Below are 71,350 nucleotides of genomic sequence, written 5' to 3' on the forward strand. Positions count from 1 at the left end.
TTTTGGAAATTAAATGTTTATTATAACCCCCCCAAAATAAATAGATAAATAAATAAATAAATAAATAAATAAATAAATAAAATAAAATAAATAAATAAATACTAATAATATCAATACTACTACTACTACTTATAATAATAATAATAATAATAATAATAATAATAATAATAATAATAATAGTTAATTATAATGATAATAAATAAATTGATAAGATAAATAAATAATCACAAAAAAATAGCTTAATCTGTTTTTTTTCTTGATTTTTTTGTATTATATTTAACTAATTGGCAACTATTTTACTGAAGTTCCTAGAAATGACGGATTTTATTTATCAATTAACTTATTTGTTTGTTTGTTTTTTTTCCCTTTTTTTTTAAACATCTTTTTGACAGGTTTTTAAGTAAGCTATCATGTTAATGAGATAGAGGTCTTTGAAACTCATGTATAAAATATGATACGTTTGGCAGCAAAGGATTAACTTTGCTTGCTGATTCACATGGGACAGTGCTGAGCAAACGCACCCTCGAAAGGATTTTAAGGAAGAAGCAGCCCTGGTGAAGAACTGCTGCTTTGTCTTTGGTAAGGTTTCTTCCTGTCTACTAGCTCATAATTGTGACTTTTATGTCAGAATTTTGACTTTTTCATTTTATGACTTCAACTTCTTTTCATTGTGTCTTTTATAACTGGCGAAAATGGACTTCCATACAATTTTACTTGCTTAGTCTCTAAGTATTTATAGGGCATCTGTTTTTCTTCTGCTTGGAATAAGTTAAAGTCTTATCCCTCATGAGAAAATCTTACCAAAGAAATACTTTCCCCCCTGAACACTGGCTTTTAGTGAAATGAAGAAAAGTTCAAACTGAAACTGTTTCTGAATCTTCTTTTTCATCCCCTTTCTAACTGACCTTGATTTTGTCTCTAATGCAAACATAGGACTGAGGAAAAATGAGATAAAATCACAGCTTAGTTAGAGATTCATCATGTTTATTTACAAAACTTAACTTACATTTCACATTTTACAGCGTTTCGTACAGCAAATGACATGAAAATAAACTCTTAATGTATTATTTGTTACTCTTTTATTGCACATAATGGTATAAAAATAAAACACTATAAAAACAGCGTCTCACACACACAAACACTGATCTGGTTCCACGAAAAGTAAACACACAAACACAACAAGTCAAGTTCAGGCAAAGTGACCTGTAGCTTATACATTAATACAGTAACTCAAGACGTGGACTGAGAGCTCCAGAGTCCAGTTCTTCACACGTTCACACTAACACAGCACAAAAACACACATTTAATACTGGACGAGTCACTTTACAACAGTTGAAATGAAGAGAACTCAGAGTAGGAGCGGAGTGTGCAGCGCTCACTTCACCTGCACTTTGGAGAAAAATGGCCGTGCAGCCACAGCGTCCAGGTCTTTCAGACTGTCCGTCAGAGTCTCTTTGACCATTCTTCTGTTGGTTTTGGAGATGTTGCTCTTCAGCTTGAGCAGAGCTGAGACATGTTTCTCACTGCAAATGAAAGAAGGAAGAAGTTTAACATTCTAATCCTGTATGAGCTCAAGTTATGGTCAAGATGAAGTCTTTGCATGGAGTAACTGAAATTTGTTGGCATGGCTCTTATCTGGGAGCTTCCTGCTGTTTCAAGTGTCTGTTTGTGCAATACAGAAGCCCCTTATATTAACAACAGGCTGTTTTTTTTTATATATTTACTATTTTTTCTTTTGATTTAAAATAAGAAATTTTTCCCAGTAAATGATCCACGTGGCTTTTAAAAATTTTAAAAATTTCAACAAAATTGGCGGTTTTGGCAGCTTTATACATAATGTTTTTAGTAAGTATGCATTCTATCAGAAAATAGCAGAAAATATCTATTTAAAAAAAAAAGAAATATTTATGGATTAAGTGTTTAGAGAAATATGCATTGAGAAGTATTTGAAAGTTTTACAATGACACTTTTGTTTGTGGACAAATATATTTGTTGCTCCCTTTGAAGAAGCTGTATTATTATTATTACTATTGTTATTATTATTATTATAAATAATAATACAATTTTATTATTATAAATAATGATAATAAATATGAAATTTTATTATTATTATTATTATTATTATTATTATTATTATTATTATTATTATTATTATTATTATTATTATCAATATTATTAACTTTTTATTTATTTATTTATTTTATTTTTTAACATTTTTTAATTCTACCTCATAAGAATCTCCTCATTATGTGGTTGTAGACAAATTTTGGTTATTAATCTTACATGTTTGCCGAACTGTAAATAATTCCTTGTTAAGTTATGACTATGCTTTATTAACTGAGATCTGTAAATATAAATGAGCAAATATTTTTTTAAAAATCAAAAAAAGAGAAATATTCAAAATTTTATTCTTGTTTTTCTTACTGCAATATTTTTTTTCTTGTACAATACAACAAGAAGACTGTATGATACAAGAAAAAAAATAAATAAATAAAGTTAACCCAAAGGCCAGCACATTTTCCATTACTAATATCTCTGTGATGGAAAAAAGCAGCTGTTACTTTGTAAATATTTACATTTTAACATGCTGCTCTTCCAAATTTGCTGCCTCTCTATAAATGCAGACCAGCTCTTCTTGTTTCTCTGCCAGCTCTCTGAGTGACCTGAGCAGCAGCATGTCTGCTTTTAGCTCCTCATATCACGCTGCTGCCAGGAAACACCCAAGCATATTTCCACTTCCTGTTATCCCTCAGCTCTCTGACAGAGTGGGATTGTTTGGCTTCACTCTGGAATAATGTAAACCACTTACATAATGATGCTTTTCTGACCTTATTTGGTCTGTTAGACAGAACTCAGTGACACTGGAGGATAGGGTTTATAGGCTCTCAGTCAAAGCTCACCTGAGGTCGGGAAAAGCTGTTCCCAGAGACACGACTTCCACCTGAATGGACGGGAGTTCTTGGAGTTTCAGGACTTCTGCAACCTTGATCAGGATTTCTCTCAGCCAGTCCTCCTGTGATCCCTGTGAGGACAGTTCAGGTCAAACGCCGCTCATGTCCTGGTTTTCTCAACATTCAGTGAAAGGAATCAGATGGAGAAACTAACTCTGTCTCACCATTTTCCCAAACAGCTCCTGCAGTCTCTCCGTGTTGGATGTGATGGTCTGGTAGGCTTTGTGCTGCTGCTCCTTGTCCTTTAGTTTGACTTTTCCTTTCAGGAGCCTCCTCAGGTATTCGACGGTCACTTCCTGGTGCAGCTGACCGACCAGCTCCTGGGAGAATCCAGGAAATAGAAGTGAGAAAATCAGCATCCCAAACTTTACAAAGTTCATATACTGCAAAAAAGTAAAATCTTATCAAGTGTTTGTGTCTTATTTTAAGTAGTAAATGTCTTTTTAGACTTAATATGAGCCACATTCACCTGAAAAGTCCAGAAAAATATCTTGTTTCAAGTTGTTTAAAGACGAGAAGAGAAAGTTACTTGAGTTAAGACATTAGCAAGTTTTTCTTGTTTTACTGACAGATTTTTTTTACTTGTTTTAAACAATTCAGACCTAATTTTTTTCTTTAAATCAATTATAATAAGACATTTTTCTGGACTGATCAGTTTAATGTGGCTCATATCAAGAATAAGAAGACACGTTTTATTAAAAATAAGATAAAAACACTTCCTTAGATTTCTGTCTTTTTGCAGTGTAGCTTTTAGTTTCCTGGTTTAAGCAACAATTCCTCTAAAACATCTCCACCAATCCACACAGCACCATCCTTCCTGACTGTAAATACAGGTTATTTTTCATGCTTCTTTGAGTTTACCTGCTGACAGGACTCAACAGCGCCCTGAAGATCCTGAATCTCTCTCTCCATGCCGTCCATCAGATCCTCAAACACAACGGGCTTACTCAGCCAGTCGCTGGTCCCCAGCTTGGTATATTTAGGCTATGAGATTAAAAAATACAAAACCTCAGCTCAAAGTTTACCTGAAAACAAAAGAAAACATTTCTGTGAAGCTTTCTGGAAACTCACCCTGAGGCCTTCATGCACAGGTTTCAGTAAATACAGGTGAGCGGCTTCTTTCATGTGGGTCAGGACCTGTAGACAGTTTCTCTGCACGTCTTCCTGGAACAGGTGGTGCTTCTTATCGAGGACCTCCCTGCAGACACAGAGGTGGAGAGGAGCCACGTTAGCTTACAGCGACCTTATGATCTTATCACCCACAGCTCAGCGCTCAAACACACACTCACATGAACTGTCTGATGCTGCCCAGGTTTGCTTTGACGAACGGTCGGCTGTTTGCTTTGTTCTGCTTCATCACGTTGTTGTGAAAGGTCTTGAAGCTAAGTAACACAACAAAACATGAATTCAGCATCAGATTGAAAGGATGAGTGTATTTAAATGAAGACGGTTTGATCATAATGTCCTTACCTCTGCATCAGATCCTTCAGTTTGCAGGTTATGATCTGAGCTTTCTGCTGATCTCCCACGATCGTACCAGCTGAAGACACCATACCATTGATGAGCTGAAGACCACGAAGAGTACAGATTAATACTCAAACATCTATATAAATGATACAGACGCTGGAAATACTGTTTTCACTGTTTGATTCTTCACGTTTCTAACCTGAATGATGTCGTACGCCACGTCGCTGACGTAGCAGCCGTCCTCTCTTGCTGGCTCCTCCCCTTGTCTCCACTTCTGCTCGGCCTCTTCAAGAACACGGCTGATGTACGTATTCAGCTCCTCCTGACAGAACAACAACAACACCGTCAGCCATGACAGTCTGTCTATCTTTTCTTTCGAGTCTTAAGTTTGCATGCATAACTAGGGATGGGTACCCTTCACATTTAAAACGATATGGTACCAATGCCCAGTACCTGGCAATCGGTACCGGTACTCAACGGTACCAATTTTCGGTACTTTTTCGTGTTCATGTAGTAAAAGATATTAATTTGTTTAATAATAGAATATAAAAACTTTTCAATTTAACATATTTATTGTTCAATATATAACCCTGCAATGCTGTGTTCATGCCCAGCTTGGAAAATCACCTACTCTTCCACTCCCTCACAGTCACAAGGATGCATTTAGGAACCTAAACATGGCACCTTGTGGTTTTACGTAAATCAGTACCCGGTACTTTTGACAGAATTTGGTCGGTGCCAAATTGGAAAGTACCTAATTTGGTACCCATCCCTATGCACAACATATGCAATCACTCTGCAAAAAAACTAAAATCTCATCAAGTTTTTTTTCTTATTTCCAGAAGATGCCTTCTTACTTTAGACCAGTCAAGAAAAATGTTTTATTTCAAGATATTAAAGGACAAAAATGAGGTCTGAATTGCTTCTTACAATCAAAAAAAAAAACCTCCCAATGAAACAAGAGGAAAGTTACTTGAACTAAGACAGTATTCTAGTTTCAAGCAAATTTTTTTAGCACATTTCTCTTGATCCGTTGGAAATTCAGACCTCATTTTTGTCTTTAAATCACTTAGAACAAGACATTTTTCTGGACTGTTCAGTTGAATGTGGCTCAGAGTGAGTATAATAAAACAACTTAACTTAAAATAAGACAAAAACACCTGATAAGATTTCCATTTTTTGCAGCGTATAACTCAGAGTAAGCACAAAAACAAATCTATTAGCTGCTTTAAGCTGAGTGCAAACATGTCAGGATCCAGTCGCTGAGGACCATGAACCACCAAAAATACAACTAGACAAATCTAAAGAAAGGCGTAAACTACAAATACAGCAGGTTACCTGTTGTTTGCTCAAGTATTGCTCCTCCAGAGGTTCGAGGAGCTCTTGATTCAGCAGCTTTCCCATCACTTCTGAATTGATTTCGGTGACCAGCTCCGGCTTCTGGAGGATTCTGACACAGAGAGAAGATGGCACAACTTTTATTCTCATGTACATATGATTAAAACATCGAAATTATTGAGTTATCATGTTAAAATTAGGTTTTCACTGTGCAGCTAACGAATAGATCTACGAGCGACTGAATTTCAAAATAAAAGCACAAAGTAAAGAAAACAAAAAACGTTATCTTAGTGCTCTGTTGGATGCTGCATTCACAAATCTTAAAAAATAACTCTCAGTGGGTCATGAATATGAAGGATGATTAATTATTTTTAAGCTTTAAAACAGTTTACTGCAATTTAGTGGAACATTATGCTCAGATGTTGTGGTATCATCGATCAACTCACAGCAGACTTGATCCTAAATCACAAGATCTGGGTATTTTAAATGAGCGGATCACTCACTGTGGGTAATACTCGTTGGTCCAGCGCAGGAGGAAGGTGCAGTCCTTGTCCTCCAGTCCGAAGTCTGCGATCTTCCTGAGCCTGGAGCTGAAGGCGTGATGGTACAGCACAGCGTAAAAGTTACAGATGTCCTGCTCAGGTGGGTAGCACCTCTTCACCACGCTCACCACCGTCAGCAGGTCCTCCTTCAGCTGCCTGCCCATGCTGTTCACGTCCCTCTGGAAGGACGAGTTCCCCAGCTGGTCAGGAGGGGGCGTCAGAGGGTTATCCAACCGATCCTCCACCAGGCTGCGGAGCGTCGAGTCGTGGAGCTCCTTCCAGTCTCCCTGCCTCCAGGGAGGTGATGATCTCTCCCTTCTTTCCCACTGCAGGTCCTGGTCCACTTCCTGGTGTATGGCCTTCACTGCAGACACCAGAGCCTCCTCGCTGACTTCTCCCGGGCTGAGAGAGAGCCTCAGAATCCTCAGGACCAGGCCTTTCAGGTTCTTGTAGTCCACAGCAAGCTGGTCCACCTCTTTGGACTGCTGTGTGAGGGAGTCTGTCTCCATCTGATCCCCGAACAGACGCTCCTCTCTCTGGATCATCTGCTGGCTGGCCTCACACAGGTGTTGGACATCTTCTGATCCCAGGATTTCCTGAAATGTGGGGATCACTGGGGCGACCACTGCAGGGACAACTGTGAGGAACAAACAAGGAAGTCATTTACAACAAAATCTCTCAACAGAGTATGGGATTTATCAGAGAAAGGTATCGGTATCAGATTGGTATCAGCAAAGCTTTGGTTTTGTTTAAGCCTTTAAATAAAGTTTATGTCAGAGTTGTGCATGAGCAGATGTGCAACACATGAAGGTTGTGCAACTTACATTGTGTGGGTGTAATAACAGGGGAAGTACTTTGCTGTGTTTGTGACTTTTTGTAAATATGGTGAAGCTCAAACTCTGAGGTTAGTTTGTATTTCTCTATCTTTAGTTAAATGTCTTTTTTTTTTTCCTCCAAGAAGACGTCCAGGTCTGGCTCACCTGGTCTGGGCTCCCTGTCTTTAGGTGAATGGTGTCCATCGATCCTGGTGTTCCCCACAGCCTGAGGCTGAGGCTGAGTCTTCTGTCCTCCCCATAACTTTGGAAGCTTGAACCGTTTTACCCCCGCAGACCTCCCATTCTGATCCGGTGGGACGTTCATTCTGAGACCAACGGTCTCTGCAGATTCAGACCTGGTCCGCATCCTGAACCAGGAGATGAAGCAGTGTGAACAACTCTCTGAGGAATCTATGGAGACGGAAAAAAAGAGGTTTTCAGTGACTAATGTTTCATCTTTTTAAAATTTTTAATAACTTAGGCTTTAAAAAGATGAAAACCTGGACCACACACCTATTAACCCTTTAGAGTATGCCTTCCAACTACACCTTCAAAATAAAAGACTTAAATCTTATAAAGAAAGTCTTTCATTTTGAAAACTTACATGTAAACAACACAAATTGTGAGCTCATCCTTACACACACAACATTTAACACTCAGTGACTTTTTTCCTGTATGAATAGTTTGATAGTTTCCATCCAGCTGCTCGTACTCACCCTGATCTGAGCCTCAGTCTGTGAGCAGCTCAGAGCTGGAGGGTCTGTTTTAAAGAAGGAGACTCCTCCCACTGTGACACTGTGGGCATATGAAACCCTGAGCATTCCCTCTCCAAGAGTCCACACACACACACACTCACACACTCACACACTCACACACGTGCGCACACACACACACACACACACACACACACACACACACACACACACACACACACACACGCACAGAGCTTTTTTTAGAGTCTTCAGCGCTGAGGCAATGCTGGCCTCTCTTGTTTAGTGAAAAGGAGTTCATTTCAGCTGCTGCTTCATGTTGAGGAATTTTGAACTTTCTAAAAAGTCTCTCACTGCTTGTATCTTGAGCGCCCCCAACTGGTCAAAAAAGAAAAAAAAAACAAAAAAAAACAACTGTTTTCCTTTTTGTCGGGGTTGGGTCAGTTTGAGGTCTTTTTGATTATGAAATTCTTATAACATTCTCTAAATTTTGAGATTAAAAAGACATTTTTTTTCTCAGATTACTGATTTTTTTTAATTTATCTATTTAATTTTTAGTGGCTTTATTTCCCCTAAAAAATCCTTCTACACTGGAAAAAGAAAACAGTTGGACCAACTTGAATTATTGCTTCAGTTGGCCACACCTAAATAAATTAAGTTATTTGAAATGAAGTTGAAAAGTTCAATAAAAACAATTGATTAAGTCAAATGAACTTGAAAATTTGATTCTTCTCAAATCAACATATGCATCAGTCCAACTTGAGGTTTTTAGTTGTTTCGACTCAATAATTTGCAAAACCTCAAAGTAAAATCTGACATGGTGTTTTTATACTTTATTACACTGTAAAAATGTGCAAGTTGAGCTTACTTAAAAGAATCTAGGAAAACAATTGCACTTAAAATGTTAGTAAATATAACTAATAGTCTTAAAGGATAAGTTTGGTTTATACAGCTTTTACATAGTTTATAGAATGAAGTATAACAAAATACTCACCCAGAAGGTTTTCCTGATCCAAGCAGTGCTTCGGGAGATATTTAGATCCAAAATCGTGCAGCGGACGTCCGTATAATGGGATCCATCAGGGCATACCGCTCCTAAAACTGCATTAATCGTCCAAAAACTTGTGTTTTTCACCAATATTCCATCATGGTCCGCTCCGGGTTAGTCCTCTGCTGCAGTCTGTGTCACTCCAGACAGCGCTGTGTGGCTGTAATGACCTCTGAACTGATGAAGACTTTGTTTACATTTGCCCCTCCGCGCATGCGCAGTACTCTCTGGAGAGCTGACTCCACTTCCTCCTTTCTTTGAGGGGCAAACGTAAACAAAGTCTTCTTCAGTTCAGAGGTCATTACAGCCGCACAGCGCTTTCTATGCCCCGATGGATCCCATTATACGGACGTCCGCTGCACGATTTTGGATCTAAATATCTCCCGAAGCACTGCTTGGATCAGGAAAGCCTTCTGGGTGAGTATTTTGTTCTACTTCATTCTATAAACAATGTAAAAGCTGTATAAACCGAACTTATCCTTTAAGTTGAGTTTACTTTATGTCTATGTGTAAAGTTTACTTTACAGCCTATTGTATTGGCTTATTTCAAACCGTGAGTGAGGAGGGAATGCAGTGGATATTAGACCCTGCTTTACATTAAGATGTTAACCTGCCAAGGACACAGGTTTTCTGTGCTCCACATGGCATGGACCATGTACCTTTAAGCCTGTTTAATGCTTTACATGTTGATAAATATTTGTGTTGATGGGCTAAAATTATGATTAGGAGTGATTAACTGGGTTTTGTTTACAGTTGTATATAAATTACTGAGAGAGTATTTTGATTGGAGCCTTCACTGTTGTGGAGCACAGACACACTGGCCCCACGTGGATCTTACTGTGCAGCAGGGTCTCATATCCACAGCATTCTCTCCTCACTCACAGTTTTGCCTTTGGGTTTTTGCAGAATATTGAGTTGACTACTACGGTGGCTGGTAGGTGTCAGCCAATATGCAAAAGCCACAACAGAGCAGTAGTACAGTCACAACAGAAGTTTAAAGAGGTTAGTAGTTCTAACGCTAACGATACTGATTCATAAAGCTTAATAGAAGATGACGTATTGTATTTTTCCGGTAAATAAAGAAATATAAGCGCAATGAAGAAGATCACAACACCCTTGTGATGCTTTATTTATAGATTAAATTAAAAAAGCAAATCTTTTACTTTCACAACTTCTCTGTGTCTGTTGGGATAACTAACATCTTATAACTTTCGTTGTGTTGTGGCTTTTGCAAATCGTCTGACACCCACAAGCCCCCGTATTTGACCTTTAACTAAATTAAACTAGATCAAATGTTTACAGTCAACAACACTAAATGCTGCTCTGCGTTTCAGATATGGACGTTGCTTTTTGGTAAAGAGTATGACAGTGAAGCTCACTCTCACTTTGTTTCACATATTTGGCAGTTTCTTTGATAAAAATTTGAAAGTGAAAAGATGGATTTTGACACATTTCAAACATATGAAAAGCTGTAATTAGCTTGTAAATAATAAAACAACAAAAAAAACCCCAAACTGAAATAGGTCGTTAATCAGCTGATCAAAAGTTTAAGACCAAGGGCCGTTATAGCCAAAATCAGCTCAAAATATTCATTTTCTGTCAGGCATTCACACGGTCATATCCTCCTGATGGCTAAAGCTAAGAAGCTGTCTCTTTTTGAACGTGGTCGGATTGTTGAGGTTGGACTCAGTAAGACAGTCGTTCTACATTTTTTGAAAGATCCTGAGCATCAAAGAACAAAAAAGTCAAGTGGTAGACCCCAAAAAATGACACCTGTGCTGAGACAGAGGATCCGATTGACTGTCTGTCAAGAAACAGGGCGGTCCTTCACCCAAATTAAGGCCCTAACTGGTGCCGACTGCAGCGCAATAACAATCAAACGGCATCTGCAGGAAAAGGGTTTCAAAAGCCAGAATGATTTCAAAGACCTTGTCTCCTTCAATGCTACAAAACTGCTCGTTTCGACTTTGCCAGGGAGCATCAAACATGGGACACTGAAAGGTGGAAAAAAGTTGTATTCTCTCATGAGAAAAAATTGAAACTTGACGGTTCAGGTGGCTTCCAACGATACTGGCATGACGAAAAGATCCCACCTGAGATGTTTTCTACCCGACACAGTGGATGGAGGTCCATCATGATCTGGGGCTTTTTCATTCACTCGTTGGATCATCCCACATGTTCCCCTGATTTAAATGCAATAGAGAACATTTGAGGATGGATGGCGAGGGAAGTTTACAAAAATGGCCGTCAGTTCCAGACAGTTGATGCCCTTCATGAAGCCGTCTTCACCACTTGGAGCAATGTTCCCAAAAGCTTCCTGGAGACACTCGCATCAAGCATGCCCAAAGGAGTTTTTCAAGTGGAGCTACTCATCACTGAGAATTTTTTTTTTCTGTTTTGGAGAGTTTTTGTAATTTTTTGAGCGATGGTCTTAAACTTTTGATCAGCTGATGAACAGCATATTTCAGTTTACTTGTTGTTTTCAATAAATTACATTTTCAAAGTGCTTTTTGTCGCACTCTCCCTTCTTGCTTGCTGTTATGATAAACTGCATATGACACAAACCAAGCCGATGAAGCCAAAAAGCCAAAGTTTTTCTTACCTGATCTGCCAGATCTGCAGGGGAAACAGCTTTGAAGCGTCAAACACATCTCTCCCGAACGCAGCGAGACTGCAGGTGTGAAGGTGTGAAGAATTCATCTGTGTGCAGCCGCTTATCATATCGCTGAGGTTACACTGTGAAAAAAACCCTCAAAGACAGGATGTTGGTCAAACCAGGGAGCATGCTTCTTTCGATTTTGCACCTGCGTGATGCACCCATGCACGGTTCCTCTGTGAGGCATGTTGAAACATCCTTTTGGGTGTTCACACTGTGGGTCAATTTATGAATGAAATCTGTCTGAGTGTTTTCAGTCAAAGCAATCAGCTTATTTTATGACTAGAAACCATTTTATGCTCATCTCTTAAGGATACCTGCCCCGGAGAGAGCCTGTTTGAAAAAAATCACAGAGTCACATGACTGTTTCACATCCTTAGAAAGAAGCAGGTGGATTTCCTGTTTTCAGCCTGAAACCCTGCATTGTGTGTTGTGATCACATGACTTCTGCTTCAGCACGTGAAATGCAATAGAAATGCATAAAGCTATTCCTGTAATATGTCCCCCCGTGCATGAGTTTTTAAAATGACTCAAGAACAAATGTCGCAACAAGACAGCCGCTGCAAACCGTCGGCCTGGTGCAAAGTGAAAGCATCTGATCTGAGCTGTCCAGACTTGCATCAGCAACAAAAGAGTCAGTGTGCAGACAGGCTTCACAGAGACCACAGAGCGAGTGGAAACATGCACCAGTAGCTTTCAGAAAACCCTGTTTACGGGAAATACAGACTTTATCTTCTGCTGCTGTCTGATCCAGATGTTTTACTGAGGGAAAATCTGAGATGTCGCTGTGAATAGAGGAACAGTGAGTTTCTCAGACAGCTGCTGTGGTCTCTGTGCAGACTTGTCAAACATTAAATCATATGTTTACAAGCAAGACGATGCTTCTTTTAGGAATCGTTTCAGTTTGGGTTTCAGAGACGTTGTGTACCTGTGCAGTAAAACAGAGTGTTCATCAGTAAAGTTCTGTGGAAGGCTCAGACCCGCTTCCCTGAGAGGGAAAAGGGGGCCTCTTTTACTAAACTGGTCTTAGATAATCTGCAAACCTGGATAAGTTGAGTTTACTTGAGTTACATCTTGAGTAGTTGTGATTATCATGGAAAATCACTCTACTGAATGTCTTTAATCAAATAAACCTGATGCTTATTTGTAACAAACTAAAATATAAGGTCATGTTAAAAAATGTTGCATATCACTGTCAAACATAATAAGTAGACCTTACTCAAAACTGGAAGATGTAATGCCAATAAATTTGCCTAGCAAATTAAGTAAATGCAATAATAAAAAAATTGAAGCAGATCAGAACAACTAAATTAAATAACATTTTAAAACACAGCTGGGTCTCATATCCACAGCGTTCCCTCCTCACTCATGGTTACAAATGCTGTTGGAACAAAAATCAGCTCCAATTTCACAACTTTAGTAAGGAGGGAAGGCAGTAGATATGAGACCCTGCTGTTCATTGAAATATTGGTCTTCAGGGGGCACTGGTGGTCTGTGCTCCACAGCATGGGGGTCTTGGACCCATTGACTTTTGCAGCGTGCCTAACTGTTAATCTATCCATAAATGAAATGTTTGACGGGGCTATCATACTATCTTGGCCAACATTGCAATAAAGCGTTAAGAAAGATATTTATCAATTTTTGGCGGCGTCAGTCCACACGACATAGTGCATGAACAGCTGATCGATGCTACAAAGAGCACAGACAGCTGGTCTATGCTGTGGCATACAGAACCAACATTCATGTCATGTGGAGCACAGAGAAACTGTGTCTTTGCTGCACATCTAGAAGTTCAGCAGGGTCTCATATGGACTGCGTTCCTTCCTCACTCACGGTTACAAAACGCAGTCACAGAAACTAATGATTTCAAGTCGTGCTAACTGAAACAGTCACAAAAGTTAAATCTACCCAGAAATCATCAGTTTCAACACTGGAAACTCAGACATTTGAGTAAATTGAACTTACTAACAAATTTTAAGTTTTCATAGCTTAATCCAATGGAATGATTTGAACTTTGGGGTTTTTATTATTATTATTCTTACGGCGCAGAAAAAAAAAAAAAAGTGTTACGGCCTCCTGGCTGAAAGAAACCCAGGCTTCAAAAGGGAAGACATATGATATAAAACTTTTGGAAATGAAACCTGGACTGGAACCTGAACGGCTCTAGAAACAGAACATTGCTGGATCAGACAAGCAGAAATAAACACGATACACTCAGAAAAATTTGACCATTGTCTACTTTAAAAAATTAAGGCAAAGTGACACTTAGATTACTTTAACTTTGAATAAAAGCAATTGATTTAATGAAATAAATTGATTTAGTTTCACTAATAAATCAGGTGGAATTAATTTATATCTTTTAATTATCTAGCTGAAATTAAGTTCTATTTATTAAATACCTCAATAATAAGGATTTATATTTACACATTTTATAGGTGAAATTGTGGGTATCTTTTAAAATATCTGGATAAGAATGATTTCGAATCAATAAATGAAATAAGTTGTATTAACTTATAACTGTTACCACATGGCTAAAGATCTATATAATGTTATAAATCGTCACTTTGTTGCTGTTGTATTCCTATGTTGATTTTACTGCATAACCTGCCATCTGTTGTAATTTCCTGAAAGCTAGCAATTAAATTATTCTACACAAGATAATAGCAGTAAACATTACAGATATGCGTGCAATACAGCAGGGTCTTACTGAACAACTGGGAGGACCTCAGGTGTGTGGAAACTTGGGAAACAAAGCGCAGTTAATCTACTCACCTCAGAACAAAGTCTGACTCTGAATCACGTTATGAATGACTGCCAGTAAAGTTATTAAGTAACTCTCGGTAACACAAAATAATGTTCAACTGCTAGAATAACATTATTCTGAGTGTTGTTCTGGAAACATCTTACATTGAGCAAATGGCAGCCAACGATCCAGACGTCATTGTCCGTGTGGTGCAGATGTCTTGGGTGGAAGTGTACAGGGATTAAAACCAAAGAGTTCCCATTGAGTAGCATATTGTTAACTTGACTGATAAAATATGTTTACACTGATTTTTCAGCTGGCATAAAAAAATGAGTGCAATGCAGTTGACAAATAAATCAAATTTGACTAAATCAACATTAACAATATAACTGCAGTCATTTTTCTGTAAAGGTTACGAGAGTTTATTTTGTGAATATTGGTTTTTGTTGTTTTTTTACATGATTTGCATTTGATTTTTAAATCAAATTTAAGCAGCGAAAAGATTTTCTTTATTTGATGTTTTCACCATAAATGCATCCTACAAAATTTGCCTACGAGTGGCGCTATCTGCATCACAGGGATTTGCCATGTTAAGTGGCACAAACCTAATCAGCTACGATCAAGCCTCAGGTCAGATTGTTGCATTTCAAAACTGAATGGATAAGAATCCAAATAGATACGATAAAACAAGTAATATACTGAAAAAGTGGTGGCTCATTACTGTACCTATAGTGTTGCCATGGCAACAATGATGGGAACAATCTTGACATGTTTCAGTTAATGAATATTAGACAGCCAGAAGGAGCATGATACATCAATCAGCCTGTGAAGATACAGTACAGCAACAAACTAGTTCAGCTGAAGGTAAATGAGATTAATTTTTAAAAAACAACAAGTTTAACAGTGTAACTGTCGTTAGCAACAGTTTTCAGAAACTAAAGACACATTTACAAAGCAGGTTATAGGACTATATACACTCAAGGAGAATGCTTAAAACCCCAATCGAGAGCGGATTCTTGTCTATTTTAGACAGCACCAGCAGCAAACCTCTTCAGATGTGGAATAAGAAGGTGAGCCTTGATCATGATGATACTCGTTAGCTAGCTGTGCTAAACCAAAGGAGCATGTCCCAGTTCATTTCTTCTGTTGATGTGATGGAGCTTCTCCCATAGACTCTATGATATATAGACGTAGTATCTATGATGTTTGTGATCCAGAGTTTAGAAGCTAATCCTTGGTAAGCGTCATATTTGAGGCAGGCTTTGAGGCTTTGAGACAACAAATCCAGTTTACGCATGTGATTCTAAAGAATAGTTTTGGTGTGGATGGAAAACAGGAAACTTATTTAACAGGAAAATACGTAGCTATGACAATGCGTGTTGAAACTAGTGACTAAAACTACCTTTTTTTTGCATTTGCTTCTGGATTCTTCTATTAAAAAGTCATTTTGTGATTACAGGTGAAGAACGGTCACATCAAGAGAGTAATGGACGATAAAATTCACTCTATGGTGTTGGAGGTTAAAGTTAAAGGGTCAGACGCCAAGTGAGTGAGTGTCAGTTTGAGACTTAAGCTCACACTGTAACAAGTTACTGTAAGTTTATGAGGAAACTGCAGAAAATGTCACTGTAAAATAACAGTAAAATACTGATTGCAGAAATGTCCAGTAATTTCCTGTTATTTTACAGCAAAGTGATTTTTGTTGTGATGGTGTTTTGTAACCGTAACTGAGGAGGAAACACAGTGGATATAAGACCCTGCTGTACATTGAGATGTTATAGTAAGAGGGCAACGCTTGGCAACGTGATACCTCTCTCATATTTTGTTGAAAACCAATAATGACTGTGGATGAAAGTTTCATTTCATTATTATAATGATATATGCTCACAAAAACTAGCTTTAATATCACTTTGCCTGATAAAACAGGGTTTACACAGACCAGCTGTCTGTGCTCCACATGGCGTGGACTGTATACCCAGTGACTTTTACAATGTGTCAGCCAATTCTAAAATTTAGTGTAATAAAAATTAACAAGTGTTATTTTATTTAGTTAACTTTAAAATTCAAATAAATGGGCAGTAGTTCAATTGGAGCACAGTCAGCTGGTGTCCTCCACAGCTCATATCTACTGTGCTCCCTCCTCACTCACGGTTACAAAACACCATCATACCAAAAATTACTTAGCTGTAAAATCGTTATTTTATGACATTTTTTACAGTGCAGGTGTATTTGCACTGGAAACCTCATTCACTCACATGTTGCTTGATTTTCCCTCTTCCCTCAGCGCCACCTACATAACATGTCCTGCAGACTGCGAGAGGACACTGGGCATCAGACTTCCTGTTCTGGTTCTGGTCATAAAGAACCTGGAGAAGTCTTTCACCTTTGAAGTCCAGGTCGTCCTAAAAAAATAACGCCTCTCCTGTTCGTAAATGTACATTAAATTCTTGGTTTAAGAATTGATCTTCATCTCTATAACTTTCAGGTGTTAGACGATAAAAACATCCGCCGACGGTTTCGAGTGAGGACCTTTCGGTTCGCACCAAACACCAGAGTGAAACCGTTTCTCTGCACCCTGCCCATGAGACTGGACGATGGCTGGAACCAGATCCAGTTCAACCTGTCAGACCTGACCAGGAGAGTCTATGGAACGGATTACAGCGAGACGCTGCGTGTGCAGGTCAGAGGACAAGAAGCTGTTTCAGTGAGAGTCTCTTAGTATGTCTGAACCATCTCCAAAGCATCATCTGCCCTCTTTGTCACAGATCCACGCCAACTGTCAGATACGGAGGGTTTATTTCTCAGACAGACTTTACTGTGAGGCTGAGCTCCCAGCTGAGTTTAAACTCTATCAGCCCATCCAGAATCAGAAACCAAAGGTGAAAACACACACCTTAAAGAGCCTTGATGTGTGTGTTTGTTTTCTGGTCTAACACTCTTATCACTCTGCTTTTGTTCTAGGAGTCAAGCTCGACTTGTACCAAGACCTGAGCTGTGAGGTTTTCAGTGTGAAGACCTTTGATAGATTAAACCCTGATTTTAAAGTTGTCAGGCTAACAGATGCTAAAGCTGCTTTTTGTGAGCTAAATATCATCATAACGATGAAATTATGCTCTTATCCACAGTTATTTTGGGTTTTCGAATAAAGCTGTCAAAACAGAGGCGTCATATTTCCCGAGTTGTTTTCAAGAATCAAAACAAGAATCAAACTTTCCTGTGATGAAGTGTTTTCATAGTTTCCATGCAGGCGCATGTTAATATGTGGTTTATATTTTAATGAGCTGACCGTCAGTGAAGGTGTTGATCTGCAGACCTTAAAGTTTGATCTCTAGGTTGCTAGGAGCCGCCCTGTTGGCTATGGCAGCTCTCTCTTCTTTGTCCATTTCTTGTAATTTTTTCATTTCTTTTTCATCATCTTTGTATTTGGAGTGGATCATTTCTTTGTTCGGCTCATTTGTTAATGGACACCAAACTTTTTGTGGCTTCAGTGATATTTTTACTACTTTTTGCTCCTGTGTTTATCTGGAGATCCTACATGTAACCATGGCTGCATTGTGAAATCAGCTGTTAGCAGCCTGTAGCATGTCAATGCTAACTGGTGCAAGGCCGGATGTTCCCCTCAAGGTGAGGAGAAGGAGGTGAGGACGACGTGCTGGTTCTCAGGTGTGAGCTAAGAAGTGACGACATGGACCTGTCCTTCCATCCATCGTTATTGGGAACGTAAGATCTATATACAATAATATGGACAAGCTAGCTGTGCTAACCCAGCAACAGAGGGAATACCAGAGGGTAGAGTAGCATCATGCTATTCACAGACATGGCTAACAGAGCTAACACCAGACACCAACGCCACATGTGAAGAGCTTCACCTGCTGTGAGCAGACAGGATCCAGGAGACAGAGACTGAACAGACTGCTGAAGAAGCTCAGTCCTGGACCCTGTGGAGGTGGAGGCTGGCTGAACTGGACAATGATGGTCAAGCTGTCAGCATCTACTTTCTTATGGAGCTTTTTGAACTTTCTATACACTGTCTTATATTTGTTTTCTTGATTGCTGCTGTAACTCCTGAAAGTGGTTTGTCCAGCTGCTTTCATTTTTTCAGATAAGCAATACTGGAAACACCATATGTGATAGATAAAACATACTGAGATAAACTGACTTACTCACTTTAACACTCCTCCTTTCTTCATGTGAAAAACTGAGTTTCGTGACACAGATGAGTTTCAGATGTTTTATTAAAAAGGATTAAATAGGTTTCATAACTCTGTTGGCTCCAGTTTAACATTTTTAATCTAACACAGAAATGACTCACAGCAGTATTCACAGGACTTCAGAGAATTTTGGTACCTGACAAAAACACCAAACAACACCAAACCCTGATTTAAACCATCCTGAGATTTCACACTAAGTGTTCCCAGGTTATAACAAAGACATTACACGACAAAAGTGCAAAGAGAATCACATCAAGCAAAGTTTGATCACATCAAATCAGAGAAGAGGACAAAACAAAATGTGAAGAGTGCACACGATTAGTCCTTCATCTTCTGGGATCACTTCTCAACAGCTCAAACTGTGTCCAATGAACACAGAGATTTTCCTGAGAAAACCTTCTCAGTGTGTATGTGCATGTGTGTGTTCTCACTCTTTGGCTCTCAGACCTTTAAATTTACAACATCTGCTCCAAACTCCTGCAAAGAAAGTTTCACAATCTCTTTATTTTGAATTTAAACCAAATTACAAGAGAAATGTTTGCCTTCCCGGTAATCTTACGTCATTCTGCTGGAGCGTGGTGTACGCTTTATTACGCTTAGTGTTAGTGAAGATGTTTTAATAAACAAAGAAAAGATTCGGGTGAATAACTAACTGCTCTTCTTTGTAAATTTACGTTGGTTTTGGAAACAAGTTTTTCCCTGTAACACCCGCTTCATGATGCTTCCCAGTCTGCTCCTCTCATTGGTTGTGACGATTTTCTGCCTGAGTTTCCCTGAACTTGAATCATGTTTGAAAAATCCAGATCAGGGAGGCTCCAACAAGGGTGACGCCACAAACTTGAGATTTATTCTGATAATAAATAAATTCATTGGGATGAGTCAGGTCACGCCCCCTGACCTCGATCAGGCCTCAGATCTGGAAAATGTACTTCAGCAAAACAAGTGTGGTTACTTTCTCCTCTGTATACACCTGATAAAATTGATGCCAGAAGCCCCGCCCCCTTTTGAATCTGATTGGTCGACACGTCCTGTGTGTTTAGATATCCCAACTGAGCAGCAACAACACTCAGCTGATGCTGGGGATGCTGCAGGTCTTCTTTCACCCTGACTCTGAAGTACCTCCACAGATAAAATTTCCACGCCAGTGATGTCAGAGCGCTCTGACGCTGACGGCGTCTTTCTTCAGTTGTCCGGCAGCAGGAAGCTGAGGCAGGAGAAGGGCAGGTTGGACAGACAGTCTGTGTTGACGGTGACCTGCATGTCACTGAATAAAACCTGGTTTCTGTCGCAGACGGCGCCGCCTTGTTTCTTCTTCAGCTCCGAGAGTTTCTGGAGGGTCAGCTGATGCTCGCGGCCTCGCATCATGCCTCTGAAATACAGGACGGCCACCAGGTGCTTCTTACTGCAGGTAGAGAGGAAGACAAAACAACGTTATCAGTAATCTGATGATAGTGGGAATGATGTTTTTCAAGTCAACTAAAGACAGGATCCCTGAAATCAAAGCCCTGGTTTGGTCTCTGTGTTTTTCAGTTTTCATCTCTCACTGATGTGAGGCTCAAAATTTGAGTCCAAACAGATTTTTTTTTTAAATATCCTCTGAACAAACTCTTCTCTGAGAGCGTTCCTGATTACTGACACCAGCATTGCAGAGACAGGAGTTAGCTGCTCAATTAAACCGCTCTGTGTCTTTCTGAAAAACCACCAACCATAACTTCTCTTTCTCTGCTGCAACTTTGTGGAGCAAACACTAAAAAGCCTTTGATTGCAGCAGTTCCTCATTCTGTGAAAGCTTGTTTAATAAAACTCTGAAGCTGAACACAGTTAAATGTTAAACTCATATGAGCTGGTTTATGAAGTTACCAGCTGTCACTGCAAAAAAACTGAAATCTCATCAAGTGTTTTCGTCTTAATCTTAGTAGAAAATGCCTTTTTAGACTAAATACGAGCCACATTCACCTGAGTAGTCTAATAAATGTCTTGTTTTGAGTTATTTAAAGACTGAAATGAGGTCTGGTTCGCTTGAAACAAGTTGAAAAAATGAGATAGATGAGATTTTTTTGTACTTGTTACAAGCATTTTAGACCTCATTTTTGTCTTTGAATACCCTGAAACAAAACATTTTTACTTAAAATAAGACAAAAACACTTGACAAGATTTATTTTTTTTTACAGTGTATCCATTAAGATTCTTATTTGACAGAAGACAACACTGCCACAGCTCCTTTTCTTTTTCTGACCGTGAAATTTTAAACTATTATTCTTTATTGTGGGAGAACCCGTCTGCGCTCCATGGCGCGGACTGGCCGTCTGTGCTCCACAGCACAGACCATATATCCACTGATTTTTACAGTTTGGTTGGTTAATATACAAGATGTGTTGATGGGATATGCTACTTTGGTTAATTTTAAAAAGATAACACAGCCCGTCCATGCAGTGTTGGGGCATGCAGACTGTTAACAGGTCGCAACATCTTAATGTTCAGCAGGGTCTCATATCCACTGTGTTCCATCCTCAGTCACGGTAACAAAACACCATCACAACAAAAAATTACTTCACTTTCCAAAATTACTTGGTTGTCTTTTTTTGCTTGTTTAATTGGATTTGTAATAAATGTATTTTTTGATTATTTTTGTTTAACAAGCAGTGGTAACAAAGGAGTCCTGTCTTCGCAGAGTTTGCACTCTTAGCAGAGGGAACTGAGGTAGAGATATAAGTTTACACTGCAAAAACTGAAATCTTATCAAGTGTTTTTGTCTTTTTTTGAGTAAAGATTGTCTTATATAACTCGATATGAGCCACTTTCAACTTATCAATCCAGAAAAATGTCTTGTTTCAAGATATCAGAGTACAAAAATGAGGTCTGAATCGCTTGTAACCAGTAAAAAAAACTGCCAATGGAACAAGAAAAAATTGCTTGAAAATTTCCTTGAGACAGGAACAATGTCTTAATACAAGAATTTTTTCTCTTGTTCCATTGGCAGATTTTTTACTGGTTACGAACAATTCAGACCTCATTTTTGTCCTTAAATAACTTTAAACAAGACATTTTTCTGGATTGGTCATGTCAATTTGGCTCGTACTGAGTCTAAAAAGGAATTTTCTACTGAAAATAAGACAAAAACACTTGATAGGATTTCAGTTTTTGCAGTGTAGCACATTTATACCTCAGCATTTGGCATTGTTTGTTTGATATTTTAAAATTTTGTAGCCATAAATTAAATTGTTTTTATATTAATTGTAAATATCTAAACTGTTGTTTGTATGTTTTTAGTTTTACTGTGAACAGAACAGAAGATTGAGCACCAGTCGGACTCTTCTCTGTGTATTTGATACCAAGGGCAGCTACATAATGTAAGAAAAAATTGTAAAAAAAAAAAACAGTATTTTTCTGCAGAACTCTTAATAAAAATGTTTGTCAATTTAACATATTTGCACTTCATTTGAATTAGGATAATTTACTTTTTTTTTTACAGTTCTTTTCTTACAGTGTAAACAAAAAAAACCCTTAATGTGTATTTGTTTGTGTTTGTCTAATGAAGCCAAACTTTTTGAAACACACAAAATAATTTTTCCACATTTATTTTATGATAATATTTGAGATTTTGTAAAATTTTCAGGACGTCTGGAAACTTTTTTCCAGCTGTAAGTTTGAGCTTGTTTTGGATGAACAGACTCATCATCCTCTTGTGATACCTGTCAGCTTTTCCATATATCATGGAATCCTCCGGGCCTCCTCACACCTCCATGCATCAGTGTTTTTAACCCGTTCAGTCGTCTTCACCCTCACGTGTCTGCTCTTTAACGTCCTCCACATAACGTCAGGTCTTGCATGTGATTCTGGTTAATACAGAACGTTATCCGTGAACTCTGCTCTTCTTCAGGGGGAGCCCCCAGCGCCGTCCTCTGACTCAGGCCAAAACAAACATTTCCTCTTTGGGTCGACCTGCACGGTCTCTGTCTGTGTGAGCCTCAACCAAAACATCCACAGTTATATGTCAACACTGAGGATGCCAAACAACCTCTGTCTCTGTTTGGAGTAAATCAGTAGCTAAAAAGCACTTCACACTTCCTCTCCTCCACCATCTTTGCTGGTGGTGTATTATGATTTCCTCATTCCCTCAGAAACATGTCGGATGAATTTCCACCTAGCGTGACCAGCCCTCTCTGAGCAGTAGCCCCCTTCATCGATTTAACACTTTCTTTATCACAGAAAGAGGAACAACATTCATCTGGGCACATTTTAGAACAGGAAACAGAAATTAAAAATCAGGATGTTGGTTAAATTTCTTCACTCTGGATTTTTTGGGTTCGTTTTAAGGGTCAGACGGTGATTTCTAATGTTTTAACCTCACAAACTTTGCAGCACCTCAGCTGTCTCCACCTTTGTTTCGCTTTTACGAACCCGCTCTGTTTACGAGAAATAAACTGTTGGTGGAAAGAAAGTCCCGTTTGACCTCAGAGGCTCTGAGCAGCGCCCGGTTTGTCTGTTTCGATCTGAGATCTCTCCTGAAGTTTCAGGGATCATGTCTTCAGTTGTTGACCTGAGAAATGTGTTTGTAAAGAGTTTGGTCTCTGTGTCCAACATGAAGAGTTTAGTTGTTTCCTTCAGAGCTGAAAACTTTGTTTCTGCACACTTTCTGGATTTGTGACCAGTTTGTTTATCAAATAAAATCATCAGTGGTCAGAGAAACCTTATGAAATATCTGATTTTTGTGTATCTTCGATTACCCTCACCCTCCTATGAAGTTCCTATTTGCAGAGAAACTCAAAGGACAAAAACACAAGTTGAGTCTGAACAGTTTAGAATGATTTTATGAAGGATTAAAAAATCTATTTTAAAGGGAAAAATCACTTTATTAAGCCTTTTAGTGAAATTTGTGGGTCTTTGGCTTTCCTCCCAGCCCACGAAATGTGATATTTAATGACCAAACCTGTACTTAGTAGTGCTTGTGAATGTAAAATCCTGACCTAAAACGAGCTGTTTGGATTTTGGGGATTTGCCGATGTCAGCGATTCCCTTTTTTGACAAATCAGGAGCAAGTCTGACCTGATTGGTCCACTGGAGCAGATGCTCCCGCACCCCAAGCCTGCCCACTCCCCTCCTCGAAGGGCCATCACTGCTCTATTTTTGGCTGTAAACAGCCACATAGTTCCATGCACAAGCTTCCCATCTCAGAAGAAGACAGACTAAGAGGCTAGAGTTCATTTATCAAGGAAATGTTCCAGCTACACTCAGTTAAACTGTGCATGTGTGTGCTGGTCACTTCACGGCTGACTGCTTTTCCAACTTTGAACAGAACAACAGAGGGCTAGAGAATAGACTGGTCCTGAATCCAGGCGCATTACCAACCATCCTCCAACAAACCTCGGACCCTGGAAATGTGAGTTTTTTAAATGCTGTGTGCTGTGGAGCAGATGTAAGAGCTTTTCCTCAGTGTCCCCCCTGTCTCTGTGTTAGCTTCAGGATGCTAACTGTAGCTGCGGTTAGCCTGTTGTTTTAACCTGTAATGTTACGGTAAATGAGCTTTGCTGTTTTCTAAACGCTGTGCACTCGGAGCTCGTGGCGCCGCTCTCAGTGACGCTGAAGAGCGGGGCGGTATCAGCGGTGGCTCATTTACATATGAAGGCCACGCCCACTAAATCAGAGCGTTCTGAACAGAGGGGCTATGAGAGCCTGGAAACAATGCTGCTGTGCTTGATTTATTGGCTTTTTGGACCAAAACATGTTACTACCATTTCATGAAGACATCAATGATCCATATTAAACTGCAGAAAAGGAGCACAAAATCGGACCTTTAAAAGATCTTGACCTGGAGCTGGTAGAGATGAGTGAAAAATGGATCCATGTGTTGTGAAACAACACTATGACATAGAAAAGTGTTGGAAGGATTTTTAATATCATGTTTTTGGAAGTTTCAGGTTGTGGATCACAGAAAATCGTTTGATTTATCACCAAGTTGTTTTTCCTCTGTCTCTGGAAGGCGACAGCAGAAGTTGTTGAATATTCTTTTTTTCTTTTTTTTATAAACTACAGTAAAACCCTTCACCGTTTAGATTCAAAAATGATGTTTTTAACATCAATAAAGTTGAAGGTAGAGTCCTGGTTGGTTCTCTGTGTTTTTCCCACTCTTATGTCTGAACATCTTTCAAAGTGGAGACCGTAAGGCTCAGGACCATGGGTCTGGATCAGGAGAATCAGCTGTGACCCTCTTTGTGAAGCTCACCTGAAGTCTGGGTAGTGCTCCACTAAAGGCTGCAGCTGGTTCTTGATGTCTGACTTGTTTTTCTGAGTGAGGATGTTGCTCAGGTCGTCTCCTACGTGATGGAGCCAATCGTGAGAGGAATTCTGAAACACAAAATGCAAACAATGACTTTTTTATTCAAGGTGGTAAATTTTTTATTCCAGTACAGCGTCTTCGTTTGTGTTTGAAATCAAGAGTTCAGCCTCTAATCAGGGTCACAGGAAAAGTCTGAAGGGCTTAAAGATGACTGATGGGAGAGGAATGGTTTTCCTGGTGGATACTGGACATTTCCTTGTTTCTACTCGAATTAGAGAAGTTGAAAAGCGAAATATCCTGTAGTTGAAAGACGTTTTTGGGGATTTTTTGTGAGGGTCACACGCAGAAATACACTGTTCAGACACACTTTTCAAAGGTTGATCACCTGAACGCGATCGACTGGGAGCAGTAATGTGAGAAAAAGGAAACTGGTGCAGAAATGTGCAGTTCATAGTTAATCTGAGTGTTTTTACCATTTCCTCAAACAGATCTATGAGTTGATCCCACTGCCCACGGATCTTCCTCGCCGCCCTCTCGTGTTTGCGGTTCTTGCACGAGTAGTTATTCTTCATCAGCTGGCCGATGTATTCCTTCACCACGTGGTAGTGCAACACACTCGCAAACTCCTGTCTCCGGGAAACACACAAACACAAACACACACACACACGCACACGCAGAGGGAGTGAGACAGCAGAATAACAGGATGGGCTGAGGAAAAAGGGGAAACGTTGGGGTGTCTATGTCTGTATTTATCCATCACACGACCAGCAGCAGCTATCAGGTCATCAAAGCCAACACCTCCACTTCCTCCCATTCATTCCTGCTCTGCTGCTAGGAGCTAGCCCCCTCTTTAGGGTTTTCTGCAACCGCAGCATCCGGACACAAACAATGGAGCCTGAAGCCAGAGACTGAGACTTCCAAGAAGGTTGATGAAACGGATTTCCTTTCCTCACCTCTAAAGTTGTGAAAGCTACAGTGAAAACCTGATTACTGGACTTATCTCCTGCCCTACATTCGGCTCCTTTCCCTCATTAAATCAGCCGCTGCCAAACCTCTGAGTCAGTCCTCTGGCTGATGGGGTGAAGGCGTTGACACCTTTGGATTTATCCAAACCGGTAAATCAGGCTCTCCCTCATGTCTTGCATCATGATTAAGGAGCTGGAGTTTTTCCCTGTCAGTGAAATGATTTGGCTGATACAGTAAGTGGTTGATAAAAAGTTGGAATCCCCTTTATGACTCCTCTCAGACATGCAAACAATGAACTCTGGGAAAATTCCCAACAGTTTCTAAGGAAAGGGAAGGTGAATACAAACGATCTAATTTCTTATCCAGACATATTTCCATTCTGTGTCTGACTTTCTCATTAAGTGTTTTTATTGTTCTCAGGGCATTTCATGTCTCTTTTTTTTCTCATATTAGACTTTTTTTCACATAGTTACAGACATGCATTGAAGGGTTCAAAAGCTCACTCACTATAAAACATATGAAACTAAAATGTGTGAAAATATTTTGAAATGTTTTCCTAGCGTTAAAAAAAATCCCTGATGAAATTGCCCAAAAAAATCATTAAATTCATTAAAGGAAGAGTCCGCATGATTTTCTTTAAAATGTCAACTTCCTCTGGGCCTCTACACATGTGTGTCAGTGTCTGTGTCTGCCTCGAACCCCCTCCTCTGCCTGGATGTTGATGTTTTGATTGTGGGCATAGAGTAAAAATGGTTACATCAGCCAATCACAGCGTGCCCAGTGTGTGTTGATGATAACAAGAAGCTAACCTGAGTGGCTACGATAACAGACGTAGCACAGAAGAAGAAAACAACCACAGTGGAACAAAACACCAAACAGATAAAGCTTTTTCCTAAACAAGGGTGAAGCTTGGCTCGACTTTCACTCGCTTCCAGGAACTTGGAGAGCAGCACAAGATGAATAGCAACGCAAGCTAGCTTTCTGCTAACCAGGTATGAGTCAAATACCTGTGATTAGCTTATGCTAACATGCCAAGTCAGGTGCACAGATGTTGAGTCTCTCCCACGTTAAAATGCGATGCTACAGGTGGTTGCTGAGCTAGCGAGTGTGTTCAAGTAGCTTTGGTCAAAGGCTGTGGGTGTGGGCTGCAGCTGGCCCTGAGCCAAGGGGGAGGAGCCTAGTTTGAATGATGCGTTTACAAACAAGGAACCAAAACTCCTGCAGACCCTAAGGAGGCAAGATTCTAGTTTTGGGAGGGCCTGAAATAACATAACCTTGCAGAGCAGATGGACCTGCCTGATTCAGTTTCTGAAATCCTGCAGATCCATCTTGTCAGGCTCCATTAACCAACGATTTCACTCGTCTAAATTCTGACCGGCCCAGTCAGGGAAGAGAGGCGGGAGCTATGGGAGCAGCATAAGTGACGAGAAGACTTGACGTCGGCAGACTTTCAGTGTTCCTTTGATACTTAAGTTGACTTTACAAAAACGGCAGCAGTCGTCTAACGCCACGATCTCAGCTGTTTCTCGTATTCCTGTAGTTGTTCATCTCTTGTTTCTCAGCAGCAGCAAACATAAGCTACGTCATACCGTGGCTTGATGCGGATTGGTCTGTGGTGAGTGTGTCAATCAGAGCGGTCGTCCAATCACCAGCTGCTGATTTTTTTTGAAGGTCCCGCCTCTGAAAACAAATCTGAAGAGCTGCTACCCAGATGGACTAGTGAAATATTTCCGTGGCGGATATATGAAACGGAACGTCTGGCATGTCAGGTTACAAATTACAAAAGTTGGCAGAGAATAAAAACAAATGAAATTCTGCTTTTAGTGTCGACTAATTAATGCGACTGCCCTCCGTGGTGGGGCTGGATGTTTCATAACTCAGTTTATCATTTTTTTGTTTCCAACAGGTTACAAAGGTTACGAAACGCCGCTTCTTTTTTTCACAGAAAATGTTTAGGGTGGGCCAGGGACTGTTGGGCCCACCCATTTCGCATTTCGTCCGTTGTAGTGGACATGTCTGTAACTTTATGAACAAAAAAACACATTTTTGAAAAAATATTGTTTTTTTTTTTTCATGCCTTAAGAAGAATAAAAACATTGAAGTTTTGACTCAGGCTTTCATGTTCCAGGCATAAGAGGGTTAAAAATGTTGAATATTCATCTAGATCAGGGTGGCTCCTCCCAACACTTGGGGGTCATTCGGACAGACCATCGGTCACAGATCAGGCATCTGATGGAAAATCCTCCAGTGTGTCACCAGCCTGTGTTTACATTAGTCAGGATTTTTCCTCCACTCATGACTGAAACGCTGCTCCTTTTCCATGGAGATGCTGCACATGTGACTTAACGGTACATTACGATGGATCCCATGATGTAAACTAGATCGACTGTGTCTGTTGACCCCTTTAGATCAGGGGTCTCAAATTTTTTGCCTGTGAAACAATTTCACACAGCCTTCCACTTTCACAACCTGGTCTGTTGTTGGGAGCAAATCCAAATAATACAATAGAAATATCTGATTTCCAAGGGTCCGAGCTGACCCTGAAGGCAGCACAATCACCACATGAAAAAAAGGGGAAAAAAAACATGATGTGCTGCAAACCTCCTCAAAATGTTGTGTAATAAAGATGTTTCTTTTAAAGGCCAAATGAAAGGTTTCCAACTGAGAACTCCCTCAGAGCAAATGTGGCCATTCATTCAGATAAGCTATCGTTCTTTAAACCATAAATTAAAGCTGTAAGCAGCATAAAGATGTCTGGTTGATCTGTGGTTGGTTGGTTGTTGGAAGAGATACTACACCAGTGACTAAAGTTCTGCTGAATTCAGACAGGATCCTCTGAAAACATCAGATCCTGGACTTCCTGAACTCATCCAGAAACCTTCAGGGGTTTCAGACGAGTCTTTCTCCAGCCCTCCTCCTCTCACCTTGGCGTGTGGCGGCCTCATGAGAGCGCAGTGCTGAGAGAGCAGTTCAGTCCGTCTGTGAAGCTCCTTGAAGTCGTCATCGTTGGTGAGCCACTTCCTTGTCATCATCCTCCTCAGATAAGGCTGGAAATAAAAACAGAGACATTCAGAATTGAATATCTGACACCTTCCTTCTGACTCTATGGCTGCACCTTTCCAAACTCCTGTTATGTTTCCTCTCTTTTCTTAAATGAAGTAAATTTATGGCCTTCTTGGAAAGCATCAGTGCTCATGGTGAGACTTGGAGGAAGGAAGTATCATCCTGTTTTCAATTCCTCTCTAAGAAACTACAAAGGAAGTGATCCATCTCTGCGCGTGAGGACAGGAAACGATGAGACAGGGGTTCACTCTAACCTAAAATAACCTGGAATTAATTTACTGTGTTGTTTTTTCACCTTCACGTCCTCTTTGAACTGGTCTCCCAGGTCGTCTGTGAGCCGGACCGTCAGCCACTTCACTTCTCTTTTGAACCCCTCCACCTCCAGCGGGCAGGCGGCCTGATAGCTCTCCATGTGCCGTCTGCAGGAGGAAGCAGAAACTGTCATGAGCTGAACTTTCAGAAACCCAGCTTTGTCCTCTGCCAAGTCATCGCCTGATTAAACACACTTTAGAGTTACTGCAGGACAGTCGCAAGGATTTGTTTTATTTACATTTAACCTTGTGAAACTTTCAAAGTGAGGAAAAACTTTGCTGCATTTCTGGTTAATTCTGCTTTTCTCTGAACTGAGCAGTGATATCTGTTTGTGAGCATTTCTCCTCTGTATAAAAATAGGGCCATCCTTTTTTTTTAATTTAATAAATATTACCACAGAGAATATCACAGAGAACAACATAAACAACAACAAAATGTAGGCCAGCTGGGGACAAAGGACACTCTTGTCCTATTCCCCTTTGCCCCAAATACTGGGTCATCAACAAACATTCAACCAGACAGTTAATAAATAAATAAATAAAATTAAATAGTAGTAAAAGATAAATTAATAAATAAAAAATAATAAATAAATTTAATAATTAAAATTAAATGAATGATAAATAAACAAAATAAATAAATAAATAAACAAAATAAATAAATAAAATAAATAAATAAAACAAATAAATAAATAAATAAATAAATAAACAAACAAACAAAATAAATAAATAAATAATTATTCAAGAAATTAATTTAAATCAAATGAATAATACATAAAACAAACAAACAAAACAAACAAAATAAACAAAATAAAATAAATACATCAATCAATAAATAACCAGGTTTCAACATAGGATATCAACGGTGGCCAAGTTTTGGAAAATTTCTTGGTGCACCTGTAACAGCATACCAAATCTTTTCTTTGGCAAGAACTTCATTGTCATCGTCACCTTGTACAAATTTAACTCAAAACAAGCTAAGCTAAATTGCCATACTTTTTAATTAAGTTTTCTCTGTAACCAAACTTAAAAAAAACTGCTCCTTTACATTTCAAGACGATGTTCAAAGAAAAGTCAGTTTTTGCTGTTTAACACAGTGGATATGAGACCGTGCTGAACATGGGGTCACAAGCTATATGTGCTCAGTCCATTGGACTTCTTGTCTGCGCTCCACGGCACGGACTGGCAGTCTGTGTCCAGCATGGCACACATTGTCTGTCTGTGCTGCATGGCACAGATTGTCTGTCTGTGCTGCATGGCATGGACTTAGGAGAATACCACAAAATTACTCGGGAATGACACAACTAAGAGTCATAATTACACTGAATGGGTGTTGTATCAATACTGTAAATGCTAGAAATTAACACACTCTAGCCTAACACAACAACACAACTTCAGGACCACTTTGTCAAAATAATCTTTATCAACTTGCAGAGTTTTATTTGATGGTATGGTTCTGTTCTGGGACTCCCTGCTCTTCCATGTGCTTGCATGTAAAGCCTGAGGCAGGAGGAGCACACCAAGTCACCGATTCTGTTTATTAGTTTTATGGACGGGATTTCTAGGCACAGTCAAGTAGCGGAGGGAGTCAGGTTCGGGGGTCTCAGGATCCCATCTCTGCTTTTTGCAGATGATGTTTCCAGGTGGGGCAAGTGAGAGGTCAGTCAGTTTAAAGGAGGGACCCGTATCTTAGCTGAGTGAACTACAATAGGGGTGCTTTCTTTATCAGATAGAGATGACAGAGAGTGATGACAGGAGGAAGGGAGGGAGCTGCAACAAAGATCCTGAGTGAGATTTAACCCTGATCACACAGTTTGCACATGGAAGACATGTCTTAACAAATGCATCAGCCATATTTTAGTGTTGATTCTTATTTCCACACACACGTCTCTCAAACTCTGCTTTCTTGTTGCTTTTTAGAGCTCAAACCCAAAGATGTGATGTTTACTGCTCCTGAAACCTCAGAGCAGCTAAAGAACTGTGAGCAGACTTCAGACTCAGCTGTAAACCCACACAGTCTCAAAGAAATGTCTCAACATCCGCTTCAACCTACATCTGGTTTTCTGTGACGGACAGACACAGCTGGAGGGGGTTTTGTGGAGCTTCAGGCGTACTTTCTCTTTCCCTCCATCTCCTCTTTAGAGTTTCTCTCTCACAGCTCTGCTTCTCTGAAATCACGTGAGGTGTCGCCCTCTCCAGCGCTGGCAGCTTTGCCTCGTCTCTCTAAGAGCGGCAGCAGCATGACCTAAAGCTGAGAGGGGCCTGTGCTGTGAGTGTTAGCAGAGCCGTCTCCCACAAGACCTCCAGCGTGCGAGGAGGAATGCAGCTCCCAGTCAGACTCTGCACGCACCAGGCTGGCATTACTCATGGAAATTCCCCCAGTGAAGTCCAGATTAGCTCAAAGACGGAGTCACATAAACAAAAGCGGCTTTGCTTTTTAATTATCACCACTTCCTCTCCTATCTCTCATTGCTTTCTGCTCCAGGATTCTCATCTACAGCCTGCTGCAGAAATCCTGGCTTCACTCCTACAGGAAATTTTCACCATGACTCACAGATTTATTAAAAGACAGCTGAGGGATGTTTTTCTTTTGTCACAAACTTTTAAATACAGGATTGAATCTACTTTGTCCACATATGGCGCCAAAAGGAGTTTTATGTTTTTAGACTGTGTTGATCGGGTGACCATGTTAGAAGAAATCTGTGTTTTCATTTTGGGATTAAACCTTGATAAGAGAAACACAGCGCAACAACTTAGACCAGTGAGTGTCAACAGGTGGCCTGTGGGCCAAATCTGGTCAGTCAGAGCTTTCCAAACAGCCACAATATTACTAAAAATTTCACAAGCAAGGAGGAAAAAAAGTCTGTTACTATCTTTAAATAAAATGAAGCAAAAAAAAAATAATAATAAATAAATACTTAAAAAAATAATTAAATAATAATAATAATAATAATAATAATAATAATAATAATAATAATAATAATAATAATAATAATAATAATAATTATTATTATTATTATTATTATTATTATTATAACTTTTTAAAAAAAAATATATATATTTATTTATTTATTGCTTATATTGTACCAAATTTACTTTTAGTCATATTTGTATTTGTACAAAGATGTTGCTCATCTGTGTTTTGTAAATATCAGGATGTTGTTCACTACTTGTTTAAATAAAAGTTATAACAAAACAAACAGAAAAAAACCTTATCAGTCAATTCTTCAGCTGTTCTCCATCATCTTCCTCTCTGGGCTCTTTGACGGTAACATTTTCTGAGCTTTATATATTTAGAAAGTCTTCCATCAAAACTTACCACACACACCAACAGCTCGACAGCCTCGCATAAATGGAGCCTGAAATATTACAATCGCCCCCTGGTGGTGACAAATACTAAATAATAACACAAACCTGGAATGAAAATTTATATTTCCTTAGATTTCTGTCTAACAAGAGTCTGGTTCTGTCCGAGGTTTCTGCCTGTTAAAGGGAAGTTGTTCCTCTCCACTGTAACTTAAATGCTGCAGAGCTCTGTACTCATGGTGGGTTAAGATCTAATTAGACTCCTTATTCGGGCTGGGACGATATGCTTTTCTTCCGATTTGATCCTTTTTTGGGGTACTGATTCAATTTAAAATGCTATTCTTCAATATCTCCTATATTTTTTTGTAATCTTTAGTTTTTTTTGTAGAACCAGACCAAGTTTAAAAGCTAAATCAGGAGCCAAAGTTTCCCAAAAAACGCACATCACATATAAGTCAGTTTTTGAGATTTATGAAGGGATCTGACATCTCAACTTTTTTCCAACTCAGCCTTTAAATAAAGACCAAAATGAAGTATTTAAATAAGAAAAAAAAAGAAGAAACAATTTTTTAACAAAAAAAAAAATTACAATTTAAAATGGTTACATAAAAAATCCCTTCAGTAAAATACATCGTTTTTTTTCTCCCATCCTTACTTCTTCTCTTCTCTTGAAGTTGGGTTTCTGATAAAAACATTTTAGTAAAGTTAATGGGTCTAAACCTGTTAGTGTTTTTGGAAAGTGTGTTGGGATAAGGTTACGATTTGGTGCTATGTAAATAAAGATTGTTTGAATTTGTGTTTGATAGATTGTTCCTTTCTTATTTGCCTCTTGCAAATTGTTATAAAAGTGTCTCCATTAAAAAATGAGCAACTTTACTTTACTTTTAAACAAAATTTACAATGGTGTAAGAACAATAATCTAACAAACACAATATGCTTCAGTTTTGGTGCTAGCTGCTAAGCGATCAACAGTATTGTAAAACCAGGTGGTTTAAAAAAGTTTGTTAGAAAAAAAGTCACAACAATAACTTGGAGAATGAGCTGGAAAAATTAAGTCAAAGAGAAATCCTGCAGATCCATAAAAGAGTAAAAGCAAAATGATCAAAGAGATAAACTATTCACCAGAAAAATAATAATGACTTCATTTCCCATGAGCACCATCCTTCCTTACAGTAAAAATGTGTAATGAAAGGATTTGTGCAGCTTGTTTCTCAAGCCTCTTCATCACTCTGTGTTTGCTGTGACTGTGCACACTCTCAGTTTCTCTCCTGTGAACAGACCTCACCGTGGATCAGTTTGAACCTCTTTGACCTTTTCCTGACCCAGGTCTCTTTACTCACATAAATCAGAGGAAACAATCCCAAATTCAACCCAACATATCCCTGACAATCTGATTTTACTCTTTAGATCATAAAGAAGCAGCAGTGATACCATGACCTTCTTGCAAAGTCAGATTTAACCTCCTCACAGAGGCTTAAAATAGTGACAAATGCAGAGGACGGACGGTTTCACTTTTGCTTCAAAACTGAAACCACTTCAGATGGAGCTCATAATCCAGTCCTAATCTCAGGTTCAGGGCTGGTGTGAAATATTTAAAACCTCTAACAGGGTAAGCCTATGACCATAGGTGCCTTATAGCTACCCCAGGAAGTCACATGACTTACTGTAAGGCCGTGAAGCTGTTGATGTAGGTTATGTGATACTCGGTCCAGAGAGGCTGAGGCCTGAGGGCGCTGCAGAGACGTCTGAACTCTGCATCGAACCTGCCGAGGAGAGAAGAGTCTCATGTCAGAGCAGGAGCCTGTCAGGCGACCGAAAGGGCGAAACACTCCCACTGTGGAGCACATTTCACAACAGGCGGCGTAAATTCATCCCATATGTCCCCAAACTCTGAAGAATGCTAAACTCCCAAAGTATGCTGCATAGTCTGCATCGAAGCTGGAAGAGACGATAGTAAGACCATGAAACGTACATTTTTCATATCCCTCTTTACTTTTACTTATTTCTTACTTCAGTTTTCTTGCAGCAAGAGGGGGTTTATATGAAATTAGACACATGATATGCTTCAGTGTTATGTAATCCAGTTAAAAACAGAGTTAGTCATATGAAATTTTCTTTTATTACCCAAGAGGAAAGTCACACAATCCTGTGGTTGTTGCACGGGGAGTAGGATCCTGTTTTTTTATTTGTTTTGGTGTGTTTTTTTCTGAAGGCGGGCCCCCCCCCCTCCACCCTTCCTTTTTCTAACTTCTCTATTGAAGCTTTCATTAAATGTGATTTTTTTCTTGTATTAAGTGTCAGGAGACATTTTTTTTCCTCAAAATATCTGACTTTACAAAACTTTGGTCATTTTTTGTTCAATTAGCAAAAAAAAAAAAAAAAGGAATCAAAGTTCGAACGGACATCCAGCATTATTTTTAATCAATTTTACTCTATTTTGTTTCATTTTTATACCTGCTCTGGATGTAAGTTTTTTTTGTATTTTCTTAGTATTTTTTTTTTTCGTTATTTGTGTTTTAATTTTACAGCACTTTAGTCAACTTCAGTTGTTTTAAATGTGCTCTATATCCAATCCAATCCAATTCAACTTTTTTTGTTAAGCACTTGAAAAAAACAACCATAGTTGAAATAAAGTTCTGTACAGGATAATAATTAAAATACAAGATGCATGCCTCTCTGTGATTGTCATGTAGCTCTTTGATACAAAGTGCAATCAAGCTTTGTTTCAGAGAAGTCACCAGGAAAAATGCTGCCGCTGTTGTGTTAAGTGACGATTCTTTCGACCAGTCAACGGTCTGCAGTGTGTTGTAGCTCCACCTTCCGAGAGCGGATCGCTTCAATCCGGCACCCAAACGAAAGGATCCCAAGAAGTGGCTCGTCTCAGTTATTTGGGGATCTGTCCCGGGATAAGTCAGTAGAAACGCCACAAAATGCGCACCGTACTGAGACGAATAGAACCGGTCTGCTTGGTGGAAATGTGGCTAAAGATTATTAAAAACAACCAAAAACAACAACAACGACAAACATCTAAGAAATGTTTTGCAAGTGTTTCAGCTTCTTCTGCAGTTTTATTTTGGAGGAACATGAAGTGAAAGTCTTCCTCTTTCTGCTGCCTCTTATCGCCCTGCTGTCACCGTTCCCCTTAGAGAATCAAACTAATGACATCCTTGATCCCAAAAAAGCAGCACACAACATTTACTTCCTCTCTTTCCTTGTGTGTGTGTATATGTTGTTGTGTGTTGTTGTTGTGTGTGTGTGTGTGTACAAACCTCTTTGGAAACTGTTTCAGCTCTTCCAAGCAGGAGGAGATCACCCTCTGTTCCAGGTGAGCATCAATTTGGCCGGTGAGCAAAATGTTTCCTTTGACTTTCTGTGGAACATAGAGCAGGGAAACGTGAGGCGAGAGTAAGAGGCCGAACTGAAGCCTCTGCTGCCCCCATGTGGTGACTTAAGCACATTGAAACTTTATAACTGTGGTCTATTAGTCATTTGTGTGTTTATTTTGTAAATTTGTGGATTGTTTGTCGTTCTCAGTCAGATAAATAAAAAATAATTCAAAGTTTGCAGAATTTATGAAACATGGTCGTACCGTCCAGATGTCCATGTCGATCTGAGAGTTGAGGAAATGATCCTCTTTTTCAGGAGTTCTCTTGTGGCTCCAAAATTCCTCATTTTCCAGCTCAATGAGTCGGTCCAGAGACAATCTTAAATCCTCCTGCATTAAAAACACAGATTGTAAAAACTCGTCTTTTCTTATCACATAAAAAGCATTTCTAATTGATCACATTAGACTGTCTAGGACAAGGGTCTTCAGACTGCAGCTCCGGAGCCTCATGCGGCTCTTTGAGTCCTTTACAGTGGCTCCTTGTAGCTTTGAAAAAACATTATTGAAGTAAAGAATTTTTATTTTTCTAACTGAGGGTATTGATGAAATCCTGGGTTATCAGTTACTTAAACTACATCTTCATCCCATCTGTCAATAAAACCTGCCACCGCTCTACTTCACCTCCTATAACATCAACAGCCCACCAACTTTCCATGCACCTTTTACAGCCCTGGGAAGATAACTACATCTACAAAAAGACTAATCTGGAAGAAAATACAGATTTTAATTCTGTGTGGATGGATTCATTTAACTGACAACATGCTGGCTTAATAAATATGCATGATGTGTAGCAAGACATAAGCAAACAAAAAGTTGTTAAGCAATATTGCCAATATATGTCATCAAACTAGAGTATTTTTCAAAATAAAATAAAAAAAATATGCAAATTTTTGAAATTGCAAAGTTATTTGAAATTTTGGTAGATTTTTTAAAGTTTCTATTTTTTTCATATTTGACGAATCAGAAATGTAACCACATTTTTTAACATATTTTTTGGAGAGCAATTTTTGCAAATTTACTAAATTTCATATATATTCAAAAGGTTTGCAATGTTTTTACAGTTCAAATTTCAAAAATTGATATTGAGAAATTTTGGACATTTTTTAAATTATTATTTTTTAAATAAATTTTTAAATTTCAAAAAATTAAAAAAAAAAATTATACATTCTTTTAATATTTAAAAAAAAATAAAAATAAATGCACAATTTTGAAATTTTGAAATTATTTGAAATTTTGGTATATACTCTTAATTCTTTTTTAATTTTTTCAACAAATCAAAAATTAAATTATTTTCAACATTTTTGGGGAAAAGATTTAAATTAATCAAATTTTATATATTTAGTTTAAATGGTTTGCAATTTTTTAAAAAATTATAGCGACAAATTTGTAAATTTTTTAAATTAAAGTTTATGAAATTTCAAGGATTATTACAATGAAATTTCAACATTTTGTCATATAAAAAAAAATGAAATCTTGAATTTTTTTGCAAATTTTCAGATTTTTTTTGCTTAATTAAAAAAAGAAAGACATCACATGTACAATTTTAAGTCTTGTTCAGATAATTATTTACTAGATTTTAACTATGTTTATAATTTCATTCAGTTTTGGTCTTTATTGTGAGGATAAAGTAGATTTTGTGGACCCAGAATGACTTTAAGCTAAGTGAGCTGAAGCAAAATGGCTCCTATGACAGTAAAGGTTGCAGATCCCTGGTCTAAGGGAAAAGGTGTGTTTACTGTGTTTTCTTTGTGTATTATTCCAGCTTTCTGATTGATGCTTGTGCACAACTTTCATCTTCAGCGCCTTAAACCCTGAAACCCCCTGAGGAGCAGCAGCGCCTGTGTGCTCCTCACCTTCATTCTGAGGCAGTACTTCTCCTTCAGCTGCTTCAGGAAGTCGTCCTCCAGGTGCAGATCAGAGCTCTCATCCTCCATGTCGGGCTGCAGGGAGAGACTTCCCATGATCCGGTCGCTGTCGAGGGAAAGATAAGAAAAAACGTCAACAACACCTGAAGACACAGCGCTCTGCTGGCATGAAAGAAAGCTGGAAATGTGTCGCTACATGTCGAGGAAGGAGACGCAGTCATCCACTGCATGTTTCATGAGAGGAGAAACATCTTTCAGTCAGTTCACAACAGATGCACTGAGTTTAAGCGAATAAACAGAGTTCATGGTTTCTGTGGTTACTCCAGGTGTCACAGACAGACGTTCCTTCTGGATGCTACTTTGCATAATCTGTATAAATGCGGACATGACCTGATTTAAGTATTTACGCTCTGGCCTCCAGAGAGTGATGATCTGTTTATTTTTGGGCTCTGAAATGTTGTTTGTGAGCAGAGACTTTCAGGCTGGTGTGGCCTGATTCAGCAGATAACGTCAGAAATGCTGCTACAGGTGGACAACACACACACAGGTTTCAAGTTAGTGTCGAAGGTAAAGGTTGAAATGCTCCACTGGGACATGTTTAAGAGATCTACACTGGAAAAAAAAAAAATCTGATCAAGTGATTTTCTCTTATTTTGAGTAGAAAATGTAATTTTAGACTTAATTTGAGCCACATTCCCCTGACCAGCCCAGAAAAATGTCTTTTTTCAAGTTAATTAAAGACAAAATGAGGTCTAGATTGCGTGTAACAAGTTAAAAAAAATCTGCCAAAGGAACAGGAATAAAGTTTCTTGTGTGAAGACGTTATTCTACTTTAAGCAGATTTCCAGCAAATTTCTCTTTCAATCCATTGGCAGATTTCCTTTTTACGTGTTCCAAGCAATTCAGACCTCATTTTTGTCTTAAAACAACTTAAAACAAGACATTTTTCTGGACTGACCAGCTGAATATGGCTCATATCAAGTGTAACAAGACTATGGTTTACTTAAAATAAGACAAAAATGATAAGATTTTAGTTTTTGGAGTGTACATTTGTGCAGTATAAATTAAGGGAACCATACACTGCAAAAAAACTGAGATCTTATCAAGTGTTTTTTTAAAAAACTGGTTGTTATGTTTGTTTGTCACTGTGTTTGTTTTTAAAAATCTGAATTTTTTCCCCTCTATTTCAGAAAAAATAGTAATAAAAAAACAATTGGATGTTTTTTTTAGTGGCCCTAATCCTATTCTGTAATATTCATTATTAAGTCTATTGACCACATACAGTGGAGTAGCTCTTTGGCGCCATCTACCGCACTGGAAGTGTGGAAGTTGTAATTTACTTCCAACTCTGCTTAAAGATGAATTCTTATTTTTACAAAAATATTGATATTAAGAGTTAAAATATTGACGTTGTATTAAAGGGTCAAAGTATGGGGATTTATTGCCTTATCACCTCTAATCGTTATGCACGTCAATTTGTGCTTGGCACAAGAAATTAATAGAGACAGGGACAGAGTAGAAAAATCTTAACAAGTTTTTTTTGTCTTATTTTAAGTAAAAATTGTCTTATTACACTTCATCTGAGCCACATTCAACTTGTCAGTGGGGACGCATGATTTATCGATATCAATATTGGTATCGGCCGATATTTACTCATTGGCTGTTGGCATCTTGAACCATCTTTCAAGACCCAAATAATCTTGTTTTCTATGACTATGTAAACACCAAAACTTCCTAAGAAGAGTGGACTTTCTTCTTTTATGTCTCTCTTCCTGTTTTTGATCAAAAAAACAGACAAAACATACTTGTTTTGATCGCGTTCATCTCAGGCGCCTCATCCTTTGATCGTTTCCATGGTCGTCTTTTCTCATGATTGCGCTACTCTTTCTCTCTGAACTACCTCGACACATCATTTGAATTTTTTTTTTTTGATTTGTTAACAATATTAATATCAGTATATCCATACTTACCAGTTCAGAGAAACGTCTTGTTTAAAGTTGTTTAAGGACAAAAAAGAGGTCTTGTTTGTTGTTGTTTGCAACGAGTAAAAAGAAATTGCTAATGTAACAAGAGAAATTTGCTGGAAAATTTGCTTGAAACTCGAATAATGTCTTAAAACAAGTAACTTTTCTCTTGTTTTCTGGCTCATATTAAGTCCAAAAAGACATTTTCTACTGAAAATGAGACAAAAACACCTGTTAAAATTTATTTTTTTGCAGTGTTAAGATGACCTTTTCAGCGTATCTGTCTGTTTATTTGCTTGTGTCATATCTTTTAAAATGTAAAGGGACTTCAGGACAGCCTGAAACTTTTGAATTAGTGTGTGAATATTTTGAGCAAAATTGATGACTTTTGCAAAAATGTGACTTCTTAGTGTTCAGCTGTAGAAACAAACTGAGGCTCTTCATCTGAGGCTGAAACTACAGACGGATGCACTAACCAGCAAGAACTGAAAGTTCAACGACATACGATCACACAGAGGGGTCAAGTTTACAGCTGAGCAGCAGAAATTGAGGAAACTACAGGAATGATGACTTTCACTTTTATATTTGAGTCCAATTATCTCCTGTGTGTCACTCATGATCAGCTCCTGAGGATGAAATTAATACTGACGAAGTAACTTCTTAGCCTAACTGCAGTCCTGTGTGTTTTCACTTCTCTTTCCTCCTACACGCACTGACCTCTTGTAGCGGTTGATGATCCAGTCCAGTAGAGCGTACAGATCTTTGACCTCCGTCACCTGCACCTCCAGCTTCTTCAGGTGCTCCCCGACGACTCGGTGGTAGCTTTTCACGTAGCTGCTGAACACTTTGAAGCTGGGTGGGTACGACCAGCGCAGCTGCTTCCTCACGTTCTCCAGATCCTCCACTATGGCTTTCCCCAGCAGACCCAGGTGGACCGCCAACCACGAGGTGCTCTGCTCGCTCCGCTCCAGGTGAACGCCCTCCACCTTCACCTTCACCCCCTCGCACACCGCCTCCCTCCAGGCCTCCATCCAGCTGTCAGGGAGTCCTCCGGGCTCCTCCGCTCGCCGCTCTTCCTCCTGGATGATACGAGCCACGGGAACCAGCAGCCCTGAGTTTCTGGAGGGAAGAGAGTTGGAGTCGCGCACGATGGTGCTGACCTTACTCCTCAGGTCTCTGTAGAGGAGGCTCAGGTCTTTCTCCTTCTTGGCCAGCTCCATTGGGGAGTCCTCGCTGAAGCGCTCCTGCTCCTGTTTGAACTCCTGCCGCAGAGCGAGGAGGTTGAGGTGAGCTTCCTCCAACACCTCCAACTCTATCAGCTTACTGATCTGCATCACTGGAGAAACACGGAAACACAGAAACACATTACCAAGGATTTTATCATCATGAAGTCGCAGAAAAGGTGAGGAGGGAAAGAAAAGCAAGAAATCTCTTAATTTGTCACAAAATGAAAGTTGAAGACAGTTTCTGGGGACAAACTGAACCACAGAATATTCACACCACTCTGAGATAACTATCTTCTGATGCATCTGTTGCCAAAACAAACAGAGGTGAGGAGGAAAGTTGAATGTGCAGACAGAGAGAGACAGGAGCATGTTTGGGAACACGGTGAGAAAAGTTTCCAGTCACTAACGTTAACACTGATTTAACATCAAACTCTGATGAAGGTGTTTGACTCAGAGAGGCTGTTACCTGACAGTGGCGTGTGAGGTAACTCTGGGAGGATATACGTCTCCTCCACCTCCTCACAGACCTCCTCTTCCTCCACTTCCTCCTTCTTCTCCTCCACCTGGCCTTCAGAAATGGCTCCAAGTGGGTCCGGTCTGGGGGGTTTATCTTTGCCCTTGTTGCCCTCTTTGCCTTTCCCCTGCAGGCTCCTCCGTATGGACTGTCCTCTTTTCATGAGACTTTCACCGACTCGGGTCATGTTGGTAACTGATGGAAACAATCAGCTGTGAATGATTCAGTATTTCCTGATGCTGCTGAAGTGAAGTGCTTCTTAATAACTTAACATTGTTAAAATATCATAAATAGCTGCTCCCTGTTCCCTCCTCATTCACGGTTGCACTAATGTTTACGCTTCAATAATGAACTGTGTTTGATCAATGACAGATTTTTAATACCAAAAAACTCCTAACAGAGCACAGTGCTCCTCTCCTTAAAACACTTTCCTCTTATGCATAACTGGCCGCTTTGTCCTCATCAGTTTGTGTACTAAATTCCCCTTTTTTCCTGTTACTTCACAGCAGAGTCATTTTTGTTGTGATGGTGTTTTTTAACCATGAGTGAGGAGGGAACATTGTGGATGTGAGACCCTGCGGTGAATTGAGATGGTGTGCAGGAGGCACAGCGTGTCCGTGCTCCACAGCGCGGACTGGCTATCTATGCTACATGACACAGACCAACTGACTGTGTTCCATGGCACGGACTGGAACTTGGTACTACATGGCGCAGACTGGTTGTCTGTGCTCCATGGCATGGACCATCTGTCTGTGCTCAACGACGCGGACCAGCTGTCTGTGCACCATGGCGTGGACCAACTGACTGTGTTCCATGGCACGGACTGGAACTTTGTGCTGCATGGCGCTGACTGCCTGTCTGTGCTCCACGGCTTGGAGTTTGTATGTGTGTTTTGAGTTAACAGACGACATGTGTTGATAGGATATGCCACATTAGTCAATTTTGAAATGCAGTGAAACAAAGATTACACAGCGGGTCCATGTAGCCTGTCCTCCATATGCAACACAAAAAGAAACAGCAGGATCTTCTATCCTCTGTTTCCTCTCACTTACGGTTACAAAACATCATCATAACAAAAAGTATTTTGCTCTAAAATAACAGTGTTTCTCAGCAAAACTCTTTGCATTGTCGCTACATTTGAGGTGTTTGATCATAATAATTTAAGAAATTTCTGTTATTGTTTTTTTTTTTGGAGTCACTCTCGACGAAAATTTCTGTAAATATTATGTATTTGCACTTCAGTTGAATAAGGATATTCAACTTTAATGTAAAGGTTTTTGTTTGGCAGCCTGTCAATTAACAATTTTTACAGTTTTTTTCTCTCAGTGTAGACATATCATATTTGTTTTACTTTAGGAGCTTTGCTGTGAGTCACTGGTAATGTGAGGAGCTTTTTTAAGAACAATGCCTAAATATTTTAGCTGAAATTTAAGCTGTTAGCAATTTTTTTCAGTTGCTTTTTATGTGTAACTACTCTAGTGTAGAGCTGACAGTTATAACTGACGGTCTTACCTGTATTTGAGCGCTGCACACCTTTGTTTTTCTGTGAAGTGGCGTCGCCCTCTTCGTCCTTTACAGGGGAGGTCACAGGAGAGCCGGCACTCAGGCCTGTGGGAGACGCAGGGAGACGGCTAAAAGCTGCAAAAACTCTCTCCATGACTTGCTCTATTTCACAATCACATCTCTCTTTGTCAGGAAGAAAAGAAGTAAGCCTCAGTGTTTGCCCAGTTGTTGATATGGTTTCGGTTTCCTCATGTTTTAACAGTCATGTTGGGGCATGTGTGACTGGGCTGCGACCTTAACTTAAGGAATTCTATAATTAAATGATGATGACAGCTGACTTTCCCCTTTCTCAGCACCAGAATGAATACCTGACACTAAAAGGTTGTTTCTATCATTTCTGCTGCGTGAATAAGAGATTTTGAGGAATTTGTTAGACTGAAACTAAAAATTAAACAACTTCCCCTGCACCGAGAGGAATGTGACGGAGCGACTCCCTCACATTCCTACTACTATGTTGCCAGATTACCTTTTTGGTAGTTTTTTTTTTTTTTTAACTGTGACAAGCAAACCCCACCACAAGGGACAACAGGGATCCAGCTGGTCAAAAAAAAGTTGTGCCATTTTTCTTATTATTCTCATTTAAAAGTCAGACATCTAACAGTAATTTCAGAATAATCTCAATTTATAATAATGATGCTCAGGCTATTCTGAGCCCTGGGCCCCTGGAAGTCTTTGCTGCTGCTCTCCCTGCCTCAGGCTTTGGCATGCCACCAAATTTAGCCTATTGTTAGCATATAATTAATTATGCCAACAAGATTGGTCCTGACTCTGCCTACCACAGCTCCTGGTTAATCAGCAACAGGTGGAGTAATGACAAACATGTTTCCAGACACCAAAGTGTGACATCACAAAGACTGGGTCCATGTTTTATAAACAGTTTTTTCTGTTTTGTGAGTTTAAGAAGCTCAAAGCACTGAGATTTTTTAAAGCCAGACAATCCATCTCACTGTTTACCCCATATGATCAAATCAACCTCCAGTTTTACATAATTCTGTATCAATGTGAGCGTTTTAAAGTAGGGTATCATTAATTTGATGCTTTAAAGCAAAATGAAAACACTGAATTTAATCTTCTGTTGAGGAAACACACAAATGAATTTGTTCAGTAAACATGTTTGTTATTTGTAAAGCTTAACAATGGTTTGTATGAACCAGAGGAGACAGCGCTCCTGCTCTTCCCACACTGTTGCTCTTTCTGCCCACACATACACACACACACACACACACACACACACACAAGGCGCACACAGAACCACCCACACCTGAGTGGAACAAGTTCACAGCTGGTGGGTGGTAAGGGGAATCCTGGGAAATATAGGTCATTTCATAAGTGCTAGAGGAGGTAGTTTCAGGCAAAGCGCTTTTTTTTTTTTGTAAAGGGTCATTTCACAGATTTCTTACTTTAAATTTTAGGTTGTGTGTAACTCAGAGGGTTTTGGACACACCACATATTTATTCCTATTGTAATATAAGATATATCTAAAAACCTCTTTGTTACAAAAAAGGGAAATTAGCCATAAGACATTTTTTGTTATGGGTGCAGCAGGGGGTTGATTAATTTTTGGACTTGGCCCTCTAGTGGTTGTTAAAAGAATTGCACCTTTTCCCTTAATTCTCAGCCTAGGAGCTTAACTTTCTGCTTTTTTGACTTCAAGAGGCCAGGTCACCTTCCTGTTTCTACTTTAAAGCCAATTTCACAACCAGCAAAAAGTACTTACTGGGAGATGAAGGTGGTTTAATCCCCGGCTGACCATCATCCGTGCCTGCTTTGGGCGTGACCTTTGTCCCTTTACCAAGCGGCAGCGGGCTCTTCTCGGCCACTCGTCGAATGCTCTCCCTGAATGTCCCAAACATACCGGTGCTCTTGATGGACACCCTGTCCTCGTCTGAGTTCTCGGTGGGTTTCTCCATTATTTGTGGCATTGCATTAAAAAGTGATCCAGCTGTGAGAGGAGAAAAGGTCACATATGAACGAGAAGGGAGGAGCCGCTCACCTGCTGTCGTCTCTGTGGAACAGCGGCTCAGGTGTGTTTTTGGTTTGATCGGTGAGAGCCAGAGAGGACAGGAGGGGCAGTTTCTGTTTACAGACAACACAGATCCTACTGTGTCGTTCATGTCAACACAGGGAGGGAGGGAAACAAATGTTGGGACCATGTTAAAACCACTGAGACTGAGTGTTACAGGGCGTAATTTCCACTGAACGTGCCCTCTTCAGGTTTATACATTGATCTCTGTTTAGCCAAATTCTCAGTGTTTTCATGTCTTATCATACCTGCATGTTACCTTTCAGGCTATGTATTAAAGAAAGAAGAGATTATTGCTGCTCTTAAGTTTTGTTCTGTGATGTTTTTGACACCAAGAGTGACAACATCTCTTCCCAAAAGTAAAGCCTAAACAGTTTGCGACCTGCTGGGGTTCCTCAGGGATCTACTGTGGGTCCCCTTCTGTTTACTACAACCAGGTGTTATTTATGGCAAACCATGCCTGCACATAATATCATATTATTTATGCATGATGCCCAACTGTATGCTTCTATAAAGCTTTAAACAGATGATAAATTGTGTACCAGAGCGTTCTGTTGCTAGCTTCAGAAAAACTTCTTCATATCACCGATGTTTGTCTAACTGCATCTTACTGACTGAAGGTGTTGGTTGAAGTTGCTCACCGTCATTTATATGATTGAAATTGTTTGTTTTCACTTCATTTTGCAGCTCTCAGGCTCTGTTGTCCTGTGTGTGTGTGTGTGTGTGTGTGTGTGTGTGTGTGTGTGTGTGTAGTCTGAGAGTGAAACTATTTCTTTATCTGATGAAATGAGTGAAAAGTCAACAACTGTCTGCTGCTCCTTTATCTCCCTCCCTGACTGGTACCAGCTAACCACACCGATACTTTCACTTTCTGTTAAACCAAAAAACAACAAAAAAAAGTGTTTTCTTATTCCAGCTCTTGCTGCCCATCTGTCTGTGGGTTTCAGGTTTTTTACTTGAGGCACTGTGTGGTAGGTGACTTATCAGTACAGACAGTTCTGTGGTGGGTTTCTTCACTGGGTGCTAAAGCTTTCTGAAAAGCCCAAGTTGAGCTGAAATAAAGATGAATTCTAGCATCTGTGAGTGGTTCAAGTGAAAAAAAAACACTGTTCACTTTTTCACGGCAGCATGATTAGGACTAAACTTAACATTTTTTAACATTTAAATAAAAATAACAATGGTTTATTTTCCAGTTAAGCCATAAACAGTTTGATCAGAACAGGTGAACAAGAAAGCCATCAATACGATGTTGTATCTCTACAATAAATACATTAAAGTGTTTACATGTGAATATATATTTGCAACATTAATCCATTACTGTGTCACTTGTTTTGATTCTCCATATTACTCCATATAACAAAGCTGTACTTTCCTGTTAATGACTGTTAATCACATGTTATACACATGGATACATTCAATTTTTCAACATTAGCTCTATTAAGCAGGTGTATAAAGGTTTACTTGTTCTAATCTATATCCATATATATAAAAAAAATCTCACTTTAAATCCACATAAGATGCATTAAAACAATTAAAAATAAAGCTATAATAAACATGTGATAGATAACTTAATATAAAAATCTTAATAATGTTAATTTAACTTTAAACCACGTCTTAATAAAGCCATACAGTTGAATTCAGGCCTATCAGAACTAGTTTTACAGCCAAAGACAGGTTTTATGTTTAACCAGATCATTATCAGCTGATAACCTGCTGGCTAAACCTACGCCATGTTTAATCAAACTGTCACCAAGAAAAGGCAAGGCTGATGTGAAATAAGTAGCTATAGCATAAATAAATACAATGTTGAGCCTAAATCTGATCGTAAAGACAAAAAACTGAAACATACGCGCTTTAAATGAAAGTCCAGCAGGCTTCAGAGAAAAGGTGTCCTCTTACCTGTAACTCAGGTAGAAAAGTCCTCTGCCACTTTCAGTTCCGCGGTGTTTTAAGCTCACCTCCACCTGCTGCTTTTACTTTCTCTACCTGAACAGGAGGGACAAAGAAAAACCCGGATCGGTTGGTGCCTGGTGCCAAGTTTTGTAGCCAGAAGGTAAAAAAGGATCAAAATACATTCCACAATGGTTTCTTTTCTGGTGAAATCTGTGCTCGCAGTTCCCTCAGGTGAAAAGGAAAAGTCAAAGCTCACCTCCGTGGCACTGCTCAGATTAGTGTCGCCTCAAAGAGAGAGGGTGAGTTAATGATTAATTGGCATAAAAAGGCAGAGTCATTCAGGAAACCCTGTCAGTCCGTTTAAATACTCTTTACGGGCCATTCTTTGGATTATCAGCTCATTGATTTTTCAAAACACCCCTTACATCTTCCTGAAAACCCTGGATTAACGGGAAATTCACTCCTGTACCTGGAATGTGGCGTAAAGTACACCAACATGCTGCGTTCACGTGTCCTGGTACACTCCAGCTTCAAGGTTGTCAATCATAAATTCATAATTGTAAAAGTAAACACAGCAGTGCCTTTGACTTTATGTTAACAAATGTCCACTAAGCTAAATATACAATTATTTAATCAATAATTAAATAAATGTTTCGTTAAGTTTTTAAAGTTGGTTATATATATGGGAAACCTGTGTAATTTAAGTTGCACCAAAAAAAAAAACAACACTTACAACCACAGGTTTTTCTGTTTAAAGAAGATTTTAAAAAAATAGAAGTGTACAAATGTTCGTAAAAAGTCTTTCAAAGGTTGTTATGTAGGTCAAATATTGCGTTGACCCTTTTAATAGTTTGTATGCAGGTGAAAATCGAGTGCAACCTATACTGATTTATTTTCATGGATCTGATTTGTTGTTAATGACTCCTGTCAAGTTTTCTGTTTGCTGATTGGCTGTGGGGTGGGACTTAGCGCGGGTGAACGTCTGGAGAAAAACAATGGAGAAGCTAGGAGAAACTCGCGAATAGGAGAAACGATGGAGAAAGAATGCAATAAGTAACTTAAAAGGAGTCATTTTTAGTCCAGGTCGGTCAGAGAGACTTTGTAACTGTTGCTTTTTTATTTTTTAACCAACCACAGAGGTGAGAAAACGGACTTTGAATTCAGGCATTGGTCAGCGCGCGACTTACAGTCTGTTGCTCAGCTTCAACCGAAAAAGAAGATAGTTCCTCCGTACGTCCGCCGCCATTGTTAGATTCCTGGAAAGTCCTGCCTTCAGCTCGGAGGAGTGCTATGTAAGTTTCTGTGGGCTTGTTGGGAAGGAGAGCAGCGGTCTGCTGACCATGGAGAGGTCCGAGTGGGGAGAAAATGTCAACCGTCGAGGGTCCATGGTCGTCCTGCCTGCCATCCACCTGCCATCAGCTCGTTGTCTTCCCGCCTTCGTGGTCCGCCACCTTTGAGGTGGTCTTCTTTGGATTGTAATGCCTGAACTGGGACCTGTGAGTAACAACCTGCTTTTTTACCTATTGAAGTGCATCAGATTCAGCTACAGCCAGCCTAAACGCTCTCCAATCAGGCCTGCAACGTGTTTTTTTTATTTTTTTTTTTCCTGTTGCCGACTGGTGTGAGTGTGTGTGGACCCATAAGGTCATTTACAAGTGGCAACCTCTGCGGCAATATGAGACAGTGTGGAAGTGCTAAAATCTGCTGTTACTCGAGTGTTCGCTTGTGGCTGGCTCCGGAAGTAGCGGAAGTCACATCCACACTAAGCCAAAAAAGCCATTTTCAAAGCAGAAACTAGCCTATTTACAGCCTGGTTCAACAAATGTCTCCTGTCTGAGTCGCTGATTCTACTACTGGCACCCACTGTATAGGGGGTGAATTTTTTTCTAACCCGGCCGTTCGGGGGATATTAAGATAGCAAGCTCCCCCAATAAGAGGCACAGCTGAGGGTCATGTGACTGACAGGCGCCCTATGGCTGTAGGCCAAGCCTTTGCCACTACCAATATGGCCGCTATAGCGGATGTGGTTCATTTTCCGTTACATATAGACAGGCGACATCGGCGAGACTATGGCTGTGTCTGAAATGGCATACTAATGTACTACATTCTACATGGTCGTTGTGTATATACTGTATACTACATACTATAAAGGATAATTTCGCTAATTAATAACTCATTCTGAGTATGGTCAGTAAATTTAAAGGGTAAAAACAGTTGCTTCATTGCAGCTTGGCGTGTTTTTCGAATGTATTTTTTGTGTTAATGAATGTGGCAGAAGAAGCATTGAGACAGAGTTGTCTGGTGATTTATGTTAAGTGTAAACACCATTGGTAAGCATACATCACAGGAGCTTTAAAGATCACCTTAAAGAGACAGTTAGTGTGCATAGATAAAACACAGAGTTAACTAACTTCATAAAGGGAATTAAAGTTACAGTACAGGAAACTCTACAAATAATAAGTCATGAAACATTAATCAAAGCAATGTTTTAATAACTCAAGTTAATAAATAAATTCCCACCCGTATTTGACAAATATGGGTGGGAATATTTGGGTCAGATCCAAAAAATCAAGTCTTCTCATATGTCAAGAGCACCAAATTAGGGATTTATGTGTCATACAATAAGTGGTCATCCATTCTAATGCTCAGCTGCAGCATCAGAATGCTCACTTTCAGTTCAACTTTGTTTTAAGCTCACCTCCACCTGCTAGTTTTACTTTCTCTACCTGAACAGGAGGGACGAAGTAAAACCCGGATCTGTTGGTTCCTGGTGCCAAGTTTTGTAGCCAGAGGCTAAAAAAGGATCAAAATAATTCCACAATGGTTTCGTTTCTGGTGAAATCTGTGCTCACAGTATTTTTTGTGTTAATGAATGTGGCAGTAAATGCATTGAGACAGAGTTGTCTGGTGATTTATGTTAAGTGTAAACACCATTGGTAAGCATACATCACAGGAGCTTTAAAGATCACCTTAAAGAGACAGTCAGTGTGCATAGATAAAACACAGAGTTAACTAACTTCATAAAGGGAATTAAAGTTACAGTACAGGAAACGCTACAAATAATAAGTCATGAAACATGAATAAAAGCAATGTTTTAATAACTCAAGTTAATAAATAAATTCCCACCTGTATTTGACAAATATGGGTGGGAATATTTGGGTCAGATTAAAAAAATCAAGTCTTCATGTATGTCAAGAGCACCAAATTAGGGATTTATGTGTCATAAAATAAGCTGTCATTCATTCTGATGCTCAGGCCCGAGAAAGAAAACTTTAAAAACATTACAATGTTATAATTCAGCCCTATAAATATTAATTGAATACTAGAGAAGAATATCAGGTAGTTATTTATAGGAGTTAAATAACTTTAAAATGACAAAAGAAGCCTTACGTTAATAAATAAATAAATCCTCCATGCTCCATCCTCCACCTGATCAAACTTTTCTTGATGCAGTACCACACACATCCACTGGGTGGTGCTGTGTGACATTTTTATTTCAGGTGAGGCTCCAGAGCAGCTTATTTAGCAGAGGTCTAGATGTGCAGCATCCTCACCTGGCTTTTATTTCATAACAGAGGACAGGAGCTATTTTTATCCCTCATTTCCATGAAGATGTTCAAAGAAACATTAAAACAAGAGTGAAGTTGTTTTTAAAGGGGTCAGACTCCAGCACTAGAAGAGAAAATCATTAACTGTGTCAGTCTGGATGTGTGGCATCGTGACCAACTGCTCCCATGAGTGTGTGTGTTTGAAAGAGTGTGTGTGTTTAAGAGATAAAGAGAGTGGGTTAATGTTGCTGTTCTCTGCTTGTGACACACAGTGAGAGGATTACGGCAATGAAACAGTTACTGAGCTCTTAGTGAAAGCTTAACATAACCCACCACTTCATCCATCCATCTATCCATCTGGGGCGCAGCAGCAGAACAGGGTGAGCTGGACCTGTAAGGGGCTTGATCTCATTCATTCTGACAGCTGCTGTGTGTCACCTGTTCATCCTTTCATTTTGAGTGTTTCATAAAACAATAACACGTGTGTGGACGTGTAATCATCTTTGACATCTACTTCCTTGTTTTACAAACGGTTCAGTGAGACCCGTTCTGCTGGCAGTTCTGGGATTTCCAACATGTTGCTCAACCCAGCAGCAGCAGCTCGGCCACACAAAGGCTGCTTTAGAGCTCAGGCTTCAGATAAGTGTTGCATAATGAAAGGAAAGCTGAATGCTGCGCGTGTGTGTGTGACCCACAGATGTCCATGAGCTTAGACCATGTTGAATGTCCAATTAAACTGCAGGAACATAAAACCCTGTGTATGGACAAACCGAGGAGCTCTTCTTGTGGTTATCTGATGTGGTTTGTTGTGGTTTTGTTTGGAGGAAAGAAGCAAATGAAAGACTTTTATCCTCAGCGTCTCTTGGATACTAACCTGTCGGTTTCATTCAGACTGCAGGATTTAGATAGAATCACTTTGAATCCTTTTGTGTCTGGTTTCCTCAGCAGTCAGTGTTAGAGGCCTTGTGCCAAATAAAACCCAAGTCATGACGTCTTGTGGTTCGATAATTGTAACACAACAACACAGAAAATTAGGGAAGTTCCTGTGCACTCCACAACTCAGAAACTGGATTTTCTGATGCGTCTGACGCCACATGAATGCAGCACAAGCTCTGTAGTCTTATTGACTGGTTTTCTGTTGTATTATGCAGCAGCTCTTCGGCTATTTGCAGTGTCAGTGTTGCTGTTGCAGACACACTCCCACACACATAATGAAACATATAGACCAAGTGTCTGAGCTTTATATACCATACGCAGCTTTTAAAGGCTCTATGAGGCTTAAACTCTCTGAATAAGTGATTTCAGTGCATTGTCACAATCTGACTTTTATCTCAAAGCCCCTAAAAAGTCATAAATAGTAGTATATTTTATTTAGTCACCATTAAGGATGGGTCCCTTCCACATTTGAAAGGATATGGTACCAATGCCAGGGACCTGGCAATTGGTGTCAGTACTCAACTTTCAGTACTTTTGTGTGTTTGTATGGTAATAAATATTCATTTGTTTCATAATAAAATCTCAAAGTTTTTCAATTTGACATATTTATTTCTTAATATGTAAACTTGCAATTCTGTGTTTAGGTCCTGCATGGAAAAGTGTATACTCTTCCACTCCCTCACAGTCACAAGGATGGGTTCTGGTACCTAAACATGGTACTGTTTGATTTTACGTGAATGCTACTTGGTACTAGAGCCCGACTGATAAGGGATTTTTGCGGCTGATGCTGATACCGGGGACGAAAAAAGCCAATATCCAATATATCGGCCGATATCCAATATATCGGCTGATAAATATAATAAATCCATTGATATATACAGGACATATACTGTAGATGAACACAAATTATTATTATACCCACATGATTCAAGACAGAGACAGAACACTATTAAATAAAAACAAGGAACTTTAATTATAATACTGTCAACATAAGAATTGTAGTGTAAACCAATGATAAATAAGAACAAGCCGTAATATAATTATAGATAAAGAAGTCAAACTTTAAACACAGTAAGTAGAAAAAAAGTCAAATTGTAAACACACAAGCAACTTACATGACGTTAAAACGCTGTTCTATAGTCTTACATTAGAAAATGGTGGACGTGTGAAATTACAGTAGGATTTATCTCTGTTTATCTCTCAGAAAGGCAACTAACACAACGTTAAAATGCCGTTCTATAGTCTTCCATTACATAATGGTGGATGGAGGGGGCGAGCACTCGGGCAGCGTGCAGCCCAACACACAGACACACAGGAACAGGAGTGGCAGAATCTCCGCGGAGCAAATTTTTTTATAATCGGCTACGTTTGGGCCAATGTTGATTAACCGGTCGAGACGATTAATCGGTCGGGCTCTACTTAGTACTATACACAGAATTTGGTTGCTACCTTAAAAAGTACCTTATTTGGTACCCATTCCTAGTCACCATACAATAACCTATCTCACAGTGCAGACACTTTAGTGTAGTATCAAAATAGAGATTCTTAGTCAAACTTTTTTTTTTTTCCAAAGTCTTCATTTTAGTCTTTGTTTATAAACTGGACTGGAAAAAAGTTACCACTTGGTCTGTATACATTATCATCATCATTTAACTTTTTTACATGGTCTAGTGTTAGAAAGCGAACTAAAAATCCCCAAAATTGTAAATATCAAAGAATTGCAATTTCAATTGCCAAAAATGGTTAACAAATCAAAACGCGAGAACAGCAAATCGTCTCAGCCCTATTCCAAAGGATCAGGACAAAAAGTCAGTTTTCAGGAGAAATGTCAAAACTATTTTTTTTCCTGAAATTCTGGGGAGAAAGTCATAATTCTGAGACATCATAGATTTGACAAAGTCAGAAATAAATGCCAATAAACCTTGATTTAAAGAGTGATCTTGAAAGTCTTACTTCTGGGTATAGTTCTGATCATGATCCAGAATTTGAGATGAGATTTTCTTTTAGTATCACATAGACTGAGCCCCTTTAACAACATTAGGCTGGCTTTTAAAGTTTAGCGGTGAGAAAAGAGCTGTGTGTTTTTCTCAGCGCAAAAGATGGCGAAATAAATAATTTACCTTGTCACTTTGCATCCTGGGAAAAGCTGTCTTGAACAAAGAAAAGAAGCGTTAAAAGAAGATATGCTCTCAAAAACAAAGGCACGTCTTGGTGAGAGTCTACAACCCAAAAATACACTAGCTTACCGCACAGCATCTTTAAAGGCACTTAAAAAGAAAACTTGAGGTCAGCTGTGGCTCATTACTTTTAAACTGCAAGGGCAAAATTCTGAATTTTATCTCAAAATCATGAGGAAAAAGTCCAACTTAATGATGATTCTGACTTTTTTTCTGAAATTCTGTGGAGAAAGTCAGAATCCTGACACGTCATAAACTTTGTAAAGTCAGAAAAAAAGCCACATCTTGATTTAACGTTGTAATTCTGACATCTATCTCAGTATTTTAACTTTCTCTATCTCAGATATGTCTTGTAGTCTGTACTTACACAAACTTAGACCTGTGGCAGTGTAAAGTGATGGATCCTCAGCAGATAGTGTTGATATTATCTGTATCTGAACAGTCTTGCTGTGAAAAGGTCATGAGTGCTCAAAAAACTCGTGAAAGTTTTTCTGTGAAAGAAAAGTTTATCTGTATCTCTCTGTTTTCTTGTGGCAGTAAAGTGAAACAAAAAAGCTAATTTTAAAGAGATGGAGGCCTAAAGGAAGGAAGCTGTTTTTTGATAACGCTAGTTTTCTTCCTCTGAAACTCTAAGTAATCTGTGGTAGAAAAAGGTGGCAGAGGCTGCAAAGATTTGACCGACAGATTTATGTTTGTTTCCCTCGTCTCTGTTGGAGCTGGTGTGATTCCTCTGCAGGATAATGTTGCTGCTCTTCAGCTGTTAGCACCATGTAACATAAACCACCCACGTCCTCCCCGGTGTCACCTCGTATCCACGAGCAGCCCTGGAGTAAAGAGACGTCTGGATGCTGATATTTAAATGCTCTGACAGTGATAGCTCGGTGCTGTTCCAGACCCAACACTGACATAACACAGTCATTTTATCTGGCAGAAAATAACATTCAACTGTGAGAAAATTACATATGGAAATTTGATTCAGTCATCCGGTTTTCATGTGACCCAGACAGCTCCGAGGTTTTCTTCCCGTCAATCAAAAACAGGGCTCTGGATGAGAAATCATCTGTGGGAGCTGAAAACTATTGTTTGAACTCTGATCTGTGAAAAGAAGCGAAGAAGAACAATCAGCCAAACAATGTGCACAACGTCCTGTGTTCCCACCTTTTCAGATAACACACTCATTCTTCATAACTGTGTGTGTCCCAGTGTGTTACAATCCTCAATGCAATTACTGAGATATCTCCTCAGGATCATTCCTCCCTCATCTGCATACCCTCACGGTTTTCCAGTAAATCCAGCCTGAGTGACGGATTCTCACCTCAGTTATTCTTTTATTTCTGGTTTCAGGGTGTCAGTGTTTGCTCATATTCTCAGTGGTTATTCTTTGGCTGCCTCCCATCATTGTTGAGAGAGAGCATCCTTCATTTTTGAGAATACAGTGACGAAAAATACCCAAACAACCTCCCCATCAAGTCGCCCCGAGTGGATTTCATTTGTGTTGGAGCTGTCAGCGAGTCTCGTTGTTTGTGCTGCGCAGCCTGTTCATCCTCTTATTACCCGTCACAGTGGCTGACTCCAGGTTGTAATGCACCTCAGTCATACACGCTGAAGTGTTGCTCCTGATGAGCGGTTATTTTCCTGAGGGATAGAAAACACAGAATCAACTTATTGAATGGATTTGATAAGCTCATGACAGCGTTGAGGTTTCTTGTAGTGAAGGAGGGAGTTTCTGGAGCTGAAGTCTGCATCCACTGACGGCCAAAACAAGATGGAAGTTTCCTTAAGGGCTTTCCCAAACATCCTGCTTTTATTTTGGATTCTGACATTATTTTACTTTGCACACAGAAACAAAATGATTTCAGCGTGCAGTCTAGGGATGTCCTGATATTACAATTTCACTTCTGATACGATACCGATACTGCAGCATTGAGGATTGGCCGATACCGATATTAATCCAATACGATATCAGCATTAAACATGCATACTTTTATTACTTATTTTGTCGTATGTCAGTCATGTTAGAAAAGGCTTGATTAAGTGATATTATTCAAAGAACAGTAGTCAGCAACAGTAGGCATAAGGAAAAACTGACCCATTTATTTTAACCTATGTGTAACAGAAACTGCTTATATCAGAGATTTTAGATGCATTCCGATACGATACCGATACTTGTTTTTTTGCTGATATCGGGCCGATATCTGATATCAATATCGGGACACCTCTAGTACAGGCGTTTGTTGGAGTCTCTGACACATCTCCTGAGGAATCCCAGTCTGTACTCTTTGGCTAATCTTTCAAGCTCCTCCAGATCCGATCCTCTTCTGGCATGGACCCTGGTCTTCAGTTCAGCCCCCCTTACAGGTTTCAATGGGAGTCAAGTCAGGGCTTTGTACAGACCAGTCGATGAGGCTCACTCAGCTAGTTCTTAACCAGGAGCCACATATGCTTTGGAAAACAAGGCCACGACCCAGATCTTGATTCAGCCTTCAACCTTGAGAGGATTCCTAGTTCCAGACTGGGCCCTGAAGCATCCCCACCCTGTTTAGCTACGTGCCTTCAAACATGATCAGCATCTCTCTAGAGCTAACCGTTCACCAAGCGGTCCGGTTTGGATAAATACAGTTTGGTACGGGTCGGATCAGTAAAGCCTGATCCTGTTTGCGTTTCCACAGCCAACCGAGCCCTTCTCCAAGGCGGCGTGAGCCGGATACTAATAGCCACGTCAGTTATGTAATAGCAAGACGCCATAGCAGCGCGACACAGTGTACCTGTTAATAGATCCAACAAAGAAGAAAAATGCCACACAAAAAAAAAAAGAGCACGTTGGAAGACCCCCAACAAAGACATTCAGGAAGTCGCCTGGAGGTTTCAATATGTCAGCGTTACGTGTTGTTCTTTATTTCCTGCTGTCACACAGGAAGTGACGATTCTTTCAACGCACTGCAGTGTTTCTAGCTCCACCTCCTGGGATGGGAACAATAGGTCTGGCACCCAAACAGAAGGGTGCCAAAAAGTGGGACGGTACGGGTCGGTCATTTGGGGACTTGTCCCGATTTTAGTCAAAGGAAATGCCACAAAGTGCATGCTGTACTCAGACAAACCGAACTGAACCACTTGGTGGAAACGGGGCTCATGTCTCTGCAAAGAGCCCTAGTTTGGTCTCACCCTTTGTCGGCTGCCAGTCTGCAGAATCCACCTCCAGATGGTCCTGAGCATCCTTCAGTCTGCTGGCTTGAAGGTCTCTTTCTCTCTTCTGTAGACGTGGACTTTATCTGGGCCTGATCCTCCACAACAGTCCATTTCTGGGACATCAATGACGGCCTTCTTTGACACTTCCTGACTGGGCTAAGTCCTGAAATGGTGTAGTTTGGTAGTCGTTCTGGGCTCTTTAGAGGTACACATCTCTCTCTGGTTTTCTTTCCAGAAGTCCTCTTTGCCCTCTTCCCTCGTACTGCAGATGTAGCAGGTGTATTTGAGGAGTAACACTCCTGCTTTGTGAGCATCAGCAGCTTTTTTTTCAAAGTCCAGTCTGAAGTGGTGCCTTTGGTGCCTTGGTCTTCAGCCTGATGCTTTTAGCTCCTGGGACAGCTCAATGGCTGAGCTGAGGTTTTCATCCTGTGTGTAAAGTAGAGGACAACACTCAGTTTGAACTGGCAGATTTGTGCTTTGGCTCAGTAAAAAGGTCAGCTCTGAAGGCAGCTGATAATTCTGACTCTGGTGTTTTTTGGTTTCATTGAAATCCTTTTGTTTCTGTGTTCAAAGTACAATAATGTAAACATTTAAAATAAAAGTAGGACGTCTGGAAAAGCTGTGTTAAAAACCATTAATTTGTTTAACAGCACCTGGGAAATTTTCAAAAATTTTTTACCACAACTGTGAATCCAGTCACTTCCTGTGGCTCCTGCTGACAATGGGCTCCAAAGATCTATATCACAAACACATGTGACATGATGGAGAGCTCGTCTATGTATTATACAGCCTGTTTTTGATCCCTCACTCAGAAGGTCAGAGGTTCAAACTCACTTCCTGATGTCCACGTCCCAAAGTGGACATCAGGAGAAATGCTTAACCCTGAACCTCCTGGTGCTGCTCCATCTGTGTGTGAGTTAATACTGCTCAGTGGCAGCCTCTTCTAACAGTGGATGTGTCCCGTTTATAAAGTATTGTGTATATTAAAGTAGATATAAAGGGTTAGCAGTGGTGTGTCTGAGCAGGAGGGAAATAGTTGAAGGAACATTACGACCAGCAGCTCGAGAAACACCGTGCAATTATTTTTAACCACTCCCATGACGCAAATACATCCACATAATGCCTCATATACATGCATAGACCTGATATACATACACATGCCTCCACACATATGAATACATCCACACGTCAGCATGAGCTTTCACGGTTTTAAACACACGCCCATGTAAGTATGAAAATATAACCTGTAACATCTGAGGCTGAATGAATCCTGAGACGAATCAGAGTTTACTCCAAAGTCTTGATTCTGAGCAGGTTTGTGACTTATAGACTTTAGGGACCACTCTGTCAAAGAAAAGAGCAGAACAAAACACTGAAGAACAAAAAAAAAGAGAGTCAACACACAGATGGAAGGAGAGTTTCAGGTACACAAGCAAACTGGAAGCTGAGCAGCTCCTCTCGTGTGTTTTTCCTCATCTTTCGGCTCCGTGACTCATTTTGTTTCCTCAGCTCAGGGGAGCGCAGCAGAGGAGGGAGAGAACAGGTGAGTTGACTTTTCATACGTGTGCTGTCAGAGATGGTTTCATGAAAATGGGTTTTTAGGGAGAGCTGAATAAGACAGAGGACAAAGGATGAGGACAGATACTCAGACAGTATGAGCTGCAGAGAGGGAGACTGTGTGAAAATGAAAAATGTGACGGCATGAGATGAAAACATGATAAGACGCTGGGGATGTGTAGAGGAGATGTGGTGAGCTTTAGATATTGGATTTACAAAAGAAATGAGAGGAAAAGATCCTCTCGAGTTGTGTTTTTCTCCCTTGGATCTACCTTGGTTTTCTTCCATCCTGGAGGATTTGGGTTGAAATGACAACAACAAACCAGAACACAATGAGGGCTTTGGTAGAGTTGTGGCTAATTCCACCGCATCTGTGTTTGGTACATCTCCGCTCTGTCATTTCACCATATCTCTCTTTCAGGTCTGAGGATCCAGAGCTCTCATCAATGAAAATAAAGACGATAAATGTCCATCAAAGACATATTTTTGCTTTGATGACAATTTGATGATGATTGCAAGACATAACACAGTTAAGTGTTTTCATTGACTGTAAGTTTGGAAGCATTATTTATCAGTTAATGCTTCAAAACCCATCGGAGCTGTGCTATTTAAATTACCGTAACTCCTCAACCATTTGGGCAAGAGAAAAAAGTCAAACCTCTCCTTAAAGTGATACACCGGGATGGAACAAGTTGGGTCCTATCACAAGGTTTAGGGCAGAAATTACCCCTACAGCAGTGTTTTTGTGCAGCAGAAGCCCAGAGCGCACGCACCAAACACCCCATACCTGCTCCTCTGCCGGTTTCCTCTGCACTCAGACGGGGCCATATTTTACTTGACCAAAAACACAAATAAACGGACTCCCACCGAAAAAAATCTGATATCGGTCTGCATTCACGCTTTGTTCATATAAATACCGATATCCGATATTTTTGGTGGGAGTCCGTTTATTTGTGTTTTTGGTCAAGTAAAATATGGCCTCGTCTGAGTGCAGAGGAAACAGGCAGAGGAGCAGGGAGGGGGTGTTTGGTGCGAGCGCCCTGGGCTTCTGCTGCACAAAAACACTGCTGTAGGGGTAATTTCTGCCCTAACCCTTGTGATAGGACCCAACTTGTTCCATCCTGGAGTATCACTTTAAGCCTTGTTTTGACCAAGTGAATCAGTTCAGATCGTATTGGCACGACACATTTTATGCTGTTTCCACTGACCAATCCTGGCACAGATCCCTAAACAACTGAGATGAACCGTCCCACTTTTTGGGACCCGTTCGTTTGGGTCGCAGACCAAACTGATCCACTCCCAGACGGTGGAGCTACAACACTGCAGACTGTTGATTGGTCAAAAGAATTGTAACTTCCTGTGCAACAGTGTCTGCATTTCTCCTTGTGGAAAAAATGCTATGGTGTCACACTTTTATTAAACAGATGCAGCAATAGGCATTTGGCGTACAGGCCACCTACCACGAGGGTGCATCATGGTTGGCTGTGGCACCGAGCTAACCCGTGCCAAACCGTACTGATCTAAACTGGACTTGAGAGACTACAAAAGACAGCTTTACAGTGATATTCAGGTTATTACGGTGCTGCACAGGAAACCACGTGCAACAATGTTCTGATCAAATACTATAAATGGTGCAAGCTGCTCTCATTACTGTAACTCTTGAACCATTTGGGCAAGCAAATAAAAAAAAGAAAATTCTGTTCCTGAAAAAGGAGAGGATGAGCTTCCCGGACATGGCCACAATAACAAAATCAAACAACATCAAGTCTTCTCCAGATATCATCTTCATTTTGCTTTGACCTCATTTCTGATTGCTGAGCAGCAGAAAGGAAGCGTCGAGTGGAGAGGAGAGGCCTGAGGAAAGCTCCTGCAGCCTGCGTGTTGTCAAAATGACTTTGCTGAATTGTGGAGAAGGCAAACCCTCAACAAAAACACACGTAAACGTACAATACACACACGCATTCTCACACACACACAGTAACCCCCCACAGATCCAGAGCTGTGGGCTCTCTCTTCAGAGCAAGGTCACAGATGGCTACTAGTGCCCTCATCGCAAAAAACATCAACCCTTATCTTCTTCTCAGGTGCTCCATCCTACCTCCACACACACACACACACACACACACACACACACACACACACACACACACACACACACACACACACACACACACACACACACCCTCCACTTTGCCTTTTCAGAGAACAAATGAAGCCGAACAGGTGCTCTTTCTTTGTCACGCGTTGCTCCCGTGATGCAGCTCAAAGTGTTGTCAGTAAAAAAACAGATTCATTTGGAGCACGAGGGAAAGGAGGTGCGTTATGTAACACATTAACAAGTTGTCAGTCACTCCAATGTGTGTGTGTATGTGTGTATCACATGAAGGACAGGGGAATACAGGAGATAAATTGTTGCTTGCTGACTTTCTTATACATTTGTTTTTAATAAACGTCACTGTATTGTGATTTTAATAAACAAGTGTGTCATGTCAGTTCCTCTTTATTCATGAATCTTCTCAAGGAGAACTAAATGAAATGGAATAAGGAAGTCAGGAATAATCAGGAGGAACTTTAACGTATTGTTTATTTTCTTCTGGCTGGTAACTGAGAGGAAACTGGATACGGACCTAAATGCAGAAAATGTTATCAGATGAGAACCAGTCGACAGTGATTTGTTGAAAAGATGAGCCGAGAGAAGAAGATGAGGCTTCATCTGCACATTTAGTTTTTGGTAACGATAACCTTTTAAATCTTCCTTTTGTTTGTGTTTGTGTAGGCAACAAAAAAATAAAGCCAGGAAAACACCAGATCTGTGTCTGATCTGTTGAGTCAGATCACACCAGTTAATCGGCTCATATCAGGACCTCTAGACAGCTGGAGTCACAGACGAAGGAGTTCCCTGGATTCCATATTTAATCCAGGGGGCGCTGACCTGCCTGAGCTTGAACACAGTGGAGTTGCTTCAGTGTGAATTAACCCATTGTCTTAAATAGAAACGTTACTGATTCAGTGTGATCACAGAGGGGCCAGACAGGACACACATCTGGTGTATTCTGGACGAATGGTTCTTCAACAGACAGGAAGCACAGAAGAAAGTGGCAGAGCACCCCTTTACAGGGTGGTTTGCTCATCTGCGGTCAACGTCCAGTCCTGATATTATAGCCACAAAATAACTCTCAAAATCGAGAAGAAACTGAAACATGGAGGGTGCAATTCTTTTGACTACAGTGGCTGGTAGGTGTCAGATGATTTACAAATTAAAAATGCAAAAGGAAAAAACACAACCATACCATCCAAAAGCCACAACCTGAATGTAAACCCCACGATTGATGTTAAAAGAGGTCAGCTTAAGCAGTTTTCAAATGGACGGCCATCTCAACGGACACAGAAAAGTTGTGGAAGCAAAACAGTGTTTTCTTTTTTGACTTCAGCTCTGATAAATACAGTTTCGTGTTGTTTACACATGTGAAACCAGCTGTTAGCAGCCTGTAGCATGTCGATGCTAACAGGTGCTAGGCCAAATGTTTCCTGGGAGGCGAGGTGAAGGAGACAAGGATGGCGTGCTGGTGCTGCGGTGTGAGCCAAGAAGAGTCAACATTGACCTGTTCTTCCATCCATGGTTATTGGGAATGTAAGATCTATCTCCAATGAGATGGACAAGCTAGCCATGCTAACCCAGCACCTGAGGGAATACCAGAAGGCAGAGTAGCATCATGCTATCCACAGCCATGGCTAATGGAGCTAACACCAGACTGGAAGAACTTCACCTGCTGTGAGCAGACAGGATCCAGGAGACAGAGACTGAACAGACTGCTGAAGAAGCTCAGTCCTGGACCCTGTGGAGGTGGAGGCTGGCTGACTGGACAATGATGGACAAGCTGTTGTCTCTCATGGACTTCTTTTTTTCTAGTTGCCACTTATTATATTAATCTTTTTATATATTCTTGAATGTTTTTAAAATATAATTCCTTGATTTGCTGCTGTGACGCTGAATTTCCTTTTTGGGATTAATAAAGTACATTCTGTTCTATTCTTAGTGTGTAAGTATGGATTACTTATTTCTGTAACCTTCATAATTGAGCACAGAGGATAAAGGTTAACCACCCAAGTGTTAAAATGTGAAGACGAGCTCTTTTTACCCGTCAGACCTCTGCAGTAACAGACAGCATGTGCAGCGCACACAGAGACGTGCAGGCTGAGGATGGAGTGGAGTGTCCTACACGGAGCCTCCCTGCTGCTGATTGACCGGAGGCATCAGTGAAGCCTGGCTGAGCATGTGGCAATCAATTTCCTCATCAACACCTGCAGGGAGACAGGAGAGGGAGGAGAGACAGGAGTTCCTCAGAGCCTCTGCCTGCCACACAACATCCAGCTTGATGAATGACGTGACAAAAGAACAAGAAATGATGATCACAGTCTAAATTAGGAGAATCTTTATGATAGATCTGTTCAAACAACCTTATGAGGAGAAATATGCTTCTATATTGGTGCCCCCTACAGGCCTGGATGACCTTTGTTGTCATGTACGGACCTCCTGTGTTTTCGTTTTAGCACGTCTGACTGATAATAGGCTCAGATTGAGAGTATCACAGGTAGAGTGCACACAGGTCTCAGCTCATCTCCCTGTCACTCTGTGTCACAGCTGTGATAATGAAACTCCAACTCTGACCCTGCTTTTCCTCCCTCTTAATGAGTGAAATCCACCAGGGACTCCGTCTCTGCTCACCTGTTGGATCCATTTGTTTTAAAAGTGTAGGTGTGTGCTCTGAACAACATGTGCATTCAGGATGTGTTTTCATAGAAACACACTTACATCCCGTCTCATTATGTGAAGGGAGTGTTTGACATCACACGTCTGTTTTCAAAGACCTTTTTCCCATTTAGGGGTCGAACCGTGGAGCCCGGTGCAAAGATCAAACACACGATCAGTCTCAGATGTATTTATATCCACCCCACCCCCAACACACAAACACACACCGTCCCCTGGTCTGTGCTGAATAGACCCCTTTAGAGGATTTGGTCTGACCACTTCCTTTTTTCTCTCCGCTGAAGGCTAATTGAGATTGTGCAAATGAACAGAGGGAGCTGTCAGACGGTGGGAGGCTGGGGCGGGGGGCAGCGAAAAATAAGCACTTCCTCCTCTGTGGTTCCCAAAATAACCTGCGCCCCCGTGGCTCCAACGCCCCGCTCCTGAGGACCGGGTATCCCAGCTGTGAGACGGGCTGTCAGACTCAGTCTCTCCCTGAAACACACACGCACACAAACACACTCCTTCATTGTACTGAGAAAGTAATCGCAACACCTTCACACACACACTCACACACTTTCCCCATGGCTAATTCATTACTTCTATTTTTATCTTCTTAAATATTTTAGTTAGAGTTCTTATTATTCCACAGGAAACTAAAGCCCAGTTTCCACCAAGCGGTTCAGTTCGAATTGTCTCACCCCAGTATGCATTGCATGGTGTTTCCTCTTACCAATCCCGGGACAGATCCCCATATTACCGACTCCTACAATCCCACTTTTTGGCAGCTTACCGTAGGGGCGCCAAACTAAACCGATCCAACACTGCAGTCCATTGATTGGTTGAAAGAATCGTCACTTACTGTGCGACACACAGTCTTCTCTGAAGCAATGCTTGATTGTGCTTTGTAGCAAAGAGCCACATGCCAACCACAAAGAAGATGAATTGCTAGATGTCTTCCATCGTTGCTCTTTGTTTACTGTGTATAATTGTGTTTACTAATTCCATAATTCTGAAATTGAAAAAACACAGAGTTCTTTTAATTCTTAAGTTTTGAGATCTAATTGTTTGAATTCTGGAAAAATGAGAACTAGAGCCTCATTTAGCTGTGTTTTTGTGTGAAAGTAACGCGCTGAAAATTCTCCAAATAAAGCGTGAATGCAGACCGATATCAGATTTTTTCAGTGGGAGTCCGTTTATTTGTGTTTTTGGTCAAGTAAAATATGGCCCCGTCTGAGTGCAGAGGAAACCGGTAGAGGAGCAGGGAGGAGGTGTTTGGTGCGTGCACTCTGGGCTTCTGCTGCACAAAAACACTGCTGTAGGGGTCATTTCTGCCCTAAACCTTGTGATAGGACCCAACTTGTATCACTTTAAGTTCAGATGATGAAATTTTCATCCAGCAGTTTCAACCCGTTAACCAGGCACTTTAAAATGATCAGAGCCAAAGTTTTCTTCATTGAACCCGTCTGCTCCACCTTCTGCAGATTCACTCTGTAATTATACACTTCATGTTTATTTTTATCTCTTCATTGATTACATTTGATTGTTTCATGATAACCTCTGACATCACTCGGACTGATTCACTTAAAGAGGCGGGAAGAGGTGACCCCATGGTTGATTCAAGCCTGCCTTGGGTTATTTACAGCAATCAGGAAACCATGTAATCGTTAGATGAGCTGTCGGTTCGTCTGTCTGTCTAGTAGTTAGTTGTTAGAAGTTCAGGTGTTCTGTGTTTGTCTTCCCGAGTCAGCATGTCGCTAGTGTCCCAGGCAAGATAATGAGCCCCATAGTCTCCTGAGGGTACTACTCTTAGTGTGTGTGTGTTATGAGAATTAGACCTCACCTTATTAAGATGCAGCCACCAGTGTGTATCACAGCTTGTATAAATGATGCTTTGGGTCCCCTCAGCTCCCAGGCTGAGCCCTTCAGTATAAGCCTCCTCTGTTCAGACCATGATGACGTTTTGTTAAACTGCATCCTGCATTTAAAGAGGGGCTTTGAATCATAGTAAGACATCTCCAGGTGTGGGATCCACCTGCCCAAAAAACAGCTGGACGGCTCGGTCTGTATGGAGGAGGGGGAACCGTCAGTATCCTCGCTGGCTGCTTTAGCGTCATTTGCTACGACCACAAATACTGAGAAATATCTTTCAAAAATAACAAATTGTGTCGCTGATAATCTCATTTTAAATTGTGGATTATGTACAGAGAAACAAAAAAAGTGAGATTAGATTGGGAGCCCTTAAACTCGTTCTGCTTCCTGTCTGATAACTCAGCTCTGTAAGGGATGCAGTGTACATGTAGTGAAGTGTGTTTAGAAATGAAGTCCTCATCCAGGTCTCATAATCTTAAGTAAGCTTGCAGGATTTCTCTTAAAGAGACACTTTAAGATCCGCTTAAGTACTGTGGTCACATTTCAGCCACTGAGCCTTGAATCTGCTTGGTTCAAACTGTGAATGTGGAGGGGAAGTCAGCCCCTGCTGCTCTGGATTAATATCTGTCATCCACATGTGTTTGAAGCTCTTCCCTGTTGATAAAACCTCCTTAAGCCATGTGGAGGAAGCAGACGAAAGCACGTAGTCGTCTTCCACCTGCAGACTATAATTTCAGGTATATTATGTGCAGAGATGAACTACTCTGCCTCTCTCTTTCTGGACGCACTCCTCGGCTAAAAGCACCTCATAACAGGTAAATAACAGGTATCAGCGATGTACTCTGCACTCCTGGATGCATTTGTTTGCCGTTTGATTTTGTTTTCCCTTGTTAAAACGAGATGAGAATGAAATTATGTTGAGATGTTTTGGTACGTATGTCGGGAGTTGAAGGAGGCGAATATTACAATGTAAGCAGCGCCACTTCTAAATGTCAGATTTTGTTGTCAGTTCCTCAGAAAATCCTTTTTTCCTCAAACGGTTTCACCTTTACTGCAGACGGAGACGAGGATTCTTCAGGAGAAACAGTTTTCCATGGAGAGCGGGTGATAAATCAGAAAGCATCAGAAACAGCAGGTCACGCCGCTCTATACTGTACATCATCCAACTCCCAGAGGACCTTGGTTCTCTCTGTCTACGCTCACTAACGACCCCCCGCTGGATGCTTCAGGTCACCTTGTTGCCGGGTTGTTTCAGGCAGAATATTAAGCAAAAGTTCTTTCCTTTCTGTGAGGCTTCACAGAAACAAACCTTGTGCATAAAAGAGTGAAACATGGAGATGTGATTCTGTCGTCATCGTGGGCTTAATGTTTACTATCCAGATGTCTGAGGGGGAATGGCTCTCTTACTTTATGTGAGGATAGTTTCAGTGACATCCATGTGATAGCTGAGGAGAAATCTGACTCCTCTCTGACCAGATTAACATTTCCTGTCCACTGAGAAAGTCATATTTGAAAAAGACTGGAAGAAGAGACCCAATCACAGCACTTAAGACCAAAAGAGGCTCCTTATTATCAAGACTTAAAACAACAGAAATTCAGAGCAAAGTCCTGGCTGGTATTAAGAAAAACAAGGTAACAACAAGGGAAGAAAGTGAAGTGACCTGAAAGAAAGGAGAGAGAGAGACCTGACCACAGAATAAAACAAGACATCACAAACATAAAAGACAAGACTGAAGTAAAAAGGAACAAACTAACCCTTTAAACACCAAGGTCCCTGGCTGGAGCACTTTGAGGTCATGCTGTGTTTCCAAAAGTAACAGATCCTTTCCATCCTTTGTTTTGGTAACTTCCTGCTTCCGAAAGATGTCTCCGCTGACATACAAAACCTCTGTCCCAGGGAGGCCTGGCACTGACTTCAGCAAAAACTGTTGCACAAACAGACACAAGCCTTGTTTCCACCAAGCAGTCTGGTTTAGATCAGTCTGGTTTGGTTTGGGATGGCTGGTTTAAGCCTAGTCCTGCTTGCGTTTCCACAGCCAACCCTGCCCCCTTGTAGTAGGTGACATGGAAGGCGAATGCCAATGGCTGCATCAGTTAAATAACAGCGTGACGCCGTACCAGCGTGACACGGTGTACCCCTGCTAAAAAATCCAACAAAGAAGAAAAACACGACACAGTAAACAAAGAGCAACGATGGGAGACATCAAGCAATATGTCTTCTTTTGATTGGCATTTGGCTCTTTGTTGTAAAGCACAATCAAGCTTTGTTTCAGAGAAGGCCAGGAGAAATACAGCCGCTGTCGTACGGTAAGTGACTTTTCTTTCGACCAATCGACGAACTGTAGTGTGGTAGCTCTACCTTCTGGGATCAGGTTGGTTCAGTTTTGCACCCCTACAGAAGGGTCCCAAAAAGTGGGACCCTTCCTCTTGGTTACTTGGGGATCTGTCCCAGGATTACTCAATGGACACCACCATAAAATGCGTGCCTTGCTGAGATGAACAGGGCTTAAAACACCAGTTGTCCTTAGCAAGGTGGTGGTTATACCAAATACAACCTGAACAGGGTGAGCAAGACACCATCTGAACAAATCTGGATCAACTTTTCTTGATCTCTCACATCTGTGTCGCTATCTGTCGTTATTCCTACACTCTCAAGACAAACCTGAGGTGATGATTGTGCCACAGTGTCAACAGGCAGAGGGGGTTCTTTCAGCAGATTGATTCACATGAGAGAAGGAAGTACCAAAAACAAAGGATAGTATGGGTCTGTTACTTTTGGGAACGCAGCACAAGTCTGAAACTGAGAAAGCTTTTTGCTATGTTTTGGTCTCCACCATTGGCTTGTTGGCCACCTGCTTTACTGTCTTTACCTGAAGAGGCTCTGTGGATTTCAACACTTTTTTTCTGAAGCTTTCTGTGAATTTCAAACATGAATGTGACCTTTCCCCTGAAAGAGGATCACACACTTTAAAATATCCGTCAAACACACTTCTGGTTGACAACCATCAAGGACAGTTGTCCAAAAGATGAGATCCACTTACTGAACATGTTGCAGCCTCTCATGCGTCTTTCAACCCAACTCTTCCCAATCCAGGTCCCATTTTTAAAACATAAAGTGAGCTTTGAGGTAGCATTTTGATTGCAGGACTTCTACTTTTAAGAGGAATATTAAGAGTACTTTAAAGAGTGTTGGGGCTTTGAAAAGAGGATGCTTTCTCTGGAAAGAGATCAATCCTGAGGCACAGTTCTTTGTTGGTCTCTTCAGGGGATTTATTGAAAAAAGATAAATGCTTTTTTCTCTCCTCCAGGTTTAGGAAATACCTCTGTCCTCATTTCCACCCTGCCATCAGCATCACAGGGGGAAGGTAACGTAAGCCCCAAAGAGGTGGGCTGATTGCAGATTAAAATGCTATGACACCGGGAGCAGGATAGGCTCTGAATAATACATGCAGCATCATCAGCTCTGTGTCGAGTGGACGAGCTACAGACGCAAACTCTGTTCAGACTGAGAGGATCAGGAGCTTGGCGTGACCCCTTAGATCCCTGAAGCTTTGAGCGGGCCAAGGAGTGAAGTGTGGATCAGTGTGAGTTCAATCAGGTGCTGTTTACTTTGGGGCAAGAGTGAGACATTGTGTCAAGAGAGCAGCTGTGAAATATCTCTTTCCCTTTTGCCTGAATCCTTTTTTACTGGCTGAAAGGGATTAAAAAACGACAGAGATGTGGTGTAGTGGAAGTGCAAGTACAGAGACAGAGAACTCACAAAATGTTTTAACTCAGCTGAATCATTGTGCAGGAGGGACCCAGGTTTGACCTTGAAGATCCAGGAGGTGTTTGGAGTTTTCCTCTCCTTCACCCTTCATGTTTAGTCATCTCTGTCTCCTCCTTTAGGATCAGGTGTGAAATCACACATAGCTGATGTGACAGAGCATGGACCTGACATATGGTCCAAGAACTAGAGCAAAAATGACACAGCCTGTTTGGTGATAGTGCTCTCCCTCCTGACTCCTGCTTCTTGTTGAACTGCTAGGTGAAGTGTTTATTTTTATTTGGCAGAAAGCAGCAGGCACCGAGAGGATGATTGAATTTCAATCTATTTAGTCACAGAGTGAGCAGAGGGACCACCTAACAAAACAATGCAAACCCCAAACCTTTAAAAATAAACGATGCTGTGCTGCTCTCTCTTCACTGCTGCTCTGTGGGATCTGTGTTCAACACTCGGCCGAAGGCTCACTGTGATACATCCGTCCTCCCATTGGTGGATGTGTAAACGGTGAAATGGTGAAACGTGTTAATGTGATGTGTTGCTCCCGAGAGTCCTGAGCCTCATATTTGGGTCATCTGAACTGGAGCTATAGGAGGATGCATGGAGTGGTGGATATAGTGTTCAGTAAAGCTGCTACACCTTGAAAACACTCCAGAGAAAGATGATGGAGGTTATAGCTTCTGTGTGTTCATAAAACAAACCTCAAGGAAAAAAGAAACAAAGATGAGGCCAGCTGTGATTGGATTTTAGTTAATTTGATCCATACAGGAAATCAAATAAATCCATTTCCTGGTTCTGACTAAAAAGATACAGTTACAGCTTTTTGTTTTGGTGTCAAAAATAATTTACAGATTGTCCAAAGATCAATTTACCTAATTCCATCCAATACACTCCAGCTCCATCATTCAAACCCAGTCTAATCCATTCAACTTCAACTAAACCCAATCAAACCCAATCCAATCTGGTCTAGCTCATACCCAGTCCAACCCAGACAAACCCAATACAACCCAATCTAATCCAGTCTAACCCAACTTAGTCCAACCTAGTTTTTACCTAGTCCACTCAAACCTGGTCTCGTTGGATCTAGTCCAACTAAACCCAATCAAATCCAATCCAATCTGGTCCAACTTTGTCAAACCAAACCCATTCCAAACAAGTTGAACCTAGCCCACCCAAGTCAAACTCTGTCCATCATGTCCAACACAGTCCAACCCATCCAACCAAACCCAATCTAATCCAATCCAATCTGGTTCAGCTCACACCCAGTTCAACCCAGTCTAACCCAACCTAGTCCAACCTAGTTCAACCTAGTCATTCGAACCTGATCTACTCCGATTCAGTCATACTAAACCCAATCAAATCCAATCCAATCTGGCCCAACTTTGTCAAACCAAACCCATTCCAACCCAGTTGAATCTAGCCCACCCAAGTCTAACTCTGTCCGTCATGTCCAACTCAGTCCAACCCATCCAACCAAACCCAATCTAATCCAGCCCAGTTCAATCCAGTGTAATTTAGTCCAACCTAGCTCAGTCCAATGCAATCCAGATAAATGTGGTCCAAAACGGTACAACCCAGTCTACTCCAACCCAATTTGAGTCCAACCCAGTCTAACCCAGTCGAACCCACTCCAATCCAGTTAAACCCTGTCCTGTCCAGTCCAGTCTGACCTAGCCCAATCCAATCAAATCTAACCCAATCCAGCCCAACCCATCCCATTGCAACCCAGTCTAACACTATTTTATCCTACCCAACCCAATCCATCACAAGTTAGCTTAATCCAATCCAATCCAATCCAATCCAATCTAATTAGTCAAACCTAATCCAGTCCAGTCAGATTCTGTACAATCCAGTTTTATCTAATCCAAGCTTGATCCAAGCCTAGTCAAGCCTAGTCAAATGAATGCAGTCCAGTCAAATCAAGTCTAGTTTGCTCCAATCCAATCCAATCAAATTCAACCCCACAGAATCCAGCCTGTTCCATTAAGTCCAAATGTATCCACTCTAACCCAGTCCACTTAAGTCCAGTCTGATTGATGAGTGGATTAATAGACGCTGACTTGCCTTTAGGACCTGCCATAAGTGGGTGCTCAGGGAGCTGGAGTTTTGGGGCACTTCTGCTTTGACTTCATTTTTCAGCTCTAGAAGTTTTCTTATTGGTTCGATGGATCCTGCCACCAAACGAAGCTCAGACCACGACAGAAAGGAGGACGTGTGACTGTTACCTTTATTTGTGTGTTTAAAGCAGGTAGGTTGAACACAAAAAGGTACTTCAGGTGAGTCCATGAGGGTACTTTAGCAGCGCTCTTTTCAAAGGTGGAGGTATGTTTTATTCATGTGTCGTACTCCCTCCTTTCAGCGCCTCACGGAATATTTTCTGTCGCTTTAAGTCTCAGGTCTGTCTGCCTCACGACGCTTTTATAAAACCACCTTCAGTAGGCGAATGCACGCTCTCTCCAGCAGCATCCACCTCTCCTCCTCCTCCTCCTCCTCCCAACCTCTCCAGGCTCCACCTGCAGAGCCGCCCCATCTAAAATTGATTATGGTGACATTTACTATTCATAGAAAAGGTTACTGGAGTAACCCGGTGCTGTGCAGCATGTTTGAGAGGAGCATTATTCCCAAACAAACGAAGAGACGCTCTTCACTGAACTGTGTACCAGAGCTGAATGACAAACTGCTTCTGTAATTATGTTTAATATACTTATCGCTGCGCACTTGGAGGATTTT

At 40.4% G+C, this 71,350-nt stretch overlaps 3 protein-coding genes across 5 annotated transcripts; 1 reads left to right on the plus strand and 2 right to left on the minus strand.

Annotated features, from left to right (window-relative positions):
* Positions 1-1,057: 1,057 nt before the first annotated feature.
* LOC141806649 (tumor necrosis factor alpha-induced protein 2-like) lies at positions 1,058-7,836 on the minus strand. Its single transcript, XM_074692271.1, has 12 exons — positions 7,830-7,836; positions 7,279-7,524; positions 6,260-6,935; positions 5,757-5,868; positions 4,618-4,740; positions 4,422-4,516; positions 4,241-4,333; positions 4,023-4,149; positions 3,813-3,935; positions 3,116-3,271; positions 2,901-3,022; positions 1,058-1,523 (listed from the first exon to the last, which is right to left on the minus strand). The coding sequence occupies exons 2-12, from the start codon at positions 7,478-7,480 to the stop codon at positions 1,376-1,378; spliced, it is 1,977 nt and encodes a 658-aa protein (XP_074548372.1). The 5' UTR covers positions 7,481-7,524; positions 7,830-7,836; the 3' UTR covers positions 1,058-1,375.
* Positions 7,837-15,256: 7,420 nt separating this feature from the next.
* Positions 15,257-17,261, plus strand: LOC141806802 (cilia- and flagella-associated protein 20-like). Its single transcript, XM_074692481.1, has 6 exons — positions 15,257-15,340; positions 15,730-15,815; positions 16,555-16,666; positions 16,756-16,950; positions 17,036-17,179; positions 17,232-17,261. The coding sequence occupies exons 1-6, from the start codon at positions 15,257-15,259 to the stop codon at positions 17,259-17,261; spliced, it is 651 nt and encodes a 216-aa protein (XP_074548582.1).
* Positions 17,262-18,799: 1,538 nt separating this feature from the next.
* On the minus strand, positions 18,800-48,120 carry exoc3l4 (exocyst complex component 3-like 4). Of its 3 annotated transcripts, none has more exons than XM_074692098.1 (15): positions 48,022-48,120; positions 46,841-46,927; positions 44,636-44,860; positions 42,868-42,963; positions 41,308-41,550; positions 40,333-40,951; positions 37,640-37,757; positions 35,991-36,116; positions 35,671-35,771; positions 34,066-34,164; positions 29,083-29,206; positions 28,649-28,771; positions 25,232-25,384; positions 24,705-24,826; positions 18,800-19,883 (listed from the first exon to the last, which is right to left on the minus strand). In XM_074692098.1, exons 3-15 carry the CDS (start codon positions 44,838-44,840, stop codon positions 19,664-19,666), a joined length of 2,349 nt encoding a protein of 782 aa, XP_074548199.1. In that variant the 5' UTR covers positions 44,841-44,860; positions 46,841-46,927; positions 48,022-48,120; the 3' UTR covers positions 18,800-19,663. The 3 variants fall into 3 exon arrangements, with proteins under 3 accessions (XP_074548199.1, XP_074548200.1, XP_074548198.1); XM_074692099.1 differs by lacking the exon at positions 48,022-48,120 and adding an exon at positions 47,304-47,432; XM_074692097.1 differs by lacking the exon at positions 48,022-48,120 and adding an exon at positions 47,091-47,294.
* Positions 48,121-71,350: the final 23,230 nt, after the last annotated feature.

Source organism: Halichoeres trimaculatus, unplaced genomic scaffold, assembly GCF_033239565.1.
Source record: "Halichoeres trimaculatus isolate MK-OKI-2021-1 unplaced genomic scaffold, fHalTri1.1 fHalTri1_scaffold_17, whole genome shotgun sequence".
NCBI lineage: Eukaryota > Metazoa > Chordata > Actinopteri > Labriformes > Labridae > Halichoeres > Halichoeres trimaculatus.

Coding starts and splice junctions, on each gene's coding strand:
- LOC141806649 (XM_074692271.1), bottom strand. CDS start 7,480: ATGCGGACCAGGTCTGAATCTGCAGAGACCGTTGGTCTCAGAATGAAC. Junction 5,869..6,259: donor ACCAACGAGTATTACCCACA/GTGAGTGATCCG, acceptor TCTCTGTGTCAG/AATCCTCCAGAAGCCGGAGC. Junction 4,334..4,421: donor CTGAAGGATCTGATGCAGAG/GTAAGGACATTA, acceptor TGTGTTACTTAG/CTTCAAGACCTTTCACAACA.
- LOC141806802 (XM_074692481.1), top strand. CDS start 15,257: ATGCTTAAAACCCCAATCGAGAGCGGATTCTTGTCTATTTTAGACAGC. Junction 15,816..16,554: donor GTTAAAGGGTCAGACGCCAA/GTGAGTGAGTGT, acceptor CTCTTCCCTCAG/CGCCACCTACATAACATGTC. Junction 17,180..17,231: donor ACACCTTAAAGAGCCTTGAT/GTGTGTGTTTGT, acceptor CTTTTGTTCTAG/GAGTCAAGCTCGACTTGTAC.
- exoc3l4 (XM_074692098.1), bottom strand. CDS start 44,840: ATGCCACAAATAATGGAGAAACCCACCGAGAACTCAGACGAGGACAGG. Junction 41,551..42,867: donor TGTGCAGCGCTCAAATACAG/GTAAGACCGTCA, acceptor TGTTTCCATCAG/TTACCAACATGACCCGAGTC. Junction 28,772..29,082: donor AGTTCAAAGAGGACGTGAAG/GTGAAAAAACAA, acceptor TTTTATTTCCAG/CCTTATCTGAGGAGGATGAT.